Source organism: Phalacrocorax aristotelis, chromosome 3 (assembly GCF_949628215.1).
Source record: "Phalacrocorax aristotelis chromosome 3, bGulAri2.1, whole genome shotgun sequence".
Lineage (NCBI taxonomy): Eukaryota > Metazoa > Chordata > Aves > Suliformes > Phalacrocoracidae > Phalacrocorax > Phalacrocorax aristotelis.
In genome coordinates this window covers 117,293,792-117,365,880 of record NC_134278.1, presented here as the reverse complement: position 1 = coordinate 117,365,880, position 72,089 = coordinate 117,293,792, and the positions used below count along the sequence as shown (strand labels likewise).

Here is a 72,089-nt window from a genome sequence, read left to right as displayed (position 1 = left end):
GGAGTGCTAGGAAGGAAATCTCAGGGCCAAACAGGCCTTAACGTGTCCTTGCAGAGCAACCTCTCAAAAAATCAAGGCAATCCTGTGGTGGAGCATGGCCGTTATTGAATGCATAAAACATTTATTCATGATGCAGCAGCTCCCTTCCCCTTGCCCTTTGTCTTCCTTTCCCCAGTCCGCTGCACAAGCCTGCTTACTTCAGAGCCATTTTAGAAAAGACCTTCACATTTTCCCTAACCCCGAGGAAGTGGAACAAAAGCTGGGTGGGACAGAAGGCTGGGCAGACTGACTAGCAGTAGTTCCCTCCTGATTTGGGATCTTTTCAGCTGGAGTCTCTCCCTAAGGGGACAGGATTCTAAGTACAGGCTGAGTTGCTGAAATCAGAAGGAGCACAAGTTGAAGACAACTTACAAAGACCCCCTAGAAGTGGCTAAAGGCTTCTGGAGTAGGTGTAGTGTCCAAAGATATCCCATGAAATGCATATGTGGTTGGGGCTGACCAGTGGGACACAGCATAGGTACAGAGCAGGTGTCCTCCCTGGGTAAAAGCCCAGAGCAACTTCATATAGTCAAGAGATGCTGCCACACTGTCCCTGCTTCCCATTAATTTCTAGGTATTTTTCTGCTTTATCAGCTGTCTACAGCTGAAGTCTAGACTTCCTCTTCAGTGTTGACAGGCACATTTTTATAGCAAGACCTGCTACCTTAGTGCCAAAAGACGCAGTGCTGATGCAGCCAGAAGTTGGCATAAAGAAAGAATTCTTGGAGATCACTACAAATACTATTTATAGCAGTTGAGTAGGGAACCAAAAGTTTCTGATTGCCCACTGTAAGCCAGTACCAAGTATTAAGAAAATAGAACTAGACTAACTCAGCAAATTGGCTTGCTTGTTTTAAATTCTGAATTTCCATTTTCCACATGTTTCACTGGAACAGTTGCTAGAAAAACCATAATTTTCAAAACTAGGCAAGGTCACACCTAACAGCAGGTCAGGCACATCTCATTAGATTTTGTGTTTGCACTGTCACTGCCTCCCTCACCAACCTGTGACTGGATGTCACCATAGCAATACTCGACAAATACATGTTGCTCTTTCTTAATCAAATAAAGCACAAAGAAGTTAAGCAGCTGTATTCAAGACAAGATTTTTCCTTTAAAAATATTCATGCACAGGTTGTAGTGATTTCAATGGGTCAGGAAGGCCAAATGTCATCTCACGCTTGCTTTCTCTGTGTGCGCACACGCACACACCTAGTCCATCTCCCAGAATTTTAGTAACGTCTTTTATTCAAGTTGAGATAAGGGATGTAAAAAAACACAACACCAAAAAACCCCAAACAAACACCAAAACAACAACAACAAAATCCAAAACCACAAAACAGGAAGCACAGGGAGAACTTAGGACAAGCAGAGGTTTCTTGGAAAACCACTAGCTGTCAGACCACCCCGCTACACAACACGGAGGGGAAGGAAGTAGGCTGAGCTAGCAGAGTTGACGCGGAATACATTTACACTATTCAAGTGTACCGTTACATTCCTTGTGAAGCTAATAGACTTGCTGGCTTCAGCAGGAGTCGGTTCAGAGCTGCTGAAATAAACAGGAATAAGATAACAATAAGGAACAAGACTCATCAGAACTTGAGAAACAGCTGCTGAGATAAAGAGGAGAGAGAGGTCAGTCCAGGATCTGTGCAACAGCTATCAGTTACCAGCATAGTCAGGGCACAACGTAACTAAATGTAAATTCACAACAACAAATTCCAACTAGTTTTGCATCAGATGCACTGTTTTTGTGAGTGGCAGGGCCGGATGCACCGGTCTGTCTGTAGGAAATTGGTTCGGGTTATCCAGGCAGCGCAACCAGAGACTAAGCAATTGGGAGGTTACATTTTACCTGAGGGAAGCTGAGGAATTAGCCACAGGAAGTGAACAGGTACTTGCCTTTGCTGCATCTTTAACTTGGTTAAATTTTACTCAGACATCTCATTTGCCCACACAACAAATTCAACTTGTGATAACACTGTAGGTGGATCTGGCTTTCTCACGGATGAAGAAAAGGGCTGGATTCTGAACGGTACTGTTATTTTGGTATACGGTGCAACACAGATGCAGTGTTTCAAATTTCAACAACTTCTTTGCTGTTTACCACCCTACATGAGTTTTTTGCATGTTTCAGTCACTTGTACTCAGACCAGGCCAACTTATTTAATCGTCAGGTGGAAACAAGCTCAGCGTAAAGCACAGCCTGGAGCATTTACGATAGCTGTAGTCAATGCTTTGATAGCCCTCCTTTGGGGCTTCTCGCCAACTTTCAGACAGCTCCACTAACCAAAAAATTCTTTGCTTTGTTGGTGTTGCCCTGTCCTTCCATACTTCGAGCAGATCTTGCTCCAGTCTGAAAACACAAAGCTAGAGTTAACCAAATCAGATGACAGGGTCTCAATTTCCTACACTCTGTATCTGTGCAGGATGTTTGGGGACACTGATCCATCAATATGGTTAACTCAAAAGGTACAGGATGCTGAGGTGTTTCAATTGCACATGTGTGGAGGCGGGGAAGGGAGTGAATGCACAGGGGATTTATTCAAGGTGCATAAATAAATTGCAGAGGTATATAGGTGTCATTTGCTGGAATGGCTGAGAGCTAGCAGAGGAAAATATATGTCTGAAGTGGAGGAAGATGCCAGCTAGGGAGGAACTGTGCACAGGGTCTCTGATTTCCAGGAAAAGATTTCCAGGCTTGTACACACAGTATGACAGGATTAGGGTGATAAGAATCCACATGGTATTAGAGAGGTTCACTCACATCAGCAGCAGGCAACAACAAACTGAGAGGACCTGGACCAAACCTTAGCTTCACACCAGGCTGAAGATAGAATCAGTGATTATTTTCCTAAAAGCTTTGGACAAACAAAGGACATCCAAATACTAACTCCTCATTGCCTGTTAACCCAAGTGATAGATTTGAGAGGTAACAAACATGGAAATGAGAGCTGAGGAACTAAACATAAGGGATTGGGCTGTGCCATGTGGGCTGCAGAATTTGAAAAACAAAACCAGCCTACAACAGAAAGGGTCGGAGAGTCTGTCATTCTCCTTGCCTCAGCACCCCCAGTGCTTGAGAACAATGGGGAGGAAAAGACAGCCCAGCTGCAACAGTCTAAACACCTTTTGGGGAAATTTCCGTCTTGACATTCGGACAAAGCCGTGAAAGGAGCGGGCACTACACCAGACAGAAGCACTACTGGTCTAGAGGATCCATTCAGAGCAGGTCAGTGTCATCTATTTGAGCAAGCTCGATTTGAGCAGGAAGAGGTTTGTATCAGTTGGCTATTCCTGTGCTATACAGTTACATCTTTAGTTGTATCTAGGCTTACTCAGTATCCCCTAGGGAAGGAACGGCACGTGTATTGTAGGATGCTCCAGAATTGCTTTTATCCTCTGATATTATTGGTATCTCTTCAGTGATGGATAACCTTTTGTTGGCAAGGACAGCTCTACAAGAGTAGAAACTCCCTTGTCCCAATCTAAGCCCTGCTAAGAGCATAACAGTTATCATGCAGAAACAAGCTTCTAAATCCTCTCATGATAACAAATGGGATTTCATGTAACCATGTTTTCTGTGTTAAGAATAACAGAACACCCTCCACTTACTCGGACTACTCATCATAACTGAAGTGGAGATGTGGTATGAGACACCCTTGTTCCCAGTACAAAAGCAAGATTTAAGACAAATTTTGACTTCACAAAGCAAGTATGGTTTGCAACCATTTGCAGAACAGCATGAAACAATACTCTGTGCTTCTTTTATGCTTTCTATTCTGTGAAAAACTTCCAAGGTGCAGTTCAAAAATTTAATTCTACTGTATATCTTATTTTTAATTATACTTTTTCACTTTACAGAGAAAAATCATAAATTGTGAAGCTATTAATCTTTTCTGGTTCAGGAAATTTAAATAATTCCAGTAAAAAAATAAAGTGTCACCAGAAATTAAACTCAGACTTCACAATAGTTACCCTAATGAAAAATGAGCTTCCTAAATGAACCTTTGTCTCATCACAACAAAACTTCTCCTTCCCTTCATTCATGTATATAGCTACTGGGACACACTGTCGTGCTGCAACTTGTTCCAAGATATAACTATGTTCATCTTTCTGTTTCTGGCAGAAGCGAGGAAGAGCTGTACCTACACTCCAGAACAATACGCCCTGCAGGGAAGCTTTCTAGGCAACCCTTCCAGGTGGCACAGGAACAAAAGGGAAGTGTTTTCCACCAGCTTTCTCTGGATGAGCGTTCCTTCTCTCAGGTGCCTAACATCCTGCCAAGCCTGCATCTTCCAAGTATGTGACAAGCACTTGTGCCATAGTGAGCCGAGATCAGCCAATGCGCTTTGGTGAGAAATACCACAGAAAATGTTTACTAAAATTAAACAAGGATGAATTCCCATAAAGGAGGGGAGGACAAAAAAATCTGGTTTAGATAAATATTTAAATTAAGAAGGTTCCCCAGAGAATTGCAAGGTAGATCCTCCAGTGACTTGAACTGAGACCTCGTACAAAAAAATCCTACTCCTGCTGGCATTAAGACTAAGATACTTAGCATCTGTGCGCACAGATCTACAGCTCAGTGACAATATCGTCCTCTCCATTTCAAAGATAAAGTACTAATTTCCATGAAGTCATCAGCAGAGCCAGAATTAAAAGCATTTGGCTGACAATGTATTCACCATACAACACTTTTCAAATATCTTCATGTCTTACTGAAAGCCAGAAAGATTCTTATCTTGACAAGCTATCTCTTGCCCTGATACAATACTTTTCTGCTTAAGTAAATAGCTCCAGCCTGTTCGCAGAGTTAAGAACGTACAGTAGCTTTCATTAGGTATAAAACCATAAAACTGTACAGCAGAACCTTTAGGAAACTTCTTGGAACAAACAGATGCTCCATCAATTGTCTGAATGGCTGAAATTGCAAAAGTGGAACAGATACATAAGGATTCGATACTAAAGATAACCTTCACTCTCAAGAGAACAGATGCTTTCTTCTAGGGTTTATGAAAAGTCAATTAATGAAGTGACCGGACCTCTTTAGCTCTCGTTCTAGCCCCCAAACTGTATCCTGATTAGACTGTAGCGTTTTCTGTAGCAGAGATCCAGTCAACAGGGCTTCCTTCATCCTTACATTCATATACAGTCAAGGTCTTCACATAATCATGAACAAGTTCCTCCCTGAGGGTTTTCTTCAGACATTTCCCAGAAATACAACTTTAGCTGGCAAAAGAATTCTAGTCAGTTATTTCACTGAACTCAAGTCATATGTATTTATTTTTATATTTCTAAATAGGCACCTTCCTGCCTTTTGGGGAAATCCAGCAAGGTTTGATCATATGCTAATAGAAGCAGTAGTTTTTCAGGCTTAATAGCAAAGAAGATTCTGTATGTATGGAGGAATAAGTATAGGGAAAACTGGGGCAGTTGAGAAGTGAGAAGGAGAACACAGCAGAGAAAGAGAAATGTTAAATTAACAGGCCAGAGAAAAGAGAAAGACATGTTTCATCACATGGAGGAGAATGAAAATGAGGAAAAAGAACGCGAGCAGCTGCTGATGCTAATTTGCCCTGTCCCCAGGTTCAATAGGTCCCCTGGGTACCCTAGGGCCCACAGGTTGTAACCGATGAAGACACACACACATGCTTCTGCAGAGGGCAATTCATCCCATCTGCCTTTTTATCTCCACTGACTAAAGAGCATAGACAGCCCACTTATACTGAACACCTACCATTTAGGTTATTAATGTGCCATGCCCCTCCCTTACTACTCAACATACATGAGGGACAGATGTTTAGGCCTGTCCTGCTTAGAAACAGACATATTAAGCTACAGAACATCTTCAGTAATACTCTTACACTGGTGGGATCCATTTCCCTAGGGACTTAGGGAATAAGCCACACTGATTTAACCAGGCCATGTTGCAAAGTCTAATGCAATTTAACTACCTGATGTCACAGAATCACAGACTGGTTGAGGTGGGAAGGGACCTCTGGAGGTCATCTGATCCAACACCCCTGCTCAAGCTGGGCCTTCTGGACCTGGTATAGTCATTCTACCTTCACAACAATAATAACTACCCACCTCACTGTAGGCTTTTTCCTTCAGATTTTTTACAGTAAACACGTAGCAAATAATATGTTTACCACTGGTTCACTTTCCTCTTGAAGTTAAACCTATGTGGGCCTTACCCTGGGAAACCCACTGCTGTCCCCAGAAAGTGCTTTCCTCAGTGCTCAGCACTCCCATTGGACGAGAAAAACCTTCCCTTCTTCACCTTCCTTTAGGAATTACCACCAGAGGCAGGAAGAGGGAAGGACCGTATGAGACAGCCATTACTGCCCATCTCTTGCTGTTTTGAGCTGGATTTTATGTGCATTTGCTCCCTGCTTCAGCACATAATGGAGAGGATCTATCTGCCCAGAACGATCTGTCACAGGCTTTCCTGCTGCTGAACCAAGCCAGTAAGTCATTCATGTCTTCCCCAGCTGTTTCTGTTTTCTGAACTAACAGGAACTGCATGTGCTGCCGGCTTTCCCTGAAGACCTGGGCTAGCGCAAATAAGGAGGGGGGCAATTCTCCACTTGACTTCAGGAACGAGGCACTCGCTTGCCTGCAGGGTTGGTCCAGGATGCTTCACAAGCAAAAGTTCTAATAAAGAACCACTCCTGAATCACCGGGACGAGCGTACACAGGTATGACCTGCTGGTGAAAACCCCCATATCTCTCAAAGGTTTTAACCCTTTTAAACTTCTAAGTAGCACCACGGGCATCTTTGATACTTGGAGTAACAGTTAAGCACTACATGCAGCAACCTTACCTATCGCAGGAAGTGAAGTAGCCATGCAATTTAAGACATGGGTAATTAACAGCGCCCTGTTTGCTCACTGATTTCTAAGCACAGAAGTTGGTGTTTATTTTAATGGTAATAAATCAAAGAACCTAAGCTTCCCCCCATTATTTAAAAAGAAATTCCTTGTAGAGTACTGTCATCTATTCGTATGTTCCCAAATATCAAGACAACAATGGTAAATGCATGGCATGTCTTCAGTCAAACTTTGTAGTCAGGCTTTAAGAGAGGAAAAGCTATAAAGCAACATGTTTGCAAACACCTAAGTCCCTAATCTGGCCATTACATTTTACTGCATATTTTTTATTTACTGCATATTGAAAAATAAATTTTAAAGATAGGAAACAAATTGCAGTTTACGTCAATCCAAATCTGGACAGGGGTATTCAGGCCACTGAACAGTACTTCAAAAATAGCTAGAAATTAGAATTCTACCTTTTTCTTTCCAGTGTTTGGTTTTGGTTTTTTTTCCTTTCCTCTGTCATCCTTGCTCAGCTATTGGTCAAAACCATCTGCAGAAGGCTTCCTTTCCCAGTGCGCAGAGACATTTTGTTGAGTTATCAAAAAGAGGTATCAAAACTGTACTTCAGATTTTGTAGAGGCTTTTTTCTATCCAATGCACAAAAACATTTGTTTACAGGTGTTCATCAAAGCAAGTTTTATTAAACTGTGCCACAGAAATTGTCTCCAAATTTATTAGGAGGAACAACATGTTTTCAGCTTCAATGCATGTTGTTTATTGCCTTTTTAATTTTGACTGCTGAATAGCTGTACTATTAGAAAAGACAGAGTTCAGTGAAATATGACTCTTGGGGAAATAGGTTTCAGTAGTGGCGTAGGCCTACAGAATAAAGATTTAAAAAATTTCTTCATTTGTCTCACACTGGCCAGGCTAGATTTTTTTATAATGCTTCTTTCAAGGGACTGGCCCTCAACCTGTGCTCAGTAATTAGCTAATTAGCTTGCACTCCTGCAGAGGTCCTATGAATTTCTCTACTGAAACTTTAACTCCCCAGTCAGTTTGAGTCCTTTCTTCACAATGGCATTCAGATATGATGAAACAACAAATTAGATGGAATCACCACATCCCTATGCTGGTCTAAAAAAAATTAGACCACCCTCATTACAATTCTGCACTTGCAGTTGTCAAATTTCAGCATACAACCCCAGGATTCTTTTATACACACTACCAGAAAGCTTCTTTTCCAGTAGCCTGCGAGGCACGATGAAGCCACTTATTTTGTCTGAGAACAAACTAAAACATGGGGTTAAAGTTCGTAATTAACTAAGGCTCCATTCAATGTCCAGTGATCTTGATGAATATCAGTAAATTTCAAAGACTGTCGGGTCACTTTCCTCCCCAGACAAGCAAAAGGGCTTCCAGGAGACAAAAAGAACTTGATGTCTGCCTCGATGCCCCCAAGATTTATTATTATTTTTAATGAAACACATTGAGGGTCCACATTGCTGTCAGCTGTCTGCAACTCGGTTTATTTTTATCTTGTAATAAAGTTAATAAAAACCAGGTACAACCCTCATCCTGCTTTAGAAGCACATCTTGGAAATTGGACAGCTCTGCTAAAGTCGTCATCATAGAACAAGATTTTAAGATGCATCTAAAGAGACGTAAACCAAACTGTTCTTAATATGCCATAAAAGCATTGTTTATCCGTGTGCATGCATTGAAACCTCTGATGTTGCACTTTCCCATTTTTAGGGAAAGCCAACCCCGTTCAGGGAGACCACACACTATTTCACATTTAGCACCTGTTAGGAAAGTTTCAGCATGATTTTAACTATTTCCAAGCTCAGCAAATCCCCTTCTGCCTCTTTGCTGGAAGGGTTTACACTAATTAAAATGGTGTATCATGTAAACTGTTTATGCCTCTAGAAATCTTCAATTTGCATCCTAGTTAGCAAATTCCTCTCCATTTCACTTTCCAGCTACAGCCTTTGTCATGACAGAATATAAAATGCAGTTTCACAGGTAGCATAGTACCTAGAATTTAATCCAAAAATCCCTATATTGCTGTCAGTACCTATGATGAATTGCTTGCACTGTCTAGAGCTATCTTGCACCGACAGAGAAACTAAGCGAGACTGGACAGGCCACTTGGCTGCAGTGACACCAGACTCTAAGGTCTTTCAGCATTTGTATCTAAAGAGTAATTGCCTAGAAAAGCGGAGAAGACGAACTTGGTATCTATATCTGGGTCTCTGGCTGTTTGGAAAAGGCACACAGATCTTGGCAAGCAGCCTACTGCTGCAATGGAACCGAATGGTGCTCTCACAGAACAAGACACACAGATACTTTAATTCTACAGAAGCAGGTCACCTGAAGTTTCCTTAGTTCTGAATGTTTGCATATAATCCTAAGTTTTCTGGGAGTAGAGAAAGGATATTTGTTGGCAAGGAAGTTCAGCTGGTCCTCATATTAACTGAAGATGGATTATATTAGCAGGACAAAACTTCAGGATCATGCTCGAGCACAACAAATATCAGATGCTTCCAATATATTTCTGCTCCAACTCAGGGTGGAGTTCTCAAGTTTTCAATACCATATCCCCTAGAAGTCATTTAGGCACCTAATCCCTATGTACTCAAAAACCAGGATGCAAAGTTACTTACGTTACACAGTTACTTATTCTCCAGTTCAGAAAAAAAAAATTTAAAAACCCCAACAAACAAAACCTAACAACCTGCACATAATCTTTCTGTGAAAGTTTTCATGTAAAGAGATACAAATGCTATAGTTAAGTTTCATATTTTTGCAGGAGGAAGAGGAAAGAATTTGAACATAGCCCTGGCGCTAATCATTCAACAATAAGGAGTTATCCTAGAAAAACATTATATTGCCAAACATCTTCCACACAGATGCATGTTTGCATTGTTCTCCCTTGCGTTTCAGGAAACAGTAAATAATGCTGTAGCCAATACCCAAACACAAGGTGATTTTAGTAGAAGACCTTGTTTGGGACTGGCCCACGGTCAAATAGTTAAATACAATCCCTTAAATTAACGACTACTGGTAACGTCCAATGAAACGCAAACACATCAAACAAGTCAGCGTGGTGCTCATACACCTAAGCCAAGGGCAACAGTGGCACTTGGGGCAGACGAGTCTCTTCGTTTCCTAATGGTGGGTATTTCAGTTTCTCCAGTAAACAGGCTCATTGCCAGGGTTAGAGAATGGGCTGAAAAACCATCACAGGACGCAGACACACAGGGAAGGCTGCAGACCACTAGGAAAACACACCTCGCTGCTACGCTGTGAGATGTCTCCATTCTCCCTGTTCATTGCAGGGGCTGGGATCCCATGCAGGCTCACAAATTTCACTCCCCGACCTAGAAACAGAAGAGCTAAGAGTAACACCACCACGTCAACATGGTCAAGCTCCTTGCCAAAGCTCTTGCAGGGGACTCCTGTTACCATGGAACCCATGTGCACATTTCAAGCCACAGCCCTCAAGGCGAGCCCACCCCTTCCCTAGGGAAAAGGCCGCGTGTTAAGGAGGAGATACTAGGAAAGTGCTTTGCTGATCCAACTTTCAGCTCCAGGAAAGTGCTCACGTCCTGGGGCAATCTTCTCATCAAAACTGGGTCTGAATGCCAAAAATTAAGGAAATGAAAAATGAATAAATAGCAAATTAAAATCCCATAGCACTTAATTATGGAATCAACAAAACATAGTGTTCCTGGAACGAACACTGTGCCCCAGGCACCTCAGCAACTGCTGCCCAGCACCGCTGAGACTCCTTAGTGTCCCTCTGTCCCAGTCAAGTGGCGAGTGTCAACTATAGGAGAAATATCTTTAAAGACTTATGCAGTATTTCTCAAAATAAAAGAGATTGGGTAAATACTGTGTCTAAAAAGACTGCTTCAATGGCTTATGGCACACAGACACTGGCATAAAGTGCTTTACACAAAGCAATCCTCAGAAGGGTATCTTCACACCAGATGATTTCTAAACTATTTTGCAAAATTTAACAGATAATTCTCTCTGTGCTGAAAGACCACACATTTCTCTAAGGCTGCTGTGATGCCTGCAGTATGAAGAATTACTCTACCTGTCTCCAGATATGAGACATATCCTTATGAAATCTGTCAATAACAACTGGAAATCTATTATGTCACTTGAAAAAAGAAAACATGGACCTGGGCAGTTGGGCTGCTTCATACCCAAGTTTCCACATCAGCTGTATTTTATGATAATTACATTGAGTGAAACACTACCTGACTGGAAAGTTTCACAGGTCTCCAGTGCAAGAAATATTTTTTGTAGCCTTTAAGAGACTTTGAAAAAAAGAGGTGCTCCACTTACTTGCAAAAGGTTATGCTAGAGATGAGAAGAGACCCCATCTAATAAAATCGTAAATAATTAGAAGTAGGTTGGTAAGACATTGATGAAGTAACTCGGTAAATACAGCATTACCTCCCCTCAGCTGTACATACTGTATGCATTAAGTATTAAATACATTGGAAGCTGTGCCTAGTAATGAGGATACCAATGCAGAAAGCAAATGTTGAACTGAGGATCCAAACTTGTCCATTGCTGACCGCCATGTGTCAGAACAACCAGAATAAAAAACAAAGCCAACTCTGGACAAGATCAACAGTGAAAAAGACAGCTTGCCAAAACCCTTGGAAACTGAAGCCCTGGAGATGTGCACAGCTCTGCTGAGGACTTAATTTTTATGGACACCTTCCCTTCCAGCCATAGGGCCCCAGTTGTCTCAGGTCAAACTTACTGACAGGTCTGTGGTTCCTGCTGAATGCCCCGCCTGTCTGCTTGGCAGAAAAAGCACTCCACAGCCCCTGCAATACTGGCTCTAAAGCTCACTGGTTTAAGGTTACATTTTGACTTCTCCTTACTTGGAGTAGGACTGAAAATACCACTTGTTTTGGCAAGAAAACTGGAAGAGGTTCAGTGTAATATGGGTGAGCGAACCAGCTATTCGCGTCTCAGCAGGAGCAGTTCAGGCATGCGCTTCAATCTCCTCACACTTAGTATCCAAGGTTGCTTCAATCTTGCCTGAAATTTCTCTCCCCTTCCCACTCCCACAGGAGTTACTATACTTTTTGGTGAATGAGTACTGAGTGCAGGAAACCAAGGGTCAGACATACCACAGGTTGGTATTAAGCAAGCCTCCTTGAGCATTTCTCTGCACACCACGATCCTTACTTATAAAAAAGGCACCCTCAAAAGACAAAACTCCACTTCCAGACACATAAGGCTCTCCCTGCTCATCCCTTCCCTTCAGCCACAGACTCCCCAGAAGCAGATGTGATCATTTGGAGATACCAACTACAACCACTTCTCTTAGAGACGTGGTTGGTGGACTATGAGTCGATTCCTACTGACTCCATAAACCCTGTAGAGTTCACAAGCTCACAGGTCAAGAAGTCAAGGTGAGGAAAGCCAATACCTTTATTTACAGCACCTTTTACCATTTTCTTTACCACCTGCCTGCCCCAAGTTGGACATGTAAGGGGCTTTCAACAGGAACTGACAGCTCTATATCAAGATGAGCCTGCATCCTCAAGTAGGGTTATCATCTAGCATTTCCTCTCCAGTATATAAGGTATCTAGCAGTACCTTGTGTTCAACAGATATTAAGTGAACTGCAGCAATTGCCCTTCATGAAGCAGTTTTAACTCTGCTTTTGGAAGTTAGGATGTAAAAGGATGTGGAGGCAGAGGCTTTCTCAAGTTTTCACTTCACAAGATTTCAAAAGGTTCACCAAATAATCAAGTTGCTCGTAGCTACAAAATGCAGCAAGTTGTATCTATTTGAATCCCTCTATTAAACTTACAGAAATATATATCCACACAAATATTTTTACACATATACACACACAAACACAGAAACTGTGCTCCCCATACAATTTCTGCAAGTGTAATTACAACTTGACTTTCAAAATAAGACAGGTTCCATATAATTCCTACCAGAGTAAATCCAGTGCAACACAGAAATGAGGCTGGTGCAGCACAGGTGAACCCAATCAGCCTGTTTGCCTTTACCTCATACCATTGTAGCCACACTAAACATTTGCTTCTGTTCTGCTGCTCACTGTTTGGTATAAGAAAAGATCCTTCATTCAAGTTCCTTCTCTAGTCTAAATTTAAGGATTAAACAACTCCCCAACAATTTAATAAAAACACAACACCCTTTTAGCTTTCATTTAAGGCTGCTCGTTGGTGAGGCAGATTTCAGCTGCTAACTCCCCTTGCAGGGCACTGCCGAGAGAGCCGTGCTCATCTGCAGCAGCTGCGACCACCTCCACCTGCCACACAACTTTCATGAAGGTCCATCAGGGAGGATTTTAACTAAGCGCTGTAAGCAGCTATGGAGGAAACTGAATAAAATACTGGCAGTTAAAATATATCCCACAAAACCAAGCTACCACAGTGTTTTCACGCTAGTGTTCTAGCTTGATTTTAGCACTCGTTTGCTTAACAGTAACAAGCTCTTCCCACAGGAAAATGGCACTTTATAGGTAATGCATTTGAAATGTCTTTTCTATCTTGTATTTTTCCATATAAATTTAAGTCAGTGAATATGAACAAAAAGATTTTTGAAGAAAGGAAAGAAGAAAAAAAACATTTTCATGTCCCTGTCACCTGCCACATGCACCTGTGCCCCAGAGGAGGATGCAGTGGTGACAGAGGAAGGCTCTGGAGCATCCCCCCAGGTCTTGCTGCAGGCCCCGAGGGGAGTCAAAGCCATACACAGAGGAGAGTCTTGCCTGGAGGTACAAGCTCAAGGCTTAACATGGCCCCTCGTCAGGAGTTACCAAATCCCACCCACCTTTAGTTAGCTTCCAAGGTCAGCTTCCAGGTGCCACGAGCAGACACACAGGCTTGCGAAACACCCACTGTCACAGTACCCATCGTGCATGTCACACACTCTCCGATACAGATGGACCAGTGTGAAGCTGGATACCCTGCAGAGCACGTACTCACCCTCTCCTTCACCTCTGGGCCAGCAGCAGTCGGAGGCTCAGCCCAGCTTCCAGCAAACTCCTGCAATAACACAGTTCCCAAGTGACTGGTGCACATCCCCCAGAGATGGGAAGCAGCCAGATGTGTGAGCCCAACACCGTTCAAGAGCTCTTTGGGAATATTAGTCCAACCATGCACACCAAACTGCAGATTCTCCACTGCCAGAGCCCACCTGAACCCCAGCTCCAGGCACCCTGGGCCGCACTCTCTGCTGCGCAGCCAGGTGTGCCTGCCTCTCCCCCAGCCTCGCTAGGCTGCTGGCCCACAGCTGTGGGCAGACCTGCTCCCTCCCCGGTGCTGCTCCCCATCTGGCTGCTGCTCACCAGCTGGGGCAACTGCTCACAGCCACACTTGCAAACACACTTCTGCAGCTGGAAGTACAGCTGTGTATCTATCAATGCACCTGCACGGGTTTTCCACGTGTTCCAAACCATCCTGGGAACGCAGCATAAATGCTTCCCAAGGCTTCATCTTCCCTGACAGCTCTTCAGGTGCCGATGGAAAAATAGGCCTAAAAAGTGAAGCCTATTTTACTCCTTACTGCTGTGTGTATTCTCCAACCAGTTAACGCTTGGCTTTGCTCTACCAGTTTCTGAAAAACTACAGTCCAGCCTTCACATTTTGCAATGCCGGCCTGGCAATGGGGGAGCTGCTGCCAGCGTCAGGGGCAAGCGGATGGTCCGTCCAAACCCTGCGATGGCCCCCCTTGTGGAGAACTGTGCCTCACTGCCTGACAAGTTTTTCTTCAAACCAGCCACACAGGTAAAAGAAGCACTATCAGGCCTATTTTTTCAGACATGGAAATAAGTTGGGAGTGGAAACAAGTATTATAATGTAAAAGCTGGAGAAAAAATCTGTGGTGTGCAATAGACTAGACTGATCATAAGTCTCCCCCTCTAAAGAATAATCTAATGCCCTTTACAGAAATCATGTCAGGTGGACAGCTAATTAAAAGTATTGCTCAAATGACCACACAGGTGCAGGTCCAGTTGTTTGGGGTTTTTTTTCCACCCTAATGTTTGGTTCTGAATTTCTCCCATGACAGCGGAAAGGACCTGCCTTCTCATTTCCTGAATTAACGTGTTTGGTCATGTAGGAATGGCCGTAAAAGGGGATGAAAGTGGCACACTGCTGGAAGAAGCCAAACCAAGTATCAGGATGTACAGAAGCAAATGCCACACAAGGTCACGCAGGCACTTTTATAAAATCTCATCCTGGCACAAAGCCTGGGTCTCACTGATGTCCAGAGGCTGTTTTGCCTTGTTCTCAATGGCACCAAAATGTCCCAGGTAGGTTTTATAGGGACTAATCAAGTGAAACTACTCTTTAGTAAGACAAACACTTCTGAAACAAAAGAGGCGTCAAATGACTGTGGAGTCACACACTCAACTACAGTCTTTTCTGTCAGCGTGCACTGGTAATTCTTGCTCAGGGATTCACAATGAATCACCAGGAACACTGTTTTGCTTGAAACTACCAGTGCTCATACACTGGTGGTATCAAAACCAACACACTGTCTAGCAGTGCTTTTTAGGAACCCCTGGCTGCGCTTAAGTATTGCTGTAGAAGCATTCGGCTCTTTTATTCTGAAAAATGTAAATTTTATTACTGCTTTAAGACTTCATGTATCACCTTACAGTGCACTATACAAGCTGGCCTAGCATTCTGAAAACTAGCAATCCTTAACCCAGAGCCACTGTCAGGAGCTTTACAAATGACTTTTCATTTCTTCATAGATTATCCTCTTCCAAGCTTAGGAAAGCAAGTAAATTGCTGAACCCACTTCTGAACATACAAGAACATTTCTCTCAGCTGGTGGCTGAAATTTCATCAGCCACGTTGATTACCTTTATCTATGAATTAGAAACCTGAACTTAGTTTGGTAGGTTAAAAAGTATATCCACATTCATGCCTGTATCCTTAAGACATGTTTAACTTACAATATTCCCAGGTGATATTGTGTGGCAGTTTTTTTGGCTCATACAGGTAAGCGATTCAAACCAGCTCATAATTAATCTTAAGAAACAAAATATATGAAGAGTGCATAGACAGTGTTTGCGTGTGTGTAACTTGGAGCTTACCCCAGTCACATCATGGGTCAGTAGCACTACCAAGCAGAGAGCTCAGATTGTTCATATTCAAGTTCACACTGAACATTGCTCCTACAGATACTTCTAGAATGACTGGTTGTTTATTTTAATGAAATAAAGTAAAATATTTCCTCAAAAAAAAAATTATTGATGTTTCACATTCTTAGTTCTAGTGCTTCATTTACCAGCGTCACACATGCATGGGTTACACAAACACAGATGGGGCCAGAAAAGCTTAGGGTTTTTTGTATTGTCAAGACAGCTTGATTTGTTTCTTCTCCAAGCAACTTGGGAAAGTCTATGAGAAGGAAAAGTGCTGGAAAATAAGAAAATAACCTTACGTATAGAAGAAAAAAAAGCAAACGATAATGTTGGCCCTTCAGTCAGAGTTACTCCTTCCTGAGTTTGCACTGGATGAATGCTGCAATACAATTTTAATTGTCACATTACTGCAGGATTTTCTGATTTGGAGTAGGTGTAATGCATCCATCATGTCTATTGTGCCCACTGAAAGAACACACACCACAGAACCACCCTCCAGGGTGTCCAGGAAGATTCCAGAAAACCCATGGACCTTGCTGGAATCCACAGGTCCTCCTTACGGTTCTAGGTACTTCAGGGGGAAGGTGTTCAGGTAGTGCTGGCTGAAGATAAGTCGACCCAGATATGCTGATATGTTTGGATTGAACATGGCTCAGTCTCTGGTAGCCACTTCTTCACTGTGTTTTTTTGTTGTTGGTTTGGTGTTTTTTTTTGTTCAGTCTTTTACTACTGTAATAATGGGGTTGCAGGCGTGGATTTAGTTTTTTTAAAATTTATTTAACTGGACACATGAACTGTCACTTCCCTTTCTAAATCGTCAGCTACTCACCACTGTTGGACAGCTTCCTAATTCATTGCATGAATCAGTGTTTGATATGGCTACATAAAAATGAGTAAATCACCCTAAGACTCTGCAAAAGGAAAGACAGTCATTTAAACAAAGTAGTACGAGAGCGTATCACTGTAACCGTCTCCACAATGTGCCCATGGCCAATTGCTACAAAATATATATAACTTAGCCTGTGATTACCTGCTGTTGCAGGGGGACAATCCCAAAGGGATCAGGATCCAATGTCAGAGCCCTTAGCTTCACCGCAAGAAATAAAAATTATCTCAAATATCGAGAAAGGCAGAACTAGTAATTTTAACTGTAATAAAGCACAAAAATCCTAGTACCAGATCAAGGCCCCCTGAACTCACCTTTTGCAAACATGTAAAGAGACAAATTCCCCCCGAGAATTTACAGTGTATGTACTGGAGCAGAGACCAAACAAGAGTTGCCACAGTGGAAGAGCTGAAGGAGGTAGTGAGCAACATGGCCAAGGCACCGTGGCTTCAGGCAGCCTGTGACCCCATCTGCTCCATACAGCTTAAAGGCCCACAGGGGTTTATATGGTTAACTTCTAGCTCCTCCACAGAGACAAAACTACGGAAGGGAATGTCTGCTTGTGGATATTTTAAACAAAAAAGAAAACATATGGCCCTCTGGAACTAGGCTTGCTGATTCTCCAGCTGATATGACACAGAGAACAGATAGCCTAGGCCCAGAACTAACTGCAAAAGCATTATTCCAAGGAGCAACTAGAGAACGATTTAGGGAACACACTTCAATTTTAAAAGTTCTTTGATTAGCAAAGCAGAAACACAAAGAAGTTGAGAATGCTCATATACGCTAACTAGTATAAAATTTTAAGATCACAAAATTTTGCTAATACATGCTAAAATATCTTAGCTGTATAAGACAGCAGTTTCTTGCCCATGTGAAGAATATTTCTGCAAACTGTGAAAGACAACTTAGAATGAATAAATAAAACCAGCCTTTTCTCTCCCAGATGCTATTTTGTGATTCTACACACAGACTAGTAATGAGCAAAAATTGAGAAGAATGGACTTAATTCAGAAGGCTGAAAAAAAAAGATCAGTAATTTCATTTATAATATCAGTAATTTAATTAAAAAATGTAATCGTGTGGATTGAAACCACAGGTGTGATAAATAGTCGAGGGCAGCCATGATGCGCATCTTCAAGTTCAAGTTTTGAAACATGCTGGTACATGTTTTACAGTACAAATTCATTAGGTAGCCTGGGCCCAAATGCAGAGCCCGTATGCGCAGACACAATCCCACCGAGTGCAGAAACCCAGCAGGAGCGCCCATGGCTCATAAGGGGCTGGAGGTGTGCACTCCCCAGGGACAGCAAGGCCAGGAGGGATCTTAAGTCATCTAGTCCAACCTCTGCCAGAGGATGAACTGTGCCTTAAACACTGCCAATGTTTAAAGTCTTCTCTGTTTAACTTTTACTTTAAAACTTGTATAAATGATTTCATAATGTTATCAGGAAATGTACCGCAGGGCTTTGCAAAGTTACCATCAGGATTACTTTTTCGTAACCTCAAGGTAGACAATTACTTTTCGTCCTATGAACAGGGGATTTGGAGAACAAGGTTTGGTTGTTTTTTTTTTCCCCACTGTCTTCTCTGCAGCGGCTTTTCACAAATGTGAATACTCCTTTAGTCATTGCTCCTGCAGACTAAACAAACCAAATTCTTTCAATTTTTACACACAAAATGATGCTGTTTAGCACTCTCATCTTTCTTGTCTCTCTCCACTGGACTCCTCCTAAATAGGTCCCAACCTCCTTGAAGTGTGGTGCCTGAAAGTGGATACAGTATTCCAGCTAGACCTCATTAGACCTTATTAGGCTTCATTACAGTAAAGGTTTTTTCAAGTGAATTTAATGGGGAATGCTTATTTATTCAGTCTAGTATGAAACTTGCTTTTTCACAAAAACATGACATTATTGACCCATGATTAGCTTGCCACTCACTGGAATCTGCACGTCCTTTTCCACAGAATTACCACAACTAGCCAAGTCTCCTCCATCCTGTTACTTACTTCAAGTCAATACTTTCTATTTGCCCTTAATGAAGCAAATCTACTTCAGTCACCTAATTTCAGCAATTAATTCAAATAACTTCTTGTTCTAATCTATTCCTCTGATACAATTTCAGCCTTTATCAGCAATAATCACTTGTAAATGAAATATCTACTGCATAACCCAATCTATTTTACATAGTATATTTATTAGCATAAAATTGATCTAAGTAAAGGCCTCCCTATTACATCCTCCTAGGCAACAGTGTATTGCTAACAACAACCCTAAGTACAAATCACTCTTGTAGATGCATTTAAACTATGCTCTCTGCAACTGCCTATCAAAATGCCAAAAGCCCCTTACCAAAATCAAGATGTGTCACCTTTGCACCTTCTCTGTTCAGAAGTCAATTATTCTGTCACAGAAGGAATTATTTGATAGGATTTACCTCATATGGTATTTCCCCCTTTCTCTGAAATTTTGTATGAAAAATAGAACTCTGGAATTGAAAAAGAGGTATAGGAACTACTTTCCCTCAGAACGAACATTAAAAACAACTAAAATGTGTATTTCAATTTGTGAAGATCTTCAGGATAATTAAAACCATGAAGATAACACCGAGAATTCAGAACCAGTTCTGAACTTTCAGCTTTTGTTCAGAGATCTCTCACAGTAATGCCTGCATGTCTGAAACCATATTTTTAAAGTCTGAAAAAATGGACAGCCCTAGTTTATGAAAAGAAATCCCTGTACTTTATGAGGAGTCATGGAGTCAGGCTAAATTCAAATGTAACTCTACACATTTGTATTCTTCCAGTTTACTGCGTCTATTGCCTTCTGTTGTTAGTAGTTAAAGCTCACTCTTACTATGAGATGCTTCAGTCATATGTATACATACTCCTTCACATCTGCCCAATTTTTAGATCTTTGTTGCGGTGATTGCAGTTCCTACTTGCTAATTTTACTTTCCTCCATCTGTCCAAGACCAAAGCCCCAATCGTTAGTTCAATATATTGGTGGCATATGAGTCTTCCTTGTCTTAGCCATAAACTGGTCCATGTTATCTTATACATCAAATAGGCACGGGAACGTGCAGTTGTCCTTATCGAACTGTATTTCCTTTAACAGAATGCTTACTTCTTCCAGACACGCTCCCCTCATCTAGATTAAGACACGGAATTAAAAGCCAATGAAGCTGGCCGCTATCTTTCTATAGACTTTGCTGAATTCTGGATCAGTCTGATGGTGAACAAAATTCTTTCCTTACCTGTTACATTTTATTGAAAACATTGCTGTCTTACACACTCAGACAGAAGGAGTAGGTCTTTCATCAGTCAATTTTTATGTACAGGTTATGTTATATAGATGATATAAAAGGTTAGTGATGGTGACATGCTGGACTAGGTTCTCCGAAGACACACTGGTGCCACCATGCTAGGCAACTGTTCAAAGAGAATGAGCCAGGATTCAGGCTCTTGACTTGATGGAGGTCCTGTAACAAATCCATTAAACATCTCAGCTGTAATAGATTAATCTAAAACACTTCATTTCATTGGTCTGATTTTTAATATTGTACTTGATGTTACAAATAAAATATAATTTTAATATTTAATTTATAAAGTTTTCACATTTCCATGTAAAACCAACAGTAGGTTTAAGTAAAAACAGCTTTCTGGAGACAAAAGCTTCTTCTTTAACTTCAATGAGATTCTAATTTTATAAGAGTAATGTGCAAACATAAACATTCATGATTTTTTTTGTACACATCTGTGTAAATTACTTGATACAAATATAATTTATTATAGAAACATTTTGGTTTTGCTACACACAGTTCTATGCTGGCATCACATACTAGTCAGTTGATCTTTCAAAGAGTGAGATTTATGCATTTTGCATTCTAACCCCCAGTATGTCCATTGCCAGCAGTGGACTTCATATTCAGAGAATCAGACTCACAGTGTCAGCAATCTAAAATTAAACTTCAGTACAAGATAATAAATAATCAAAAATGAATACATCATTTTCATATCATAATCACCAGATGCTTAAAGGCCATGATCCAAGCCAGCTAAGATCGATGAATTAGCCGGAATTCACCCGCAGTTCCCATTCACTGTAGATTCCCATTTTAGTTTTGCAATTTTATCAGCGTGAAGAGTGTACAGTATCACAGCTTCAATGTGAGAAGTAAAGCCTCTAACTCTTTCTGGGCCTCTTTATCCTGAAAGAAAGAGACAATCATGCATCAACTTAGATGGATAAATCCCTTCATTTGCCTAATACGTGCCTATCTACACTTCTTTACTAACAACAGACATTACACACAACTGTAACCGCCACAGAATGTACGAGACTGCATAGTAAGTTAATTTATCAGTGATAGCAAAAATAAAGTTTCAAGTGAAAACAAGAGCCAGATGGCAGCCCTCCCTTTATGGCTCTGTTAAAGCACTTAAAATGTTAGCCACAAATAGCCTTCTCTGCAGACCAGTATGCCTTTCACCTTAGGCCATAACTTTTATTGGTATACTTTGCGTAAAGTACTGCCTCACCTTCTACTTTATGTAAGCTTGCAACCTGACTGCACGCAGCTTTTCTAAAGATATTTCTGTGATGTTTGCTAATGATTTATTATGCAATTAACAAGAAAACATTGGGAAATGTAATTAATGACACAGGTTAGATTGTGGTTTCAGTGCATAGAGCCATACCTACCTGTAATAACCACCAAGGACTGACTACGCCCTCAGTATCTTCCATACTGGTGCTGGTGGGCTCTGCCTATAGTACTGGGCTCATAGCAGAGTGAAGTCAATGGGAGAGCAAGAGGCAAGTAATCTGCTATGCTCAGAGCCAACACTGTACTATACCTCTGAGGACAGAAGGGAAAGGCTCCTTTCAGGCTGACGTGTAAGCGCAGAGTTTGCACGGGGCTTTAAACCAAACCCAGCCCACAGACTTTCACTAGCAACCAGTGACACACATTTTGGCTATTCCATGTATAATCTGTTCAGAACAGGGTACATGCATATGAACATGTAACCACAGTGCAAAAAAACTCTACTTATTCTATTTATTCTACTTATTTTTGAAATGTCTACTGGATATAATCCACTTGCTTTACTTGCCATTGCAAAACTTGGAGCTTGCAAAATGCACCTTGGTTTAAATCACATTTCTAAAAAGTCAGCACCTCATACCTGCAGGCTGGTAAGAGTCCAAACCCCCAATACATGCACCCACACGCGCTTAGCAGTGCAAGCCAAAAACTCTTGCACGTCACAAATTTTGTGCAAGTACTTCTAACGACAGAGACCAGTATTTCCTTCCCTGAATGCCGTAGGCAATTCTGAAAGAAAATACTGCAGACAGACAGTGAAGTAATCACCGAGCTTCAGGGTCACTTCATTATCCAATCAACCAAAGAGCTGGAACAAAATACAGGGCATTTAAAATACGTTTAACGGGTGAAGAAATGCCTGCTTCTCTTTATTTTGGTTAGTTGTCTATAATGTCATAGAGGAACAGAGAAGAATATTGAGATGATAGAAACCATATGCCAGACATGTCAAACTACATTATATTATTGGTCTGGATTAAGGCATTAATACATTAGCTGGATACTTCTCTTGGAGTCACTGCCTTGCTCCCACTGGCAACAATAGGCTAAACTATCTGCCTAATCATTTATTAGAGGCCTTAAAAGGCACACACTGCAAAGCCTGTAAGCTCTTGCCAAAATACTCCAACAGAAGGAAATGTCACGCTGAATTCAGCACCCCTTAAACTCCACATCACTACAGGCTGCCGGGAGCACCAGCCTGTGGCTTTCAATTCAAATTGGAAAACTCAAAATTTGCATCAATATGTTGGTTAATTCAGGGAAAATACACTCTTTTCTGTACTGACTGTGGTCAACTTGTGAAAATTATTCTAAACTCCATTAAACAAAAAAGTAAAAAGCCAGATACTGTCTGATGCTACAGAGAAAATGAAAAAGGTTTAATTGTCTCTGGACCTACTCTTTTCACACTTTTCTAAGCCGAAAATGATAAAGATGCAGGTTTTCTGATATCTGAATGGTGTTAAGCATTTCATGGGTTGATGGGATTCTTTACTCACTTTGCACAATACAGCATTTTAAAAATGTATCTCCAAGCAACTTTGTTTAATTGTCTCTCTCCTTAGAGGCAAAGGATTATATTGGGCAATGAGCTTTAACAAGTTGCAAAGATCCCAAAAATATTGGGCAATCTTTCCTGAATCTTCCTCTGGGCTTAGGAAAAAGAAAGAAACAAATCTATGATTGTTCTAAGAACTAGCTGGAGAAGAAACTGCAAACGTGCAAAGCATCCTACCTCTGGGTTGCCAGTTCTAAAGAAGACTAAATCAGTAAAAGCAGGAATTATTATTGTTGCAGACTACTTAACAGGCTGCATTAATTGAGCTAGGGGCTTCGAGTCAATAATAAGAACTCAGATGGCAAAAACATTTGAAAAAATCAGTAATGGCATTAAAAACAAAGCTGAGAATGGTCAGTGAAGGGAACTATTATGCCACCTTTGGATACAGTCCTTCCAGACCAAGGGGTGTGTTACACTAAAAGGAGCAAGAAGCCACAATGCTGTTTAGTGTACCAGTCTCCAATTTTCAGGATGAAAACTTCATTAATGCCCAAAGCTTGGCTGTCATGGGAAGACAAAGCCATAAATCCTGGTTTTGGCCAAGTCTCTTAGCCTCTTCCTCACTGATTTCTGGGTCTGTGGCTTTCTAAAAATGAACAATCAGGTCAGCCTTTTTTTTTTTTTAAGACAGGCAGGCTTTGATCTCTTTCTAGAGTACAGCAGAGAGAGGAAGGGGTGCAAGTTGTAGGAGGAATGCAATATATTTGCATCAGTCCCATTTGTTCACCCTCAGGCTTAGTTCAGCGCTGACTGAATATACAGCCATTTTCAACCTTGACTTTCTACTACCAAGGCTGACATTTATTAAACACTTCTCTTATCATTTTCAGAGTTGAATGTGAGTTCAAAATGTTCTGCAAACTGCTACACAAAAGGTATTCAAATTACAGGGTCAGTGACTGTGTTTTCCCCTCTTCCTATTTAATTGCTTTTCTTTTATGTTTCATCATCCACAGGGAATATGCACAGGAAAAAAAGACCTGGGAGGCCAGAGACTGCACAAGGGAAGAGAGGGAGTTGAAAACAAGAGCAAGGCAGAAGAGAGAGCTGGTGAGAAAAAGGGAATGTTGGCTTAACTGGAGGCAGTCCACATTTTGACAGTTAATTTCTGCTGAAAAAATTTATTGATAAATATATATACACACAGACATACACATATAAATGTGCATGTAAAAATTAAATGGCAGTTAAAGCAGAGACAGAAAGATAATTTTACCTTCCATCTCCGCTAATTATTTCCTTATGCACTAAACACATTCAACACAAGCACTGCACATGTGTGCACTTGTTGACAAAGTCCCAACTGTCAACAGGGAATGATACAACCCCATGACCACAGCCAAAATGGCTACACCAGCCAACTATAACATAATTGTGTGTAACCACTGCCAAATCCCAAGCTGACATGCATCCTGTAGGGCTTCATTGAAGTCAGCGGGGCTGCATGGTATATTAAATGAGCTGGGCTACAAGGGTGGTCCAAAGCTGTGCTCTGATATGCGGTAACAGCAATGAGGTGCTGAGAACCACCCCTGCTTTTGGGTACAGCTGTATCAGTCCTTTGCAGCTCCAGAAGAGATCCTAGACTGTAAGAGAAGAGACTCCCAAACATGCACAAGGATCGTTAATTAGAGAGTAATAGCTCTTGTGGGCAATATAAATCATGTAAAGCTATACGCTATCTATTCTTGGTTTCATGATAGATTCTCACAAATGGTGTGATTGTAGGTGGTGTTAATTTGCATACAATTGCATAATACTGGTTTTCCCCTTAGATATTTCAATAAACCAATGCAATCATCCGCTTGCAACCTTCTACATGACTGCTGTATGTTGCAAGTTAGGGCATTTTATGCTTTTTCATATTTTTACTATCTTCCTCTGAGGATGAACCATGACTTCTCAAGGCTTTTAGGATCAACGCAAGCACAGCTTTAAAATACATAGCTGACAATAACTCCACATTTTCTGATTATACTTCAAGTAGAGCAAAAAACACCCTTTCACACCCAGAAGACTATGAATGAACAGTTCAGCTAGTCTGAGGACTGCTGTTGAAAAATTACAAAACAGCAGAATTCAATTTAGAATTATTAATAGTTGTGTAAAATTTTTATCTGCTATGTTTTTCTAAGTTAAAAGACTAAGTTTCACCTGTAATCTGGCTTCCTCTTACTATTATACACAATGTGGAGCTTTCAGTGTTCAGGACATTCCCCTCTTTCTGTCCAGCTGCCACCCCCACCTCAACAGGACCTACAGCCCTGTGTTCTGTGCAGTCATTGCTGAAACGGCCTGAATACGATCACGCTCAGTTACAGCCCCTTCAGAAAGATGCCTGTTGAGGCTCTCCTTCACCTTGTATATTGACTCCAAGACAATGTACTTCAAACGCCTGGAAGCTTGACTTCTCCTGGCCACTCGACAAAAACAGGAAACCAACCATGAACCTCCTAATCCTGCAGAGCTCCACCACCTCCGCAAATACTTCTCCCGCTCTCCCCCTGCATCGCCAGCACGCCAGAGGAGGAGGTACACTCCACGCTTTAAGGAATCGCCTGTCCATCAATCTTGCTGCACTAAGAACTACGCTAAAACTGTGTTACCTTTGATAGGATGTTGAAATGAATACTTTGTGATAAACTAGTAAATTTAATCATAAATATAATAAGCTCAGTATTTATCAGGATAGGCTTAATCCTTACGTATGAAATTACTACACCACAAAAAATATATCATTTTTTGGTATTGTTTTTGGAGGGGAAGAAAGAATAAGCAGACAATACAAAAAAACCTTTTGGCAAGAATTTCAAAAATATGCAGAGGGCAAATCAGTCTGATCACGAAGATACAGAAAACCAGACTGTATTCTCTGAAGTGCAAAATAATGTAAAATATAGGAGGCCTCAAATACTTTTAGCAGCTCTTTTACAAATGTCTCATTTTTACCAGCATTTTACAGTTTGAAATCTGATCTCTTTATAATGAGTTTTTAAAAGGCCCATTCCTTGAGCTTGAAGCACTCATATTCAATGTAAACTAATGAATAGTTTTTTAAAGTGTATTCAAAAGATACTTTAATTTGGGGTTGGTGGTAGCTATTAGGAAATTCTTGTTCAACTCCACAAACAGTATTATTCAGAATGAACATAACCTAAATACTTCCATTATTTTATAACTGAAACACCATGGACTTTTGCTTGGCGTTTGGAGAATGAATGTGCATAAAATCTAAAGGAACAAATATCCTCTGAAAACAATGACATTTTGTACTGAGCTCATGATGTTGAGAAAAGAAAATGCTCAGTTTGATGAGAAAACAAAAACATTTTTGTAAGGTTAGCCCAAATTATACACATACTTTCGATGGGTAGTTTATTCACAAACAAGTCATAACTTGTACCCTTTACTTTAAAAGCAAAAGTAAATAGCTTTTTTCTCCTCAAAATATTACTTAGAAGGACGGATTACCACAGCAGCTTAGAATGAGATCTGCTGGAAATATCACAGCAAGGTCTGCAATATATGACCAATCTATGGTGGCTGGAGCAGGCATTTCTTGGAAACTCTGTTTCGGAAAAATCGACATACACAAATGGTCTGTTGTGACAGGCACAACTGATGGGTGCTGAAGTTTATACTGTGCCCTCTCTTCCATCCCTCTGTAAGTCCCACTCTTTTCCTTACAGGTGATATTAAAAATGTAAATTAATGACCAGTGCGATCAATTATGGTGATGTAAAAAAAATATAAGACAACCTTACAGGCATGATTCCTCCCCAGCAGCCGCATTCTTGTGTAAATATTCAGCAATTGTTCCTGCCCATTATTACATTTACATCCTCCTCCACATGGGCTTTTCTAGAGTTTCAAATGTCATTGAGGCCACAAGCAGTCTCTTTAACAAGTCTCTGCTTCCTGCCATTCGATACCTCTAAGAAGCGAATGCCGTAATGACCATTTTCTGTAATATCTAAATCTGTCTCACTAGTTTATTTCAACTCTTAATTGCCTTCATTTGTAATTGCTGGGAAGGAGGGAATGTTTTTGAAATTAAGATTATTTTTTTAAAATCACCAATAATTTTGTAAAATACATACTTAGCTTCAGGGAGGTTTTCATCTGCATTTTAAATAAGACTTTCAGCAACTCTCAATGCAAATAGATTTGCCTTGCACTCCCTGTCTTCAGCTCTTCCAAGACTACATTTTTTGTAATATAACTGCTGCTTTTCAGATTCATTTTCAAAAAGACATCGCAGAGATCAGAACCTTGAAATTTTAATCTCTTTCTCTGCTATGCTGTTAATCCCTTTGTGGTGAGCTTACTGGTCCTACAAGCACGAAGTTCACTCTCATGCCCATGGCTCATCTCCAGATACAAGAAAAAATAATTTCTTTACTATTACACTTTATAATCCTATACTGAGACTGTAATTTTTCTACAAGTTCCGGCTTTGAAAATACCCAACAATCTCTGTTATAAACAAGAAATTAGTGTCTTATTACCTCTACGTGCAAAGCACTATGTGTTTAATCAAGCACACACACACCTTCCCACTCGTTTTGTCCTTCTATATGCAAGATGAATGCTCATGTTTTTAAATGTAAATTACATTTTTCTCCCCAAATTTAAAAAAGTAATTTTTTTCCATCCCAGTAGTCCACCACATCTGGTTTTGACAGTTCTTCATGTAGTCACACTCACCAAAGCTTTGAGCGCACTACAAAGTAATGAGTCTCAGTAAGGGTAACACAACATCCACTAGATAAACAGAGCTGTTGTTGTGCACTTTACAATAACTCACAGCAGCCCTGAACATTAGGATCTCTTTTACTGAAGGGGTGAATGTTTCCCAGGACCCTGAGGTTAGCCACCTGGACAGCAACCAGAGAAAAGCAGGGCAATTTAATGTCCCATGCACCTCCAGCAGTATGACAGTATTTATGGGGAAGGAAGGACCGTATGATTCATTGGAGGTTTTTGTTCAGAGTAGCGACAACGAAAAGAAAGGTCTCTAAAGTAGTATTGTAACGTCAGTTTTGTTTTCCAGACGTAATTTGCATCAAATCTCCTGTATTTCCTTTTAAAATAAAAAAAGCATAGACTGCTCAGTTAAAAATGTGCCAAAGTATTTTTAAAAACTTGTATTAGGAATTACAGGAGTCATTAAATCAGAACTTGTCTCTTCTTCAATGATTTCTTTGGTATCCCTTTTAAGGTTCTTAATAGGGTCGAAACTGGCCATCTGATTTTTTTTTTCTTTAACAAGAATTACCTCTGTTTGGAAGCCCCTCTACTCCTTGAATTAAAAACTTATTTTGTAAGTGGTGGAACAGACGCACAGAAGGAATATTTGGATGTGATACAACACTCAAGACAAAAATCATCTAAGTTGAAACGTTACATGAAATGAATCCTAGACAAAGTGTCAAAGAAGTGCCCTGACTTAGACCAGCTGAGAATTTGACCTGAGGATTAAAATGAGCTATGAGCTATTTTACTGAAGCCGAGTACCTCTGGTTCCCACTGAAGTCACTGGAAACTGTGGATGCTCAGAAGCAATAAAAAGTAAACCATTGTCTACTATTATTTTTCATACTTATGCTGCAGGATGATTTGTATCATGAAATACTATACATTTCCTCAATGTGGCGCCTTTCCAGCAACTTTGTCTCTCAGTCTGCTCGTGATTTTATACATATACATGTTTCTCAGTAGAAGCCAACATTTAAAAACAATAGAGGAATTCCCCTGCCTGAAGAAAGAGAAAACTTACATGAGAAACTATGACTACACTTGGGAAGGATGGGTTTCACATGACGTGACAACATGCCACGCTGCTGACAACTTTGAGATCCTGTGCAGTGGAAACAGAAAGAAATCCTCAGACTGCTGCTGATCTGCATTTTCTATTTCATACCATGAACCCCATATTTTACAGGGCTGTAGTCAATTCAGGCACTCTATCAGCATCTGTTTATTACTGTCTCCCTAAGGTCTCTTTAGTCTTATTACAGTCTCTTCCCTCCCTTAACTAACCTGACTAAATGTTATTCCTACATACAGCTCCAAGCCCCGAACTACTTCAGTTCCAATGTTTCCCCCCAAAATCAGTAATAGTCTTTCTCTAACACAATAACCAAAACAACACATAATATTCTAATTCAGATGGGACTTGAGGTAACAGTTAGCATCAGCAGAGTTTGTGTTCCAGATCTCCATTTAAAAATAATTCCTGTCAGCGTGCACTTGGGTCTACCCTGTGTTGACTGCTTTGTTTTTGTTTTGTTTTTTTTTTAATTGAATTACACACTATTGCCCCATTGTCATATTTTCCTGGACTTTTTTCTTCTAAACTTAAAACATATCACAAGTAAACAAGACAAAGCAGAAAAATCTGTGGCATCTGTAGAAGCAGTCAAAAGAGAAGACGACAAATCATCCTGTCCTCTTCAGATGGACAAAAGATTTTTGGAGCCCATTTGCCACTCTTTCTTCCGTTCACAAATGAGTATCATTCTTATTCTGATCACTACTCTGCTTGCCAGAATACACACACCCTCCCCTCCAATTGCTCCCAAATTCCTGCTCTCACCTCAGGGTCCCCTGAGGTCTGCTGGTACATCAGAAATGTGATGGGGTGTTCCTTTTACCAGGGACTAATCCCCTCCAGGTGGCCAGAACTCCAGCTCACATTTAGACTGATGACACTGGACTTTAGAGGCAGGATTCACCTCTCTAACTGCACAGTCTAGGAGTCAGGTGTCTCAGGTACACATCTTACATGTATCTTCGCATCCGGTCTCTCCCTCCCATCAGGGGACACAGAGAGGCAGGACAAGCCAACTGGATGCATCTATCTCCACTGAGCATAGGGGGAGCCTCATCAACTACCGTTGCTCACCAGAATTACGTCCAGCTATTGTTATCAGAGATGAATCCCAATCTATGCTATCCCTATACTTTTTCAAGGAGTCTTTATGAATATGTTGAATGACTTCCAGTTTACTGAACACAGGCTGTCTTCTGCCCACCAGAAGTTGCTGTGACATATGTTTGTTTGCAATTTTACCAGACAGCTTCAGAGTTCATTGCAAGATTACCTGGCCTGTAGTAAACTGAATACAGGAAAAACAAAAAATTCACCAGCACAATCAGTGCATATATACACAAAACAGGCTGAGTTAAAGCAATTTCAGTTGTATGCACTCTCTCTTACACCAGTGGTCCTACTTTTTATGCAAAGATGTAAGGTACCAAATAACGGAAAATTTATTGCAGTCTTTCCTACACTCTGTAATAGGCAAGCTGAAGGTACATTTCAACAGTAAGTAAAGAATAAAGCAGAGTTAAGAGATTATTAATGTCATATCTGTATCAATACGTATTTAAAGAAACACTGAACTTAAGCAATGGCTGCTCAGTTTATTATTGGTACATACTATAACCTGGGCCAAAAATAAAGGCCACCCAGGAGCAGCTGCTGGTGAGGCACGCAGTGGCCTTTCTTCCCAGCAGGAACACTTGACATAAACATGTTAGTGCTCCACACACAGCGTTTATTGTCAATCAAGTTACAGAGCTATTTAATGGTCTTTTTCCTTAACTTCAAAGAATTAAATGGGATAGGGCCAATTCATCTCTGGAATCACCTCTCTCTCTCTCTCTCCCTACCACATCTGCTGTGCTTAAAGGGGGTCCCTTAGGCTGACAAAGCTCAGGTTTGAACTCGTTATGCTCTAGGATGGTAAGACATTTCCAGTCATAGGTCGGTAATTATGGAACTTGCTTCTACATGAGATCAGACAAAGTGAACCTTCTTGCCATGACTTGGTTTATATTTGAGAAATTAAATCACTTAAAATCTCTCAAATATCTGTAGAAATTTTGCATCCACATACTAAAAATACTCTAAAGGGCCTAAAAAGGAATCTAATAATCTCTCAGAATAAATTATGCTCCCGTAAATGTAACTGGAAGAACCGTGCCACTTTAACTGCACTGTGGTTGAAGACAAGCGCAAACTGGAATAACCCTACCTCTGCTTATAGCTAACACACTGCCCTGGAGACCTTGACAAGAATCACAAACCAGAGGGTTTCAGGAGCAGAAATAGAGACTGTGGGACAAAAATCCATAATGCCTTCAATGGAGGAAAAGTATGTCTGGGGCAAAATTTCAGCACAGCAAGAGTGACACACTCAACTGCTTATGCTTGAGATAGTCTAATAAAATGGGTTGAATTACAAAGAGTGCAATTCAATTTCTGACAGCCTCTGACACAGACATGTCCCTGACAGTTCCCCAAACAAAGATTTTTTTAAAGCTGTTGATACAGACAACTGTAATGAGCAAACCTAGAGTTGAGGAAAAAGGAAGGTTCTGTGTTCAGAGGAATAAGTGCAACATTATGTTATTACTGACAGTGTGATAACGGGTGCCAGAGACAAGACAGCGGTCACAAGAGAACAAGTTATCACTCTCAATACCCACCTCATTAGTAACTGAGAGAACTGACAGTGCAGAATCACAGTACTTCAGTGCATTGTTTTTCTGGCCAAGATCTTTATAACACTGAGAAGAAAAAACATTTTGTTTCTAATCAGACCACTGTTAGAATACCAGAGTCTACAAATCATTATTTTTAAAAGAACTTGGTTACCTTTGCCAAATACACATAATTGCATTTGGAATATCCTGGACGCATTTCTTCTGCCTAAATAATAAAAAACAGGAAAGAAAATAGACATAAAACTTGTGTGATGAGATTTATGTGGTCTGCACAGCATTTTTAGTAATGCACTAAGCTTCCTCAAACATCAGACTGAATCATCCCTACTGTGTGCACCACAATTTGTTCAGCACTTCAAAAAAAAAACCTCAAGAAAACAAGGAAACCCAAACCCTAAAGCAGGCACATGAGGTGCTGATATTGAGCACATAAAGATGTTCTGGACTTCTTGCTCTCCTCTCTCCCTAAGTCCTTTGCAAAGATATCAGATCATTCTATAGAATATCTGTTGGAGTAATTCACTTACACAGTGGATTGGAAGACACTGCTCTCTCTAAATTATTAATATTTATTTCCTCATCAAAGAAACAAACAAGAAAACAACCATTCACACTTTGTGTAATAGGTAGTGAACTGTATTCATCAACTTTGTAATTGTTTTTCTTTCACGTGCCCATATCTTCTAGCTTTGGGTTCCCCTTTGTTTTCATATTACCATCCTCTGAAAAGTTCAGGTCATTAAAACATTTCAAGATTGTCTTCCTTTTAAAACACATCAAGGATGTAGAGGCTTGAAAGATGAGTAAAAACCTTATCAATCATCTGCTAACCAAGAAGCAGCTTTAATCAACGAACACTTTTTGGGGGAGAAAAGTTACATCAGTGAAATTTATAGAAGCTGTAATCCTTGGACCGAAACAATGCCACTTTCACTGCAACTGTGTACTATTAAGCAACTGACAAAGAAACCCAAGCAGTTGTCTTTCAGACAGTAATTTAATGTTTGTTGCAGACAATGACTTATAACTACAGTTACTCCAGAAGTAGAAATTATTAATGTAAAAGACACTGAAATACAGGTTTATTTTACTCATGTGGTGTTTTCTTATAACTGTACATTCGAGTAGAATGGCCAGGAACATGGACCTGTGTGACAGTGCTTTCTTTTCTGCTTCACTACAAAGGTAATTTCATCTCCACAAACAGGAAAGGCTTCTACTGAAATTCAGTGCAAAGAGATTCAGATCAGAAAAAGTGTCACAATGTCAAAGTTTTCCTTGCCGATGTTAACCCTCTTGCAGAAACAGGCAAATCATCAGTTATCACCACGGTTAATTTGTTTCAATGGCATATATAACTGATCTATACCCATCTCACATTAAACGCAATAACTGTTAATCATGGCAAGTCATTGAAGAATTCCCTAAAACTAAAGAAAGAGAAGAAAGGTGCTAGCCACTCACCTCCAAACTAATTTTAAAATTGAAAAGAAAAAATATTTTAGCAGAGACCTCTGTGGTATTTAGGAGAGCCCTGGATTTATAGCTCCTGAAGATAATCTGTTGAGCAGACATATTGAAAACAGTCACATAAAGCAGCTGGTAAACAGTCACTCAGGAAAAGCCTTGGCTGGGACTTACCTTAAGGAAATTCTGCAATGCTTCTTCTACTGTTGAAGTTGGTGGAGTCCCAAAGAGAGCTGCAGCTACTTTCTTTTCAATCCAAGACAACTGAGCTACCTATAATAAAAAAAAGTAGCAAAAATCTTTAGGGCTGCTTCTCAGTTTTGGAGTAAATACTGTTCTGTGCCACTCTGCTACTTATACAACCTATTTTGCAAAAGAACCTGTAAAGGAATGTTTTATATTGTCGATTTGCCAGCTCAAAGCATAGTCTTTTGGATTTTAGAGTCTGTTAACAGGAAAATGTACACATTAAGATACACATGACAAAATACCGGCATCATTGATATGAGATTATTCCAATGTATAAAGCTTAAAGTACAGTTTAGGTTTCATAAGACCTTGCCATTGTTTAAAACCTAAGGCTAGAAATAGTGCTTTAAACCTGTTAAGGTTTTCATGAGACAGACAGGTTAGCATGATAGTCCATGTACTTGACTACTTTTCAACATTACGAAAAGCTGTTGCTACCATCAAAATGTGAGTGCTTTTGGCGCTTGTAAACAAGTTAATTTATTACACAGAAGCTGGTGACAAACACTGTTAAGAAATAGACTTCATTTTTTTCCTCTTCAAATCTGACAAATAACACTTGCCAAAGACCTCATTTCAGGAAGATGGGCTGCTATAAAAGGACTCCAGGGAACTGTCATATTGCCACACAATGTGGGTGTGTGTATATATATATGTATACACTGACACCCGACAGAAACTTCTCTAGTTACTGCCATAAGGTATTTGGCTCCAACACCTAGCCTGGCGAAACACACCTCACATCTCTAACGAAGGATGGAGCTGCTAAGAAATGCAATGTGAGACTGGAGACCGTTAAAATGAGAAGTGAAGCCACCCTCCTTTGGACACTTCCACTATATCTGTAAAGAAAAGTCAGGACTTTACTCCTTCACATCAGTATTTCAACTACAGCACTGATGGCTCCTGTCACAGACTACAGCTGAGTTTAAAAACGTTAAAAAACGAGGTTCTGTGTTTTCCTAGCAATTCCTGGCCTGATCTATGCACAGGCGACACAGAGCAGGGATGCACGCAGGCAAAGAAAGACAGTGTCTCGTCGGAGTCTTGGAGGCAAAATATGAGTCACATAGGGCCATATCTTTTTCAGAGGGAACTGCAATTCAAGTAAGAGTTAAGCCTTGAACTCAAGTCTGTCCTACTGCTGTAAAAATTAAAATGGTTTTTGATAGCTTTAGATTATTCCTACCTCATTCCCTGGCTTCCCAATCTCTTCAGAGCTATTACTGCTTCCCCTGCCTTCTCCAGCCAAATCCAGCAATTATCCAGTAGATGTCAGTTAATTATGGTAAAATATAAGAATCCATCCACACATAACTATTCACAGCCATCAATAGAATGCTTCTCTTCTGAACTGACATCAAGCTTTAAGTATTTCTTGTTGCAAACTGCAGTAAAAATACCATTGCAAAGAGTACAAATACAGGCCAGCATGCAACAGGAAAGCACACAGGACCATGTTTTCTCATCTGGCCCCAATGACTCCAGCTGCACAAGAGCTATATTGCTTGGAGGCAGAATGCATCCTGGTCAAGTCTTGCTGGTTGTTTGGCAGGGTGCAATGCCTTATTTGTTAAATGCCATCAGTAAATCTTTCACACAAAACCACTAAAAATTATAATCCAGAGAAAAACAATATTAAGAAAATAAAGCTTTTTTCCATTCTCTCTCTCTCTCTCTCACACACGTATCCCACTCTTGAAGCCTCTTCCTAGGGAAAAATGTGTTTTTTACAAAAGCTCTCCAGCAATCCCAGAGTTCTTACTCACTGAAGCGACATGATGTTTCCCTTCTCTACACTGCAGTGCTTTCACACTCTGTTACAAACTGCAGCATGTTGGTTAAAATTTGAAATTGTAGGTATGTACAGAATTCCCTCACACACTTCATTTCCCTAGCTGCTCTACGGTTTCTGAGACATATTCTGCAAGAGATATTAAAAGGCTTTTTGCAAAAGTATTGTTTTCTTCACATCAATCTACTGCTGCGGTGCTCTCCATTCTTTTGGAAGAGAAAGGGGTTTTCTATATTTCTTGGTCCAGCACATCAAGACAGAGGTCGCTTACAGAGGGAGGAAGAGAGGGGAAAAAAATAAAGGCAATGTATATGCTTACACTGTTCTCTGCAAGACCACACAACACCCTGGAGATACACACACACTGCACAGATTTAATTACCACACACGTGTCTGCTGTTATGCAATAGTGAGGAAACAAAATTGCAGGTTTTCCATGTGGAGTTATAATTACCTATTAAAAACACAAGTTCTTCCTGGCAGTGCTTTTATTTTCTTACAAGATTTAATCAGAACTGATTTACTGAGGTTTTAGTCCTTATTTTGTCTGTCTTGGGTGCTGCTTTGCACTATTCAAAATTTAAAAAGCCCAAACATATATGCACTTGGCCATTTTCATACTACAAATCCCACTAACCTAAACCAATGTCTAGAAGTGAAATGCATGAACACACAATAGTGAGGTTTTTTTAAAGTGCACTGGCTCCAGCGTTATACTTTGTGACTATTACACAGAGTCTGAGAGCTCTGTAATGTTTTGAGCAGTCAGACTTATATGCTACTGGCTTGATGAATTCATTGCAGCTAACTCTAGCCATCCATAAATGAAGTGTCTAGTTTACACGAGTTGCCCAGGTTCCTTGCAGGGTCAATACAGAGAGAGACATTTCCATTAGGCAACTCCTCTTCACCTACATTAGCCTGGGATGGACACTCCTCTCTTTCTCCTCTTTCTTTCCTTCAACTACAAAAGGAGTATAGGCAATTATACCTTGTGGATGGGTAAAGACAGGTGAGGTAAATCCCATCACAATAACTTACCCAAGCCCCACCTGAGCCAGTCTGCACCCTCCTATGACTGAGTGGGACAAATGGAAAATGCCTGCTTTATGCAAGACACAAAATTGAGTCCTGGAGCAATAATGATGAACAGGAAATTACACCCTTCCCCTAAACACACACAAGCACAGTCTTTAATTTGAAGTAACTTTTATAAGAGTAAATCTTATGCCATGTTCAGTGAAATGGAAACATCATTCCTGCTATATCAACTAACTATTAAGCATTCTCTGTGTGTGACCAAGCACAGGCAACAGGAACCCCGGTGTAGCATGCTCTAGTGTAGTGCAAATTTGATTTCTACAGTTGCGGTTATTCCAAATAGTGCAAGGCATATCTGGAGTTCCACACAAAATCAAGCACAAAGAGACTGTAATTGTCATTGACTTCAGTCAAACCATGATTTCACCTAATGCATGTTCCAAGAATGGTATAAGACAGCAGAAAATAAGAAAAAAAGCTACTGCAGCAAGTAATAGCTACCATAACAAAATTAAAGAATGAAGATTGCCCTTGCCCTACAGATGATTTCCAAATCTTAAGTGAGTTTTGGTTTTTTAGGTCTCCCAAGCCCTGATGTCAGTCCCCACAGCAGCCTGAAAATTCACAAAAGCACTGCAAGGAACACTTTCCACAGAATATCAGGTTTTAATGTACTGGGTCACTCAAGGAACTTTGCTCCTGCCATACATGAGGACAGCTAGTCCCACTTGGTCAAGAGCAAAAAATAAGGCCCTGAGGGACCATCAGCCAACTCCTGAACTCCCTAGGGCTGGAAGGGAGCAGGTCACCATGACAGCCTGGCCTCTGCCAAGGAGAGGAGGCCACTCTTTCGTATCCCAACGCTAACAGAGAAGCTTACCTCAAACAATCTCTCCTGTAGATCTGTCATCAGCAAGTTCCCATCTATTTATTCTACCCAAATCTCTACTGATACCAGAGATAAAAGAAAACCACCCACAGAGTTAAACTGCAGCTGACCATAAAGTTTGTAGCCAGCACGCTCCTATCAGGCCTCTTGTTCCTGTGAAGACCAAGGCAGAAAATGTGGTTCTCCCCTAAATACTGGGAGAAGGAATTTCCAAACATCCCTTTCTCTTCCTTAGCCTAGGATCAGCAAAAATCACATATGAACTAAAACACTGGCTGGAGTCTGGTCTTTTGGTTTTGTCTTCCATTTGTTTTTGATGAGATGCAAACCCTGCCCATGACAGCTCTTTTCAAATTCCAGGATTACAGGATGGCGGTACCAAGGAAACTAACCCACTTGGACTGAAAATTCAGCCAGGATTGACTTGCAGCCCTGAAGGATTTCCTCCTCCGATGTTTCCTTGCTAATAGTTCACTGAAGACAGATCACACAACTGTCTTCCATAAAGGAAAATCATCCCATTGATCCAGCTTCACTAAAATATTAATAGCACCTACTTCAATATTCCCAGAGAGCTTCTTTTTCTTTTTTATTACGATATATTAATGGAAAATTGTATTAAATATTTTTGCAATGTTTTGACTTCCGGAAGAGATTAAGTAAGTGGACAGCAGTTTTAAAATACTGGCTTCCAACACAAATACTCTCTTTCTTGCCAGCTGAGGAACCAGGACAGTCTGCACAGGCATTTAGGCGTTTATCCAACTTGAATTCCCTGGGCTTTTCACTTTCCAGTAAGGGGAGCAGACTTACAGAGCACACAGACAAAGGAACTGGGTCAACTTGTTCCCTGATGTAACCCAAACAGATACTGGGTTACACCCAAGATGAATCCAACACATGGCAGGTAACCTGCAAAAAGCAAATCTCCAGAGATCTTATTTTTAGCACCCTGCTAGCATTTACCAGAGGTTCTGATCCAGTTTCACAAATATGTGCTAACTGTTCTGTGTCAGTCCTGCAATGGCAAGTAGCCATGAGTCTTAACTAGATACGTACTCCATTTTAAAAGCTATTCTAAACATAAAACACTAAAAAACCCCACAAACACACAATTATAAAGGATTATTAGATAATTGTGCCCAAATCTCTAATGAAAGAAAACTAATTCCTGTACACCATGCACTACAGATCAATTCACTTCCAATAAATATTTCTGGTTGATCTGAAGAGCAAAGTAGCTTTCACTTTCCCTTAACAAAAACAAAGCTGAAACTTGAAAGGCTGTAAACGCTGTACTTGTTTTAAATCATATGAGCTAACCCAAGCATGTATTTAAAACATTAAACCTTCCCTAAAAGATACATACAAAGCCTGTTTTTGTCACAGAAGGCTGAGAAGAAAAAGTTTTGTCCACCACCAAAGACATTTTAAATTAAAATTATTTTGCTGCAGTTGTTTTTCTTTGGAATAGTAACATCTCTTTTACGTGCTAAACACTGGTTTGCTTCGCTTACTACATGTTTTAAATTCTCTTCATTACAATTATATGGCAATCATCTTTTCATAACATTATCACTAAAGCTACCCTGGAAAAAATACCACTATGTAGAAGTTCGTATCAGCTCTGGAAAAAAAGCATATTAAAACAACAGTCAGTAGGGTTCTGCAGTTATCCATCACTAGTGGTGTTCAATTATGTTTGCTCAGTGCACAAATGAATAGGGTTTTCTCTCCCTTTGTCACCTCTGCAAAACAAAACAGAAAACATTAGAGCTACATGTGCCTTCTTGTATACACAGCAGGTCTCACAGGCAAAATTTTGCCCATCATGACATCTATGAAATGATGGGTGAAAGTCTTGTCCACCTGACTGTGATACCAGAAGTAATTGTCTAAGAAAGCTGAGATGACTCATACACCAGAACAGAATCTTCCTCTTTTGTGTAACTCTACTGGCTTTATAATGGTAAGAGAAATAAGAAACAGCAAAACTTCATTTTTAGACACAACTGTGACTGGTTCTGCAACAGAGACAAACCCTCACTGCTGCGAGGCACTGAAAATCCAACTCATCCCTCCTGCTGGAAGGTGCTGCGACACTTTCCATCAGCTTTGGATCTGGCCCAGTGAGAGCAAGTGCTGAGTAAGAAACTTGGCATTGCCGTACCATTGCTCTTCACAAAGGACTGTATTACACTGAGGAAGGTGAGAAATGGCAGTCAAAGGCAAGTTCTGGCAAAACTCCACAAATCAAATAGCTTTATGAACACAGCATACAGTCTCTAGATATAGAATTCTGCCTTCAATAAATCTTCTCCATTTGCCTCCACTACATTTTTTACTTAGAAGGCTGCCCAACTGATTTTCATTTGTGAAAATGAACTGAAGCTGAGATTTACAACACTCAGAGCATCCCCTTTTGCAGTCTCTTATGGTATACCTAATTTTTTCACTGTGTCAGCCAATAGAAACAGCACTAGAAGATAGCAATAAGATCCTCCAACCTTAAATGTGGACCATATGGGAAGCATCTGACTATACTAGGAAGACTTAAGTACTTCATGATTCCCCAAAATGTCCTCAAAGCCTAGAAAGTATCAAACGCTTGTTCTCTTTTTTAACTAAGCTGCTTCAGTAGAAGAATATGTCACTAAAACCAGACAATAATGCTCCTGGAAGCACCACTTGTGAAACAACAAATGTTGCAGCCAGTCCTAACTGGACTCCAAAGTCAGCTAGGCTAAATATGAAAACTAACCTTCTTTCCTCAGTCATCCCTTTTTCTTCTTTAATATCCTCACACTGGACAACACAGCCTTCCCAGCCTCAATCTCAGCTAGACTAAACAGAAAAAACAGAAGGTCTAAGAGGAGCATTATCACTCCATCTACAGGTACCAGTATAGAGAAGTGATAAATGTATTTTTCAAGCACTCTATCATAATCCCTACCCTGAAGAAGTATCTGGAACCAATGCCACAGCCAACAGTCTACTTTTGGGATAATTACCACAGCACAAAACACCACAGTCTGCAGAATGTGGACCAAGGAATTTGTCACATCTTCCACAAGCTTCTAAGACTATCTATAAATCACATGCATGGCCAAAACCTGTATTAGTGGATCAGCACAGAAACATCCTCATACAGTCTGGAATCACCAACTTCACTGGGCTAGGATTAAGATCTAGTTTCCATAGCAGAGCCTCACGAATGTTCCCAAATGATGGCCTCATCCTTCTACTGAAAGTATGCAATAGACAAAGTTTTTAAGAGTTGACAGCCCCAGAAGTTAAAATAAAATGTCCTATACTTGCATTTATTTGTAGTATGAAAACTGTTCTAAGTGTTTCAGGTTACTATTTTGTCATGGCCGTCAAGACAGTCAGAGAAGGCAAGAATTAAAAAAAAAAAAATTAAAAAAAGAAAAAGGAATCTTTCCTTAAGTATTTCAGTGGCTACACCTGCTCAGGTGGATTGTTTCACTTAATAAAATCCAGGTCAGGTCATACCCTAAAGGAAATCTGTGGCTTTAACATTCAGTAAGGAAGCCCTACACAGATGCTGCGAGTGTGGAACATGAGTTTGTAATGACATAGTGCAACAAACCACATGTATTAGGAAGTGGTAATTATCACTAAAATGAAACGAGTAAAAAGACAGTGCAATGAGAACAAAGTGAGATATACTGAAATTACATGTAAAGTTTTCAAAAGCAATAGCTCAAGTGAGAAATAAGCCATCAAAAACATCTGGGAGTGTTTGACATAAATGGAAGCTGCAGTCAGCTGTTGGACACAGTATGGCATAAAAGACCTTAAGGAATCACTGGTGAGAGAGATGCTCTTCAAAGGCAGGACAGCAAGCATACTACAGGACAATTTTCAGCAACTCACTTTTGCATAACTAATACCGATAAGAATACAGTATGATGAAAACCAAAACGAAAAGCTCTTTGAAAAAGTTGGTGTCATTCCTTACTCAAATCAACTGAGAAAAAATGTAGTTTCTGAAAGCTCTTTGAAAATTAAATATATGGTTTGAAAAAAACTGCTGAAAGATTACTTTGCATTAAGTCTTGTTGCAGATAAAGACAAAGTCAAAGGCTGCAGCATGTCACAGCAACTCCTTCTTTCCAGTTTGCAGGCACTTTGCAGTGACTAGCATTGGAAGTAGCAGGAGAAAAAAAGGCAGCACTGGAATTCACTGTGCATTAGCAGCTATTATTCTGAGAAGCCTCCCAGTGATCTTTTACAGCATAGACTATGCAAGAACATTTTTTTCTGAGGAAAGATTGCTCACAGCACTAAAGATGTAGCAGTAAGGATAGCCATCTGAGCCATCAAAGATGTGGGCTTAAGAATAAGACAACTCTCATATTACAGAGTCACCATTTTTCTTAAAAAAAAATAATCAACAGCTAAGTTTGTAAAACAACTATTTAAATTTTTCAGATACAAGTACTTATCACTATATCATATGTAAAAGCACCTTGTGTGTTGGCATAACACAAATTGTACCTCTTTCAAAACTTTTTGGTGAGTTATATGTTTTTACGCCTGCATCTTTGTTGTGACATTCTCCTGGAATTTACCAAGCCGGTACGGTAGCCTTGCTGCCACAGCCATAATCCCACAGCAGGTATGTGTCTTTAACCTCAGTTATGGATGGGGAATAAAGTTACCTAAACGCTATGTTACCAGCCCAAGGTCACCCAGAAAGTCTGTGGCAGGATAAAGAACTGAAATCAAGGCTTACAATACCAGAGGACACCCTTTCCTCCCTTTCAAATATCAGTTACTTTTCATTCATATGCTCAGGTAAGAAACCTGAACACAACAGTGACAGACACACAAGCACGACTTACTTAATGTAGATGACAGGAATGGTCAGCAGTTAACATCACACGTATAGAAGTTAATCCAGGAAATGTAAATGTACTGCTTCATTTAGCTCAAAATATCTACTTCAATAAGCACCTACTTTGTCTCTATGTCCCACTATTTCATTTCAAATGCATTATCATTTTTCAGTATACTCAATTCATATGTTAGATTAAAAAACAACTTACTGAATAGCACCATCTTCCATTTAGGTAATATAGAAGAGGATCTTGAGGCTTAAGTTCAATTGCTTTGTCTAGGTGCTCCTATTAGAAAGAAAATCAGTATCGCTTTAGATGTTTGTTTTGGCAAGTGTGTTTACATTCTAAGAAGTTTGCTGCAAATCATAAACAAATTCAGAAATTCTCTTCTGCAATTCTTTTTTAACAACCTAAAAATATTCTAACTAGCAAGCCCCTTCCTCACGGAGGGAAACCACAAGAGTATTTAGCAACTTTGCACACAATGCGAGAAGGCATGCTGTATTTAGAACATGACTAAGCAGCTCTAAAGTTCAATCAAAGAACACAAGAACTTTTGTCTTAAAAAGGCAACAACTTCAATTAAATTCATTTTATTTACAGTTAGTATGAGGAAACTGTCACACACTGAATCAGTGAGAAGGCAACCACTCTCTTTGATAGATCTTACATGCCAGCACCCACCACTGAAGCATAGTCACTTCCTCCCTGGAATGTGACTGCCCCAGTGAAATGGTACATGGCATAACAGACTGTCGCTGTAATGTGAAACTCAGAAAACAAAATGGTTCTGTTTATAGTGAAACCATAAAACCTAGAAGGCATCTAATGAGGTGCTTCTTCCAAAACCATTCTCATTACAGGTCATGAGTATCTTTATTTCACTCTAATCTACTGAAGAAAACTCTTACTGCTCAACCTGAGTCTGAAAAAAAAAAAGTTATTTCACCCCTAACCACCATTTGCCTCTCAAAATAAACTCCCCTTCTAAGGTTTCTTTTTTTTCCTCCCAGATATCTCTGTTTTTTTCTAATTAAGCCAGTCACTAAAATATCAGAGTTATATAGTTTTGAGAGCCTGAGAGTGATTCTATCATTCTGTCCACAAACTACTCAGGGAGGAGCTATGTTTTCATGCTATCATTTTCCCAAATCCTTAACATTTCCAAATTATTCATATGGATTTCAAGAATTACTTCTGAAGAGGAAAACCTCCCTGAAAAGGCTACTGCTAACACTGTGGCCTCTTTTTAAACTCCATCCTTAAAACAACTGCAGCACTTGTGCTATTTGTCATTCTCCCTTCGTTCCCAGCTTTTCCCAGCACTCAGGGCTTAGCTCGCTTGGCACAGCTCAGATGTAATTAATGCTCTCTCATAGGAAAGCTCTGGGACACTCCAAACCCTAACATGGACTTGATGTGATACAGACCCATCCCGGGTATTCCCTGGGAAGTGGAACACGACTGCTGCCTCTCACTGACACCCAGAAAGGGGGGGACACAGGCTTGGAAGGCAAGGAAGGGAAAGTGCCTCAGCAATGCCAAGGACAAGGAGGGGAGGAGTAGCACATGTAACACAAACTGCTAACTCTAAAATACACAGTTACCTTTGAAAGGACAGTATTAAAAGAAATATTACTTCTTAAAGGTGGCATGAAGGTTGACTGCAGAACTGTGTTCATTCATCACTTGGCATTTAATATGCTTTCATTTTCTGAACAGAATTATTACTCCCTTTTCCTCCCCGCTTTGACTACAAAATAAAACTGAAATCTTAATGCTGTTCCCAGACTCCCACCTCAGCTCTTATGTTTTGTAAGCAAGTAATCTATTTGCATACATAAAAATAATTTTCTCACTTTAACATGGGCACCAAAATAGACCTGTGAAGCTGAATTACTGTGCTGGAAAAATCTGTCTTAGACACTATATAAGGAAATAATTTAAAGGAATAGCTTAAAAAAATCCAAAACCCTACAAAAACATACCTTAAAGAGATAACCATTCCTGATTTTGTTTTGTACACTTTCAAACTGAGACATATAGCCACACATAATTGCAAACCTGAGAGGGGAAAAGAAAAACACACACACATACTTTTCATGATTTAAATAAACCTTTGAATCAAATTACAAAATATTTCAATACCTAATTCACAGATTAACACTTGTTTTTCTTCCATCTTGATGCCTGGATAGAAGTTTGGCATGAGGTGTATATATTCAGGAGCAGACAAAAAACAAAACAAAACAAAAATAATAATGGAAACAAGAAGTTTAAATGACACTGTTTGGGCTGTCAGTGAAGTGAAAAAACAGCTATTTCTCCTCTAAAATTTCTATCATTTAGATCAGAATGTGACACTTCCAGACTCACTCCAGCATTGATGTCAGTTTAACTGGACACATCGTGCTCTGCACTGGGAATGTGAACACTATCAGCCATTGTACCCCACCCGGGAAGGCAAATCCTTGGGGTGTGCTGTGAGCAGGAAGCTGTGCAGACCTCAAAAATAATTCACAGTCGTCATCTACCCTTTTCAAGCATCTTGGTGCATTTCTGCACTTCTAGCGTTCTTTTAACATATTTAAATTTTAAAAAAAATATACACACACATTCTGCTCTAACAGGGTCACTACTGCTCCTACTAGCTACATATTGCTAAGAGTATTATTATTATTATTATCATCATTATTATAAATTGGGGACACTGACTGTTAAAAGAAATGTGAGATAATTTCTATTAAAAATGTTTATTGTTAATCGGGTATAACGGAAAGTATTTTGCGAGGCCCCTACCTATAAAGATTCAGATTTCCTAAGGAACACTGTTGTCTTATTGACACTCCACTTAAACTTCTATTGCTTTTTCCTTACTACTTCAACAGCCATAGAACCTGCTATGCATAAGGGGTCGCTTGCACAGACATCAATTATACTTTCCTTGAACCTATTTTCATTGGTATTAAGACAACTTTGCACTTCTGGATAAAAGCAACAGAACCAGTAAAGATGTATTTAAGCAGCACAAACCAATACGGATAATTTCTGTAAATTTTTCAGGATTTTGTTTTTGTGTTAAAAATTTTACAATGCAATATCAAATTAAAACAAAAATTAATCCTAAAAGAGGGAAATAAAGTTGAAGTCCAGAGGAAAACATGAGAATCATGCACGAAACTTACTGAGTTAATTATGGTAACAGACCCGCCATCTGTATGGCACATACAGTTTTTAAGCGTTACTAAACCTCAGCTTTCTTGAATTTCTTTATATAATGTAATTATTCAAGCTCCAGTGAATCCTCATTAAAATATCACTGTTAACATAACCATAGAGATTATTTTATTGCTTACAGTTATACCTAAGGGTTTTAAGTTAGAAATACTCATGCTACAGGTTGTTGTGTTTTTAGTCAGTGAGCTTCCCAGGTAAGGCGTGCAAATCAGCATAACAACAGTAGCTGAATTTGTAAGAGCTCCAGGCAGACTGTCAAACACTGTTGAGCAGGATGTATATCGTGACCAATGTGCACTAAACAAAATCCAGCTAATGGCACCACTGCTTCTGACAGTTAAAGCTGCAGGGGGAGGGCATTTCATATGGGAAAGAGCTGCAATTGATGGAAAAAGCGAGGGGTGGGGGTCAGGAAAGTTCAGGTATTTAGAAAGAGGGGGAAGGTAGTGAAAACTTTATTAGGCTTAAGTAACTCAGGCAACATTTCCCCTATTCCCTTCACTCATTAAGTGCTAATCAGATAAACTCAGCATACCATAGCTAAACGGATTGCTGTTACAAAAGAAAACAATGAAAAGCGAACAAGCTAATCCAGCATCTTGCAGTATTTCCCTGTCTGTGCGTGACAAGAAAGAGGGCCTTAGTTTAAACCAGTTCAAAGAAAAACTTCTACTTACAGCTAAAATCTCTGGGGAAGGAAATCCCAGTAAAATTTGCAACGAATTAAAAATAAGCTAACCTACAACTTCAAATAAATTTTAATTTTTCAAGGCAAAAATAAGAATGTCTTTCATGTATAAGTGTGGGTGGTTTTTTTCTATGTTATACTTTTGAACTAGGCTAGGCAGGCAATTGGTATAAATCAATTATTATAAATTGATTTTACATATATTTATAAATATTATAAATTAATTTTTGGAGTTCTATGGCATTTCAGATATTAATTTCATTTCTTACTTTAAAAAGGGGGGTTTTCCCCGAAAAGAATATTTAGGCATTTTAAATAATATTCAGAGTTTAAAAAACAAAGCAAACTTTATTTTCACTGATCCAAAGGGTGATATCAAGAAAATGATCAGAGAAAACGAGGAAGGAGCTAACTAGAAAGGCTCCCGTCAGGCTCTCGGGATTCCATCCCGAAAGCATCCTCCCAGCCGCCGGGCCCAGGTCTCGGGGAAGCCGGCAGCCGCGGCAGGAGCGCAGGTACCGGGCAGGAGAGCCCAGCTCCCCGCAGCCTTCCCACGCCGTGTCCCCTGCCCCACCTCCTGGTGACACTCGGACACAGCAGGCAGCCTCCGGGCCTGCGCCTTTCACTGGCTTTTTTACATGTCACCTTGTGCGCTATTATAAAAATTACAGAGGGGAAATAAATTTAAAAAAAAATAATCACACAATAATGTGCAAATATCCAATGAAATGGGTAACGCGCACACATTTTTTATCTGAGCAAGTGATGCTGGGTTTCCCTGCCTCACACCCTTTGAACATCAAGTTTAAAATACCATTTATGGTATATTCATAGAGAAAAATAAAATTGTACCAACTAAGTGCTGCAAGGAAGCAACCTAACTGCTGAACTCATGCTACCCCTGGATAATGTAAAAAAACAGCCACAGACATGTTCATCTAAAAAAACATAATGCTTATAACCTCACTGAGACAGACACAGTACTTCTGTTAACATAAAAAAATGTTACATTCAGGTGGAAGAAAAGTTACTGAAAACAATGTAGAAGCATAGAGATTAATTATCCACAATTAATGCTCCCTTTCTAAGCACAAACATCCAAACTAACTCAGTAGTAAGTCAGCACAACGACCCTTTGCTACAAACGATGTCACCTGAAACTCAGACTCACAAGAAACGGTACTCGACAGAGACGGATGCCAAGTGCCTACATGGCCCTCACACAGAGGGGTCCGGATCAAGGTGAATTAATGTTTTCCCTTCTGGTGTGCCAGAATGTCTGTGTGTACTCTGACAAGATACAACTGTAAGGGATGCACCTTACCTGCTGCAAAAGGAAGAACAGCAGGTTGATCCAGTGAGTTTTATCAAGCATGTTTACAAGCAACCTAAATTTTAATACCAAAAATGCAGAGAGATGCTACTAACACTTAGACTCTGGCAACCACTGCTTATGCCATGAGATGGATTCACAGGAAAGATGTAAACTCTCAAATCAAGATTAAACCACATTAGGGCACTCAATCAGAAAGTTTTCTCTTTTTCCTGATAAATTTCATGGGGCCAAAACCAGAAATAACATGCATCTTCCCAGGCTTGTTCCTCCCTCTTTTATCATCCCTCCTGTGTCCAGAAAACACTCTTATTTCTTACGCAGACTTTGGAAAAGTGTGGGTACAGGGCTTACACTTAGGAGTCTAGGTCTCCCTTTTAACAGCCTAGTATCAACATGAAAGTTTTTCTTAACTGTAATTTGTACAACGTTGTGAAAAGGAGGAGAGTTTTTGATATTTACTAATACCAAAGAATTTAATTCATCTGTTTCATACCTATTTTCACTCCTTCCTCTTCTCCCGAGACACATTTGACATGTAAGGCAGTATGAGTAAAGGTTAATGTGTGGGTAACACAAGAGAGGCCCAGTGAAAAGAAAGTTAATTTCCATTCCAGTTCTAAATGTGTTCTTGCGTCTCCCCATCTCTGCATGGCTCAGAGTCCTGTGCACCACATCTTATTTCTTAGCCATTGACTCCCTCATTCACCAGTTTCACACACTTACATATTCTGACAGTCTGCAATGCAGCCAGACCCTCAGGCTTTCTTTTTAATCTGACTTCAACAAGATATGAATTCCTATGTAGGGAAATTTTGCAACTTATATTTATGATCCTTGTTGCTTTACACTTCCAGAGATCACGGTTTTGCGTACTTAAAATTGTATCATTTTCCTACCATGGTATTTCATCTATAAAAATGCATCTGATTATACTAAGTTTCCATGGAAAAGTGAAGTATCAGTTTGATATCACCTCCCTCATGGTGATGAGGGTATGGAAGCAGCAGCTAAGAATGTGAAAGACTCCCAATATACAAAATAAAATGCGCCAAGGTGCAAAGTTAAGCATTTAGGTGTTTTTTTTTGTTCACGGGTTCTTTTGTTTGGCTTTTGTTTTATTTTCTTTTTTTTTTCCCCCTTCTTCTTGGAATACAACTGAGTCTACATTGTAGAAATTGGCAGAAATACAGTTTTTGTATTAAAACTTCACCAGAGCGCTGAAGCTGAGCTCCAGGGAAACATCAGATGTAGCACACACTTGTGTAGGTGACACTTGCAAAAACATGGGAAACAAACCCAATATTTTGGTAAAAAAAAAACCTAAAGTTAAGGACATTTAAGGATTCTGGCTTAATAATTTATTGCAACACACATGATATAGCAAAACAAGGAAAAATGCTGCTGTTAATGCATATTCACAGAAGTTCACCAGTAGAACATGTGGATGCCATGTTCTGCATTTTTGAGGCTGTGGAACCCGCAACTGTGTTAAATTTCTGTGTTCCAGAAATTTAATTTTTATTTTTATAACAGACATTTTTAGTTGTTACAGCTGCAAACACAATCTTGGGGAAATTAGCAGTATATAGTCTTCACAAACGTAGAAACAGAGTGAAACAATAGCTTTCAGAGAGAGTAACACAATTCTCCTTGACAGAAATGTAATAGGGGTCACTAGGTTGCCAGTATTATTTCCTCTGTGACCATTCTGGCAAAAAGCTTGTAGTAAATAGACCTTTTCACATTTCAAACCTACCTCCTTTGCACTTCCGTGAGGATGCTGCCGTGTTTCACCAATGCACTGCTATTTCAAAAACCTTTTCCCAGGGGACGCATCATACTCCTCACAGGCTGGACTACAGACCTGAGCTCAGTCCCTTGCAAAGGGCTGCTGTCATGCAAGTGCCAACATCTGCTACCTGCCTTCAGTGGGGAGGGAAATGTGCACTGAGAAGAAAGATAAACAGATGGAGAACTTGGAAAAGGGACCACAAATAACCTGAGGCACTGCAACAACATTTCTGAACTGAAATACTCCGCTGACCTGCCCTGTGGAAAAGAAAAAAAAAAATCAAACAACCCCCCCACCAGATTGTGATTTCTTTTTTTTTTTTTGCACACAAAGTGGTTTTTATCAGATCTAATCACTAACCCCAGCAACCACACCGTCCTAATGCATGACCTTCCACCTTCTCTCATTTAAATGCTCTTTAACCACAAATACACAAGCTACACATCCCTCTGATCCACCTACTACAGAACTAGTTACAGCTTCTCAGAAATGGCTGCTGAATTTGCCTTTCTCTATTTGAAATTTTAAATTATTTTTGCCAAAATGTTAAGTAACTTAAATATAATTGACCAAGATTAAGCATAATTAACAACAAAGATTGATGTCAAACTTTTTTGGTCAGGCCCTGAATCAAATACAGGGCAAAAAACTACTAACCTGAAACTTTGTTATACCAAATTTTGACTGAAAGCGGTCTTTCTGGACAGGGTATCAACTGCGGAAAAATAAGACTGTATGATAGAAACAGATGCTTGTAGCTTGTAAGGTATCTGTTTCTTCTAAGTCTAAATAAGGGAAAATGAAGGGCAGAAGGTTACAAGAATTTAGGTAGAAACATGGTAAGAATTTATTTTTAAAAGTTGACAGTAGTATGAAAATATCCTACAACATATTCTATAATTCTGAAGTTTTGTTTCACTAGAGAAATATTTTTATGCCCTTGCACCCTACAAATCTGACAAATTATCTGTTATAATTCTACTACTGAGAGTGCATGACATTCACTCTTTTGTGGGAAGTTTGTGTAAAACCCCTTTGCATGCAATGTGCCACCTAACGTAAAAGTTCTTTTTCCATAACAACTACATTTTTCCTGCTTCTGCACAGCTTCCCACATTTCTGCAAAATAACCATGTTATATGGGCTTAAGAACTTGACTTTATCATGTTGGGTAGTAGTATCACTTAATCTTAAAAATTAACCCAGGAGAAACTTAATCCCTGTTGTGTCAAAACAGTAGTTGACTTTCTTAGAAACCATCTTCTGAGTAGTTCTTTATTCTAAGTGATTTTACCATCTTTTGTTCATGAGACACAAGAGTTAAAAGTTTCTACATTTCTGAATACTTTCTCTGTGTTTCTTTGTTTAGAGGCACAGCTTCCTACATTTCTGAATACTATGTACCTCTCAAGTAATACAAGTCACCTTCTGGCTAGATATCACACTGTTACATACAAGCTTCTCAGTATCTCTGCAATCTCTACACTTCTTCACTGAAATATGTTCACCTGGGACTTCCACTTCGTTTGATTTTTGTACACCAAGTACAGCAAGCCCACTCAGAAGTATTAGTCATACTAGCAAATCAAAGATTCCCTAAGCATCAGTTCTAGCCCAGGCACAAGCTTAGCACAAAACTGTATGTGAATGTAAGGGTCAACATTTTGATTAGTCCTGGAAGTGAATAATAAATCTCTACAACTAACAAACATTAATATGATTTCTATGGTTACATCTTTCTCCATTTTTTGGCTTACTAATACAGGTCAGCCAAAACACCCGAGTAGATGGTAATTATTCATGTCCTCAGTGAAGCCAATCCACTCTTTTCCATAGTCTTCCCTCTCAGTGAGAGGCCGTCAGCTCTGGAACCTACTTCCATGGGTAACCCCAGGCTTGTGAAACTTGTTCCTGTGCTTCCGTGTAACTCATATATACGTGATAGAATAAAGTCTTGGGGACAGCTGTGGTTCAGGTGGAGTCTTCACTTAAAACTACTAGGTTTTCACTTGATAACTTCACTCCAATCTAAATGAGATGGACATGTGCTGTATGACTCCCATCAGCAGGTAAGTTCCATAGAACAACCCACACTTAAGGGCAGCACTAAGTTTGTTTGTAGCAAACAAATCAAAGCTCAATGCAAAGAATGATCTTTCTAAGCAAATGTCGTGAACACTGGCCACATCTAGTAACCTTTCTGTTCTCTGCAAAGCCTGAAAGAAAACCTTCTCAGCAAAAAAGGAGATGTGGAGTTCTGGGCAACAGCAGAGAAGCCTTCTGGACCTCTTCGAAACTCTTGAAGAAAAAATGGCAACAAAGGCCCCCAAGCATAAAAACTCACCTGTTTTGCAGAAGACCTTAAAAGCAATTGTTTAGTTTTATATAAAAGCACTGTTAACACACCTCCACATTCTGTGTTTTCTGTAACTGTAAAGCTGTAAAGCGGTGCCATCTGAAGAAACTATAGCACTGAACTGTTCGCATAGCACTTCCAACTAAAATCTGGATGATAAAGACACCCCATGGTCCAAGACGATCTGTGAAGATTCACAGATATCATTTGGGAGTCACTGACCCACAAAATTATTTTGTTTGAGGGTTGGGAAAAACAAGACAACGTGCAACTGGCTGATGCCGACTTCTGCATGCGAGTTCCTTCACAACTTGAATAATTGACAGCAGCTGAGCAAAGCAACAGGTCACTTAGAATATTTACTCTGCCTCTCTTTAGGGTGGTCACACAAATAATAAAAGGTTACAACTATGTTTTTCCTCTCCAGTGTTTCCATCTACTTCAGTTTTTTAGAGGTCACCATTCCAAAAATATTAAAAGGTTTTTGATCTCATTGGCAACTACAATATTAAGTGTTCACACATTTTCAAAAATCTGGATTCAGGTATTATTTGCAGCTGCAAAAGTTCACTACCAAAACCGACTGACTACTTAACAATATTTTGCTCTGTTCTTTCTGCATATATTTTATCAAATTTAACTTGAAGATGAATATTGGTTACTTGTCAGTATTCAGATCAGTAAGTTGGCCAGTTTTATTGTTGATATGTTTTATGATACAGTTTTATAAAAAAAAGGTGACCTACAGGTGACCTACTAAGAAGATACATGGCATTTTTTTTTGTTCTTAACTGAAGTAAATATGAAAAGTAAGGAAGATAGCTGAACTCTAGGCCTACATTAGCAAGAGTTTGCTCATGAGACCATTCCACTAAATTCTCCTGGTAGAGACAAAAGATACATTCTATTTCCCAGACAGCTTATAGCAGTTCCACAAAACAGGAAAACCCTGTTCTGGAACCCTTTTTGATGCAGAGGAAAGGCAGGAAATAGTTTTAAAGACTAATTCAGCTCCAGTGAAGTGTTCTCTATCGACTGAAAAATCTAGAAGTAATTGACCCTAAATGTGACAATATGAGCACACGACCCCAGGGGTGGAAACACAGCCCTACCATTTGCCATGGACTGATTCAGACTGCACTGGAACACGGTGAAGCTTGGGAACATCTGCAGTATATTGATGACATCATTGTGTGAGGCAACACAGCAGAAGTTTCTGAGAAAGGGAAGAAAATAGTCCAAATCCTTCTGAAAGGCAGCTGCACCATAAAATAAAGTAAGGTCAAGGGACCCACAAAGGAGATCCAGTTTTTAAGAATAAAATGCCAAGATGGACATGATCAGATTCCAACGGATGTGATCAACAAAATAGCAGCCATGCCTCCACCAATGAACAAAATGAAAACACGAGCTTTCTTAGACATTGTGGGGTTTTGGAGAATGCATATTCCAAATTACAGTCTGATCGTAAGCCCTCTTTATCAAGTGACACAGGGAAGAATGATTTCAAATGGGGCCCTGAGCAATGATAAGCCTTTGAACAGATTAAGCAAGCAACAGTTCATGCAGTAGGCCTTGGGCCAGTCTGGGCAGGACAAGGTGTAAAAAGATGTGCTCTACACCGCAGCTGGGGAGAATGGCCCTACCTGGAGCCTCCGGCAGAAAGCGCCAGGGGAGACAGGTTTGACCCCTAGGGTTTTGGAGTCGGGGACAGAGAGGATACGAGGCCTACTATACTCCAACTGAAAAAGAGATACTGGCAGCATATGAAGGGGTTCGAGCTGCTTCGTAAGTGGTTGGTACTGAAGCACAGCTCCTCCTGGCACACCGACTGCCGGTGCTGGGCTGGATGTTCAAAGGGAGGGTCCCCTCTACACACCATGCAACTGTTGCTATGTGGAGGAAGTGGGTCACACTGATCACCCAAAAAAGAAGCAGCGGTGATTAACTGAAACCTATTAGAAAGTATGGGAACTGGGCATGCAATAGATAGCATTGAATAAGGGGTGGATAATGTGCTGGTTTTGCGTGGGATAGAGGTAATTTTCTTCATAGCAGCTAATATGGGGCTATCTTTTGGATTTGTACTGGAAACAGTGTTGATAATGCAGGGACGTTTTCGTCACTGCTGAGCGGTGCTTACACAGAGTCAAGGCCTTTTCTGCTTCTCACCCCACCAGCGAGTGGCTGGGGTGGGGGCACAAGAAGCTGGGAAGGGACACAGCGAGGACAGCTGACCCCAATGGGCCAAAGAGATATCCCACACCATATGACGTCATGCTCAGCATATAAAATGGGGATGGGGAGGAAGGAAAATGAAGTGGGGGACGTTCAGAGTGACGGCATTTGTCTTCCCATGTAACAGTTTTGCGTGATGGAGCCCTGCTTTCCTGGAGATGGCTGAACGCCTGCCTGCCCATGGGAAGGAGTGAATGAACCCCTTGTTTTGCTTTGCTTCCACGCACAGCTTTGGCTTCACCTGTTAAACTGTCTTTATCTCAACCCTCGAGTTTTCTCACTTTTACTCTTCCGATTCTCTCCCCCATCCCACTGCGGGGGAGTGAGCGAGCAGCTGGGTGGTGCTTGGTTGCTGGCTGGAGTTAAACCATGACAACTTGTAAAATAATGGTTAGATAAACGGAATAAGTTTGCATCAGCCATTCTCAAACAACACAGCTGACTACCAAAATCTCCTGGGTAATGTAGAAAATCCCATCAAAAGGAAAAAGGTAAACATAGTTGCTAACTATGAAAAAAAGAAAGGAAAGGACAGAGATTATGGACAAATCAGCCTAACCTGAAAGCATTCTAGGATAAATTATTCTGTAAGTGCAGAGGCATACAAAACAGTCAGGGCAAGTTTGTCACAAACAAACAGTATAAAACAAAAATATTTTTCTTTTTGACAAAATAAACAAGCCTGGAATATTAGAAGAATGCAACAAATGGGATATAGCTTGACCTTAATGTGGCCTTTGACTTTGTCCTACCTGATGTTCCTCTAAATGTAACCATGGAAATATTGTTTAGCTTAAATCACCTGTAGATGGTTGCAGAACCAGGATCATGTGAACCTGAGCATTGTTACAGGTGTTCCACAAAGTTTTGTGCTGGGTCCATTATCTTCCAGTAATTTCATCAATGAAGTCAATTATTTTAAAAGCCCACAAAATACTTTTAAAATAAAATTGTAATCTGGAAGGGGATGCAAGCATTTACAAACCTAAATGGCCTCAGTAAAACTGAGAAATGGTCTGAAATCAATGAAACGTGTGTAAAGTACTCTACCAAGGAAGAAAAAAAGAAATGTACAGTTACAAAACAAGTCCATCTGATTCAGCAGCAGCACAGCAGAAAAAAGATCTACTGGAACCACAGACTGAACAACAGTTGGCAGGCTAGACAAAAACATACAAATATCTGTCTGGAGCATGGAAGCCCATTCTGCCCAGTCCTTAGAACCTCAGTTAGAGTGGCATAACCAGTATGGGGCATCACACTTCAAAAATTATGCATCAAGTCAGAAAGACTTCAGAAAAGAAAGAGAAGCAGACCAAATATTCAGGAAAAAAAAATATTATACCAAACTATTCAAATCTGTGGTGTCCATCCACATCACTAGAAAGCCACTGTTCAACAGTAACTGATAAAACCGTCACATTCACTTGCAACCCAGATACAAAAAGGACAAAAACTGTAAACCATACAGAAATCCACTACAAGAACCAGTAGCTTACAAAACATAAGATTTTCCTCTTAAACGTCTCAGATAGGCTTTCTGAGCTATCCTCTGGAGTGTATCTCCTTGCACTAGTAATTCTTCCCTTGCCAGATGTGCCTCCCAGTACAGGATCTCACATCTGAAGTCCAGCAGACCACCTATATCTCCCTGAACAACATGTGAGCTTTTATCAGCGTAATTTCTGCCAGTGAAGTTGTATTTATACAGGAGATTTTGTCAAGAGATGTTGTCAACTGAACCTCAGAAGAAATTAATCTCACCTCAATGCAGATGGGCAAAATGGATTCAGATGAAGTACACTCCATAAATGGCTACTTCTTTTTAGATTGTGAAGGGATAAAAGGATTTGGTTTAGATATGTAAAAGTTAAGTGAAATCCCACCCTACATGTGTAATAACAATATTAATGAAGAACACAGAAACCAAAATGGAAAGGAAAAGCTAACAATATTAGAAAAGAAATCAGGAGCTCAGTAAAATTGATTAATAAAATAGTAAGGTGAGAAACAATCAGCTAGAACTCAGCAGAATTACCTTTTACCTGACAATGTTGATATGATAAAAAATATTTACATTTGCAAAGGGTTGGTTAGACCTGGCAAGGTCTACAAAATTAACCCAAGTGCCAAGCTTGGAGGAAAACGACATGATAAAACAGAAATTGAGAAATTAACTGAAACTTCCATAGTGCTTTCATTGTCTATTTTTTATTATTAGAATTTAGATTATTACAAGTAAAAGAAAGGACAAAATATGAGGTCAAATGACATTATTTTGTGAAGTGCTGAAAGAGAAGGTAAATGTAAAACTATGGCTTCTCTGAGCAATAATATACTGGCTTAAGCAAATACTCCTTTCTACATTTCATGGTACATACTGAAGTATGGTTATGGAGTTGTTTCACATGCTATAGTAAATGCTTCACAGAATACTTCAATGTAATTTTTAGCTGCAACTGATGATAATTGAGTTCCATGAAACTCTGAAAATATATTAATGCATAGTTTATGAAATCGATGTCAAACTGCAGCATGATAAATGTAACTTGCTGTGGGCACTATTTAGAGCCAAAGACAGCCCGCTTTTTTTTTCTTTTTGTTTGTTTGGTGTTTTGGTTTTGGTTTTTTTGTGGGATTAGATAAATACATCTAACTTTGCAAAAAAGCACACTTTCTCGAACTTACCACTGGTGACTCTCAGCACTCCTGGCATCCAGCTGAACAGCCTTTTCAGCTTTAATCCTTCCTATAAATGGAATAATACATTAAAGGATTTATTGTACTCTTCCACATTTTAGGCAACTCCCAAGAACAAAGCAACTTGATATACTCTAGCTGCAAAGAAAAAATTGCTTCCGGCTCTTGTAAATGTTTTTTAGATGGACAATGTAACATCCTGGCCTTACACCATTTACAACCCATACATACACATATAAATATATATGGGTACAATTTTAGTATTTTCTCTTAAAATCCAATTCAGAATCAGCTAAATCAGGGAAGGATTGGACTGGCCTGTCAAAGCAGGCTGTGCTGTCTGCAAGACTGAAGACCCTTAAAAGCAGGTTAAAGAAGCACCTGTCAAAAGAACCAGCAAAGCTGTTTCCTGCCTTGGGTACAGGAATGAACTAGTTGAAGTTCCTTTCCAGCACACAGACTTCCATTAAGTTCCACTTTTAACTGAATAAAGATGACAGTAGGTGATTTGATCAAACCCATGCTCCCAGTAAGAAGTTCAGATGAGATGCTTGCTGTTTGCAAAGTCTCAGCTGCAACCAATTAAACCACACTGACATTTCTGTATTGCAAGTTAACTTCATAAAAGCAAAGAACAGCATACACAGTCCTCCAACACAGTGGAATGAAAAAACCCACAGAACTACTGCCAGCTCCCCCGCTGCCTCAATCCCACTGCACCACTTCCAAAAACTGAGATGAAAAAGGCTGCCGCCACCCACCACTTCATGAGAATGAGCCAAACTAGGCTGGTTACTCAACACCTAAGACCCAATGTCATTCCATCATTATCTCTCCCTGTCTTTTTGCTCTGCCATTATCTTTCATCAACTGAGGCTACATGGAGTCACTGGTAAAAGCAAAGGATCCAACAACAGAGTTTACTGCTGTAATCTGGTTTGTGTCATAATCCTCACTGCACTGGATGATTTCTATACAAAGAAGCCAACCTACTACTAAAGCAAAGACCATATCAATTAAGTAGCTAAGACAGTGCAAGTCTTTATGAGTATTTACATGACAAAAGGAAAGGGACAAGGACCTTGTGCAAGCTGAGGTTGGCTATGGGATATGTCATTACATCACAAAGGCATGACACTGCCTTGAAGGATGACAAAGGGCAGCCAAAACTGCTTTGTCACTGCTGACAGAACAAAAAATAAAAAATGGAAGAAGAGTCACAGCAGACAGAATAGCCTAAACTAGGAATACACTAATAAAACCTGAATTTGTCCAGCAAAAAATGGAGAGGCAATGGAGAAACAAGGAATAGAGAGAAATATTCCCAAATAAAGGCAAAAAGGATTATTGTAAGAACAGTGGGTGGACCGAAGGGGAGTGACACAGGGAGAAAAGATGTAGGTTTTATTGTAATAAAGAGAAGAAAGCCCAAAACAAAGAAAGAAATGTAAACTGCACCTCTAGCCAATATGCATCCAGACAGTGAAAGAAAGGTCTGCTGGTTTTGGCTGGGATAGAGGTAATTTTCTTCATAGCAGCTAATATGGGGCTATCTTTTGGATTTGTACTGGAAACAGTGTTGATAATGCAGGGACGTTTTCGTCACTGCTGAGCGGTGCTTACACAGAGTCAAGGCCTTTTCTGCTTCTCACCCCACCAGCGAGTGGCTGGGGTGGGGGCACAAGAAGCTGGGAAGGGACACAGCGAGGACAGCTGACCCCAATGGGCCAAAGAGATATCCCACACCATATGACGTCATGCTCAGCATATAAAATGGGGATGGGGAGGAAGAAAAATGAAGTGGGGGACGTTCAGAGTGATGGCATTTGTCTTCCCATGTAACAGTTATGCGTGATGGAGCCCTGCTTTCCTGGAGATGGCTGAACGCCTGCCTGCCCATGGGAAGGAGTGAATGAACCCCTTGTTTTGCTTTGCTTCCACGCACAGCTTTGGCTTCACCTGTTAAACTGTCTTTATCTCAACCCTCGAGTTTTCTCACTTTTACTCTTCCGATTCTCTCCCCCATCCCACTGCGGGGGAGTGAGCGAGCAGCTGGGTGGTGCTTGGTTGCTGGCTGGAGTTAAACCACAACAAAAGGGCAATGCTTTTAAAAGCAAGAAAGAAAAGTGCTGTGAAAAAGACAATCAGAACCTTGTTGAGGTTAAGCTGTCAAACAGGACACTGGGGAGAGACGCCAAGAAGCAACATCAATTGTCACACGTGACTTCTATTTCTGGTCAACAGTTTTTCCAGACTCAAAGTTTCATCCCCACTATCAGCACAGAAGAGGCTGCTGATATGCAGGAGCACTCCTTTGCCACAGGGAAGCAGAAAAACAAACCCTGGCTTTGCCTTAGCACTTATTTATTTCTCTCGCTCTCCCAAAGATGTAATCAAGAAATTGTGCTGACAGCATCTTTTTTCACATTCTGTATCCATCTGATTCCCAAAAAAATACAGGATTTTAAGGCACCATCCAGAGTCAATGGCCTTCAACTGTGACCCAGAATACTACTACTTCACCAATTTTGGACCTCTCCAGTGAGGAAAGAATGGACTGAAGTTGTATACTGTGGCAGTTTATTGCACAAAGCATTATTATTACAGTACGAATGCTCCCATTTATTGGATTGGAAATTCCTTGGATTGAAAAACTTAACCAAAGTTCAAAGCATGTTTCACTACATTCAGATGGCGTTCTACATGAACGTTTTTCCTCTGCTTACCATCAGTAACGTATTTCCTCTTCTCCTCAGCATCAGTAGTCATCTCAAACAGATCTCCGTAAGCGCGTGCAAGTCTCCAAAGAAAGTCCACGTAGTTTTCATACTGAAAGCAGAGGACAGCTGAGTAATTAAACTGATCAGAATGTGACTTAAACAGCTTCCTTTCATAATGCTTAAAGCAGGTTCTCGGAACATGGCATATTTTGGCTATTTTGCATCCTTCTGTACTACTTTTAGTTTATGGGAGAACCAGATAACCAATGTTTCATGACCAAAGGGGAAGACAGCTTTTGGATATAGCCTGGGCTGACTAAAGAGGTTTTATTTAATAAATCAGTTTCAAAGTTCTTTTATTATAAAAAATGAAAAGGTAAACTAGAAAAGCAAAACAGATCCCCGAATGATGTGATATATACTTTCTTTAGGTATGCCATAAGCAACACACACTCACAATTAGCATCTCATCTACCTTCCTCGGTATTTCAATGTGTAAATTAAAATATAATCAGAACTATTGTTTGCCAAATCAGAAGAAGTTGATACACTGAATTAAGCACTGCACATCAAACCACTTGGAAATTTTATCAGGAGTTCCGTATGTGCACAGCAAAGTCCAGAGAAAAATCCACATGAAGTATACCAGAAAGGTAAAAGCAGGCTACAGGGTCATAGTTCCTCTTCTTGAGCGCGCTTGGTCTGGTTACTACTTAATTCCACAGGACTTTCTCACATAGACCATTCTAAAACCAGCAAACTAAGTATCATTTACGCAGAAAAAAGCCCAAGATATTTCTTTGTCACATGCAAGAACACACACATCAAACAAAGCCTCAGAGTTATTGCGCCTGGATGGAATGTAAAATAATAAAACTTCTATGCTCACCCAACATGAATATTGACACCACCTTGAAATATTTCTTTGTTACTGCATTTTAAAAATATGCATGAAATGTCATCTTCCATTCCTGTGTGCATTTTAATGCTTGTATTAAGGAAGTTCTCAAAAACAGTGCAAAGCACAAGCTAATAGCAACGTAATATTAAGTTTACCCATTAATACCTTGTCACCTTTCTCCATCAGCAGTCTGAAGCCCTCCTTTTTATCATCTTCTGAACCCTTGTGCAAATTGTCCACCTGCTGTAAAAGATTAAATAACTCTTCCTCTTCTGATTTCACAATGGTATCAGGTGATTTCATCCATCCCTTTTCTTCCTCAAACTCTCCTTCAGAATCAGTATGAGCTGTAAGATAACTAAAGAATTACAGAAATTAATAACCATCTTTTCTAAAAATATTGCTAAAGCATTGTTAAATTCAAATGCTAAAATTTTAGAGCACAATTTATTCCAATTGTCCAACCTTAAAGGAATTTGTATTTGTGGTATCAAGTTTATTATTATTATTATTATATCTTTGTCTTCAAAAGGACAGCACAATCATATTCCAAACATAACAGGCAAATAATTATGCTGTCCTGCTGCCTAACACCACATTAAAAAAATGCAGATACATGTGTTTCTAATATGTGTCTTTGTGTTTCAAATACAGAACACTTTAAATCATTAATGTGTATTAAGACACGTTCTGTAACCTTGAATAGGCCTCTTCAACTATTTACCCCAATTTCCTTGTTTTCTGAAATAGGAATGAGCTTGCTAACCAAAATGTAACTGCCATAAGAATCACTTATACGATGTTTTGTTAAACACTTGTAAGATCTAAATATAAGCAATATCATCACTGTTATGAATTCCTTTAATTATTTCTTTTGAACATTCTGAAGGTCAGAATATCTGAAACTGGGAGAGGGCTTATATTAATTTATTATACTTAGTGCACAAGTACTCAGCACAAGGCAATCAAGGACAAAGAAATAATTAGGAAAGCCAAAAATGCCATGCAGAGATAAGCAGGTGGCCTTACTGTCCCAGGTGCTGAGCATACGTTAGTGTCCTCCAATTTCATATAGAAGCAGCTGAATGGCATTATTTTTAAAAAGTGCCTTTTGCTTCTGTACTAAGAATGGACAGAAAAGCACAATCTTCTGCATTTCCACCTTTGAAAATATTGTTCTGATGAGAAATAATAATGTAAATTATTAGCTGCCAGGTTCAGAGATTTTTTAAATGGTGACTATGAGCAGGAAAAGCATGAGATGTACTATGCACATTAAGCAACTGAATAATTGAAGTACACCGTGACAGTCAAAATATACAAAATTTGTTTTTTTCCAGAAATATAACCAGTACAGAATGTTAGCAATATAAATGGAGGTTAATAATCATGGCTTTTAAATATTCTGTTTTCAATAAGGTGCTTTCAGAAGTGACCAGAACTAACACATGAGCAGATACAGCCTGTAAATGAACAACTGCTTATCAAGCTACAGACATGCTAGATGTGGCATGACAGTTTCACTGCAAAATTAACCCCGTAATATGGGGAAAAGGAGTCAAAAATACATTTGGATAAAACAATACATACATAAACCACATGTACATGTTCGAACTGGAAAACAAAATAGAGCAGAGCAGAGATGGGAAACTTCATAGATTCCTAGAGATTTGTTTTACATAACCTTGATGATGCTGAAGTTGATGACACATCTTATGTTGTATCCTGCAGTCTCTATTTATAAGTCACCAAACATTTATTTTGGTTTTCTGAAGCATCTCTAAAACCACAACATCTTGTTCTTCCATAGTTATCTTGAAGTGGGTGCAGAGCTACATCATATATGGGCTGCATTTGTAAGAGCACTAATTTGACCAAAAATGCAAAGGATTCTGGGGGGCGGGTGGGGGTGGGCGTGGGCCAGGGGGCAGTCTTTTATCTCCAATACATAACCCTATGGTTTGAAATACATTTGGAAAGTACCTTTCCTCACATAGTTTGGGTACCACCCCCACCCCCCACCCCCAGTTAAAAAGATAAATACACTGAGGGTTTGTGCAATTACCGACCTAAAATATAATATAATATATAATATAATATAATAACGTAGATAATATATATAACCTAGATAATATAAAGTAGGAACAACTAAGCAGTAAAGGCAATTTCAAATTCCCATACAACCATAACACTCCTTAGTCACAGGAATTTGGACACTGCATCAAATGCTACCTAAGCAGGTAGATGTGAAAGTAGGGAATCAGTGTTTGGAAGTTGATGTTGATGTTGTAATTTTTCTCTTAGCTGCATAAACATCTGCTAAAATTTCTATAATCACTACTGTTCCAATGTTTGATAACAGACAAAAGTGATTATTGGAAAATGTGACTATGCTAGCAAAAATACAAAGGCCAAGCTTGGGCTGACAGCCAAGCCCTGTCACTCTAAACAAGCCTAGCAGAGATTTCCACCAGCACTGTATCAAAGCATCATGGCCAAACATCAAATTCATATGACATCAGATTAAGTCATATGAGAATATTTGCTGAGAGACTCAAATGGAGAAAGTGTGAAGTAGGTCACTATCTAACAGATTATATCAAGCCATAAGGAGCTAATTATAAAATATCATGGAAGAATAACCTTTTAAGGTCAGACCATACTGCATCAAGCCCTTCTTCATCCCACCTCTCCTACAGAAACATGATCTCCAGGCCACATCTGAGCTGAGAAACAGCAGAGGGGACAGGTCATTTCTTCCCCTCTCACCTCCACTGTCCTGGGAAATTCTCTCCTACCTCCTCTACTTATCTGCTTTATGAATCCTCAAAGAATCTAAATGTGAAGCAGACCATCTTAAAACTTGATAAGAATACCATAAATTTCAATACACTTGTTGATTGCATGCTTAAAAGAAGGCAAAACAATACCTATAAAACAACCTGTGGGAAGGGGAAAACACAACAGTAAACATCTTTTCTCAGTGTAAGGCAACGCCTGTTATTACTCGGGGCTGCAACAAACCATACAACCCCGTGCCTCCTGATGCAGATGAGAAGATGCTGAGCTACATTAAGGGCCAGCAGTTTCTACACAACCAACAGAGGAGAATGCCATTCTCAGATGAAAGAAACAAAATCTCTAAGATCTTCTCCTAGTTTGGTTTGAAGTGAATATTGTTTTCATGGGAAGACCAGAAATTAAGTGTCCTGATACCAAAACGTCCAAGAGAGTGCAAACAATTGCTAGTGCTTAAGATTGGGCATGCTAGTTACCCCCGAGATGCATCAGCATCCCTCTAATTTTTTCCTTCCTTTCCTCAGAAAAGTAACTTCACAGTGCCTTCAGAGGGTCCTCTCTTCCTTGTCTCTTCTCCTTTGGCTCCAGAGCTGACATTGCTGCCTCCCAGCATTTTCCACAGGAAAAGCACCAAGGTGACAGCCAAGGTCTTCACGGCTTGTGATGAGTTCCCACCTCACTAGTCACGCACCTCAGGCAAACTGCTGCCCTGCTCAGGAGTCATGGGGGTAAAATGACAGCAAGGTAATATAATCAAGTATAACACACTAAATCTCACTTCAAACACTGTGACAAACTAGGCACAAAGAATGTTTTTCTGTTTTGTTTCTGGTGACATTCACTTTCTTACTAGCTCTCTCTCTGATCCTCATCATAGCTGAAATGTTTTAAGCATGAAAACAACATGCTAAGGAGGCAATACAGACTTCTAGAAAATAAACAGCTAGGATTTTTCCTAACAACTTGGGTAAGCTCTATTTTACTAATTTGAACTGAAGCCAGTTTTACTACAAGATAGGAAGTCCTTCCAGCTACTTAAGGACAAAATAATAGTGTAACAGATATTACTGATACAGAACTATGATAAGAGCCTGATAACTGACTTCAACAAAGCAGTTAGAAGGCTTATACATCTACTTATTCTAGAAAAGCATATTATGAAGAGCAATGCTATAAAAAACAATCAGTACTAACACAAACAGAAGTGGAGGTTCTTTTTAACAGAGTTTAAAAACTCCAAGGGTCTAAAGGGTTGGTGACACTAATCCAAAAGGGAAATTAACAAAAAATGAGGAAGTCATTATGGTTTGTTTTACAAATATTTCATATAACAGCACTGACAACTGCAATTTTACCTGTTGTTTTCCTGCAAGAGGTTTTATCAGATGATAAACAGAAAAGTGAGTATTTACATGTGATAAACACATTGACCAATATGTGAGAAAATGGAAGAACTTTAAATATGTCTACAGTCAGTGCCAATTTGTTTTCACCTTTATTACCAAGATATTTTATTCAAAAGAGAAAAACAGTGGTGAGAATGTGAGGAGCAATGATCAACCAACAGGATTCAGTTGGATCACAAAGGACTGCTCAAAGTTCAAAGAACAAATGGAAACTGTGCTGCAGACTCACCACAATGTGGTTAAACTGGTCAGTAAATCTAGACACCCAGTCCTACATTAAGAAAAAAATGAGCTATGTAGTATAAAACACCACTGTGGTACAAACTCAATTTGCTGGTTCAAAAACTGTGTTGGGTTGCCTGAAAATTGGCAGACACTGGGCCTAACCAGGTAGCATCTGTTCACAACACTTCAGCTTTCAGACAGATCAAATATTATCTGTTGTCTCCCTGCCAACTCAAAAAAAACACAAGCTGACACAAACACCGTCTCATTCACTAGAGCTAATTCGATAGAGAGGTGATTATATGTCACAGACTGATCTGGATCAAACTTGCTCTGAATGACCAGGCAGAGTGAATACCCATCAGTAACGACAAGCAGCCTTCAAGGAAAAGTTTGGCAAACCAGATTCTTAGCTCAACTGAGAGTTGCACTGAAAACAAATGGGCAGCAAAAATAAATGAAGAAATGCAGAAGTGATAAGTGAAGTGACACGCAGGCAGCAGGCAAGGGAAATTTTCCACCTGCTGAATATTTAAACTATTTCAAGGAAAAATTATAAAGAAAACATCTGTAGAAAAAGGATTTACTGTGATGAATCCTTCTGGTGACTGATGCCAAATGTCATTTGAAAAGCTTGGGTGCCAGGCCAGCTGAAGACCAGCGCCAGACATGACACTGATGTCAATGGTTCATCACTGCTGTATCAGGGAGGAAACAGCTTTAAAACCATAAAGAGGAGAATTAGGTGACACTCTCCATCCCAGGTGATCATCTAGACACAATTTGTACTTGTAAATGAATGAGTGCTTGTTACACATTCTTAAAGGTTAAAGATTCAGGTTTTCCACTAGGAAATGATGGAAACTGAAACAAACTATTAAGAATCGAATGCAGAAAAGCACAGACTAGAAACTGTAGGCGCTTCAGCACTCAGTCAACGTCCCATCCATTCAGTGTACCTTCCATTCAGGCTACATGTTATTATCTGAAAAAATATATCTTATTTATTTAAATGCCTGTGGTTAATTTTCCACTTACAGAAATATATAATTTTTGAAAGGCAAAATAGAAAGCTGCTCTTCCCAAGGTGTTGAATACCAACAGTGACATTGAGAATATGACCACAGCAGATCTAAGCAGTGAGGACCATATCAGGCACTGCCAGCTTCAAATGTTTTACGGAAAAAACAGGTAGTATTAAGAAATTTTCTGGAAGAAGTTTATGAATCTGAAACCAATGTAGTCACCCAGAACAAGTCCATAAAACTCTTAAGATTACTTCATCTGTCAATTCCCAGCATCTACCCATTTGTCAGTTAAAACCAGAAGTGCCTAACACAAGCAAAATCCTGTCTTCTAGATCATGAAAATATTGCTGAGACAGTGAAACATGTTACATATAGTTTAGACAGAATACAGAAAATAAAAAAAATGTTTAATACATAATGAACAGAAAAATAGCTCTCTCGTGCACAAAATAGCAACCAAACGCATTACTGTGTGCGGAATTTACCACAGAAGAGAACAAAACAATGCATGTGGTGTTATACCTACAGCACACGAAGTGGTGATGCACATTAACTGGAAAAAAATGTGTGTTGTTATTTCCTCTCGCAGCAAACTCTCATAGAACATGCACCACTGTCGTTAAAGTTACACAAGGCCTCAGAAAAAGCTATGCACATTGCAACTGTACAGACATTAGGATTAACCACCTGTTTCCATTTGTAATAGGAAGAAAAAAATGCAAAAATAAAATTACTTAAATGAAACAAAGTTAAATTTAAAGAAGATATGCAAAACAAGCACATCAAGTACAAGGTATTAGTAGGAAAAAAAATACCTCTCTTCAAAAGGGATTAAAAAATAGCATTGGAAAAGCACATACCCAAATGACTAACACTATCGATAACCTTGAATTATCTTCCTTTCTTCTGACTGTATAAAAATACTTGACAGAGAAGGCCTCTCTTAAGGACACATTCAAAGCTCTGGCACACTGTAATCACTCGTATTGGATCATCACATCAGCTTCTTCGTCACACAGAAGAACTTGAACAGACAAGTTTCCTTGGCTGGTTCCCAAACAGCAACGCGTCTCTCCTGACCAGAAAGTGGGATCTTCTCAAACACTAGGTGTGGAATAACCCCTGTATTGTGTCTGTAAACCTGATTATTCATAAAATGGTCCTTTAGCCTGATCTACGTCTCCAACTATTTTACATGTAACATAAAGGCCTCTGCAAACCAACTAACAGATAAAACAATCTGAGAAACTAATAGAACTTAAATGTTTCTATGAATTCTATGAATGAAGGGGGAATGTCTTCGAATACCCCTGCCAATACTGAATACTTAAAGAACTGGTTCATTATAGAACTGACAGGTCTTAAAATACAGTACCAAATCTAAGACTTGAGAAGCATGTGGGTTTGGATGTAACACAACAAGAAATTCTGCCCACGGAAACTGAAAATAAATTTGGAAGAACTCTTCAAAAATACAGTTCTATTAATTACCATATGCAGCATGTTCTGTCTTCAGAATATTATAGTTAATTAATACCTCTTTAAAGAAAAAAAGTGACTTAAGATAGGTAATTTACAGACATAACGCTGCCTACACAGGTATGTACAACACACTGGGGAGATGGTTTGAAAAACTCAGTTGCTATAAACATACCCTTATTAAATTGCATGTAAGTATCTAATCTGATTATATCAAAGCAAAGTTGCAATTACAGGATAGTAATGTCATCACCATTTTTACATTACTACTGGAGGATATATTAGGTAACATATGAAAAGACAAAAATACAGCCCTTCTCCTGGACTCCAGGTACATCTGATCCTTCAGCATGTTCCTCAACTCATGCATATAAAAGATCCCATTAACCACAATGGGACTACAAGATGTGATCAAAACTAGGAACTTTCTACGTTACTGAGTCAGTACCCTAAATCCCTTACGATTACTTTTTAAGCCACCAGAAAGTGTATGTAACACCAAATCCACGTAAACGTACTGCCATTGGTACAGGTGTTGCATTCAGACATAGCTTTCATAGCATGCAATGCCTTTAGGCAGAACACTGTAATAACTCATCTTTAAGGCCCACAGAAGACAATTATCATGAAAAATTTGCACAAACTCTGTCAGTGACACAAGACAACTACCTTCTTACTAGAAGCACTTTTAAAATCACACCATTATTCTGAACTTTGCCTCTCATTGCATAGCTATGTAGCAATACTGCATCAGATGGTTATCAAATGCACCCTTAAAAATCTCTGTTATGCTTGGTGTTCAGCCAACTTCGGCTATAGTGCAGACTGAGAGATGGTCACCCAGTGTTTTTTCTGATCTAAAAATTACTAATCTGAATTTGTGTTTTTTCTTCCCCTGAATGTAGAGAAGTATAAAATATACATAAAACTTTAAAAGGGCTCCCGTTTATAATACAAAGTTTCACACAGGTAATGAAGCAATTTGCACTGTATGTGTAGTGTAGAATATACAAAATATTATTGACTCACCCTCCTTCACTTTCGGCCTCCTCAGAGCTGGTAGTTTCTGCTGCACCAGAAGCTGCCTCAGCTTTTCTCCGCTTCGTTGCTCTGTGTGATGGGCTAACTCTCTGAACATCTCTCTTCCTTTGAAGCTCACTTCGAACAAGCTCCTCAAGCTTTGGAATAGCTTCTTTCAGAAATTTCACCTCTCTCTTCAGTTCATCCACACTTACTAGCAAGCCATTCAATTTTTCCAGCATCTGCAGTTGCCTTCCATGTAAAACCATTACTACTCCTTGCTCAGCAGGAGCTTCATTTTGGAGGCCCACAGAATTAAGCCTGTTACCTACATCTAGGAACGCAGGTACGTGCACAGCTGCACCAGGTTTTCGGATCTTACGGTACCAAATCAGCATCAGGCTTATTCCAGCAGTCCCTGCCATTATGCCCAGTATCAGTGCTTTATTTTCGAAGGGAGACATTTCTGCACTCTCCTAAAACTGTGAAACAACAATAACAGTCAGAGCAAAAGATGTTTTTTCTACTCTACCCAAACGACTCACTTTGCTTTTGAGTCACAAAAGTGCAAGGCTAGAATAGTGGCACATCCTGCGGACACAAAGTTAGCATACAACTCTAGCAGATTCTGCAACAACGGGCTATGTGCTATGACAGCAAAAACAAGTCGACTGTTGGTTTGGAGGGGGGGCGATGAGGGGCACCCACTTCTGCATCGGTACCCGCGCAGGACCGCAGCCTTCGCTTTTAACCTTCTTGCGACTTCAGATCCCTTTGTTTTGTTTTAATGCGATAAACTCATACAACCGGATTTTCGGCAGGCGCAGAGCGGCGGAAGCCCAGCTGTCAGGCGGTGGGGCTCCCGCGCCGCGCCGCGCCGCGCCGCCCGCAGGGAGGGGTGTCCCGCTCCCCCCGCCGCCGCCCCGGGCCCGCCGGCCCCTCACCCCCGCCCCGGCAGGGGGCCGCCAGCCCCAGGCCCGCCACCGTCCCCCCGTTACGTACCGGCGGGCTGGCCCGGCGGCGGCGGGAGCGGGTCCGGCCCAGGCGCGGCGCGGCGCGGCCCCGCGGCTCTCCCGCCGCGGCGCAGGGGGCGGCGATACCCGGATCGAGGGGGACGGGCCTCCGCCGCGGCCGCTGGCCGGGTGACGGCCCGCTGCCCCGGGGAGGAGGGCGCTGGGCCGGGCCAGGCCCGCCCCGTGGCCCCGGCGGCCCCGAGCGAGCGGGCGGAGCTCCGGCGTGGCCGGGGCCGGGACCTTCGGCCATGAGGTCCGCGGCTGCGGGCTTCTCGCCGGGCGGTGCTGCGGGGGCGGCTGCTGCACCTACTGTAGGCAGCACCCGAGCGTGCTGCTTAGCTGGGAATTTACCCGGTTGCGTGCCTCCCTTCCGTCTGTTGGCCACTCGTTTTCACTAACTTAACCTTAGCTACTTCTAGGCCCTAGAGATACTGTACTTCCACTGCGTTCGTGGAGACCTGAAGCTGCAAAATCACGGAGAACCCCCGCCCGGCTGCCAGGAAGAGGCACCATCCTGGCACAAAAGTGTCGTTGCAATTCTTCCCCACCTAAGGGCCCAAAGCTGATTTCACCCAAGTCCGTTGTAGATTGCCCAAAGCCATGGAGCAACTTGAGTTTAACAGAGTGTGGGAGGCATTGCTCCTGTGCTCCGTAGAAGACATCGCTTTTATCAATGATGCTCACAAGACCCTTCTTGCTCCTTTATGATGGTATGTATTTCTAGGTCTGCCTCTTGTTCCCAGCCTTGAATGGAAGAAGGGTCATCGCAGGCAACCTGCTGTGCCCATTTGTCTTCCTGAAGGCTTCTGGAGGGTGCCTGTGCACAACATCCTGCCAGAATCTAAAAGCGTAAAACTCATGTTCTTCAGCATGAGGGCTCAAAGAAACCGTTATGGAAACCACTGTGTCTGTGCAATGAAAGAAACTGCTCTTCAACAGCTGGAATCTTCCTCAGCCATATCACTCAGAAACAAAGTAACACAATGTAGTTCTTCAAAAACATACTAATTACCTTTAAAAATTGAACAAAGTGCTGTTCAAAAAAAAAAAGTACCTTAAACAGGTACCAGGAACTCAAGAATTTTCAGTCTTACTGCATATTAGCAAATTTAAATCAGTCTAATGTTTATCTTCAGACAAAGAATTCCTTTAAAATATCTACAGCTGCTAAGTAATTCTGCATTAAGAACCTGAGGATGAAACCAGCCTTACCGTGAGACCAAACTGCAACCTGAGAGGAAGGTAGAAATTTGTTAAGATGGAAAAATGAATACTGTTTCAGTTTCTACAGTTTTCCTAGTTACAGAGAAAAGTATAATCTGTTCATATGTTTGTAATTTGAGATTTTTAAACCAAGGATTGTAATCGCTTCAATTTTATTGAAACTTTACTAAAATAAAATTACTTTAAAGAACAAATTTCACTATAAGTAATTGTTTCAAGTTACATAATCCATTAGTGTTTTAAAATGGAACAGGACTACATGAATCTCCATGCTGAGATACCATGACATTTCCTCCACCCAGTAGTATGAACCTGTAGCTTAATTTCAGCCAATTTTGACAGAAGAAAGATGCCAAGGTACTGAAGTTCCAACAAGTTGCATGAAGGTCAGCAGCTCTGGGATAGTAAGACTCATTGAACACCCTGCCTCCCTCCACCCCTGGCCCCAGGCAGATGCTTGGGGATGAGCTCAGCACACCAGAGCTGCAACACTGGCGCACCTGCCTAGGGCACCAGCCTTCTTACAGCACTATTTGTGTAAGACCAGGCCATGTAGTTTAACTGATCTTTTGGGAAATTTTGAACTTGGACAGTATTCTTGTGTCATATTAGAAAAGTCAGCTTATTATTGAGCAATTGTGTTCTATGGGTGACAGAACCATTACATTTCCAGCAAGATGTAGCTTAATTTACTGGTGGTTTCATTTCTGTATGGAAGGCATTGGTATTTTATAACTGACATAAAATCCTTTAGCTGTAATTCTTCTGTAAATTTTCTTTTGTGGTATGCTGTTTTTTCTGAATGCCTGCCCCAACTAGAGATTAATCTGCTGCTTGTAACGAATACAGAAACTGTTAATGTGTTAGTAACACTTCATAGTTACTACTTCAGCAGTTGTCTTGTAAGTGTATAATCAAACCTTGTTAATAAATCACCAAATATTGTGAAAGCTTGAATACCTTTGACCAGACTTGCAACCAGCCTGCCAGAAATCCTACTGTTCTGTCAAGTTGTATTGAATTCTCCTGAATCTTTTGCTGTAAAACCAAACAAAATTATATCTTACCTCATAGGGAGGGGAAGCATTCACTGTCAGACTTGTCAATATTCTCTGCTGCTCTTGCCCTGAACAATTGTCCAGTGTCCTTAATGAAGAATTAATAAATTGGAGTTAAAAGGAGATGGGTAATAGCACACTGATCCCTTCTGTTTTCTTCAAATAAAGGTATACTGCTTAGTGTAGTTCCCAGAGGAGAACAGTTATTGTAGCTGCGCTGTCTTCATGTCTGTGCGTGTGCAAGTGTAACTGTACCTCTGCATCCTCTCCAGTATTTTTGAATCTTTGGCCATTCTCGGTCAAATTCAGCAGAGAAATTAACTTCTGACAAGTTTCTTTGAATTAGTTGATCTTTTAAAGAAGAAAGCCCTGAATTAGTGCCCCCGCTATGGGGAAGATTGCCCTTGCTACCCAACTGAGAATCCACAAAGGAGAAGAGCATTTTGTGAGGATAGGAAAAGCTAAAGCAGAGCTTACATTTTATTAGATGTGAGGGAATTGAACTACAAGATATAACCTGATAGGAAACCTGGCATCATTCATTCAACTGCACACACAGCCATCCGTTTATTTATTTAGTGTGTCAATAGGATCCAGTGCTGCAATTTCAGCTGATGGTCACTGATGCCATGGCATTTAAAAAAAAAAAAGTGTACACACTGTTCCTGCTTCTTTGTGTTTGTCTCACAGAATCAAAGAATCACAGAATGATGGGGGTTGGAAGGGACCTCTGGAGATCATCTTGTCCAACCCCCCTGCTTGAGCAGTCACACCTAGGGCAGGGGGGACAGGAACGCATCCAGGCAGGTTTTGAATGCCTCCAGGGAAGGAGACTCCACAGCCTTCACCAGGAAGCTCAAGGACATTATAAAACATAATTATGCAAGCTATGTTAATTTTTAGGCCAAGGTACATGATTCCATTTCCTTGATGTAAGAGATGAGAGTTGGCAGCCCAAA

The 72,089-nt window shown here is 40.1% G+C and overlaps 1 protein-coding gene across 2 annotated transcripts; it reads right to left on the bottom strand.

Annotated features, from left to right (window-relative positions):
- Positions 1-20,453: 20,453 nt before the first annotated feature.
- Positions 20,454-68,927, bottom strand: RMDN2 (regulator of microtubule dynamics 2). 2 transcript variants are annotated; one of them, XM_075089276.1, is made up of 11 exons: positions 68,838-68,927; positions 67,845-68,317; positions 60,044-60,236; positions 58,984-59,086; positions 56,246-56,306; positions 43,899-43,974; positions 42,118-42,195; positions 33,246-33,344; positions 31,756-31,809; positions 31,587-31,667; positions 20,454-21,127 (listed from the first exon to the last, which is right to left on the bottom strand). In XM_075089276.1, exons 2-11 carry the CDS (start codon positions 68,297-68,299, stop codon positions 21,074-21,076), a joined length of 1,254 nt encoding a protein of 417 aa, XP_074945377.1. In that variant the 5' UTR covers positions 68,300-68,317; positions 68,838-68,927; the 3' UTR covers positions 20,454-21,073. The 2 variants fall into 2 exon arrangements, with proteins under 2 accessions (XP_074945377.1, XP_074945378.1); XM_075089277.1 differs by lacking the exon at positions 68,838-68,927 and having other exon boundaries at positions 67,845-68,593.
- Between the last annotated feature and the right edge of the window lie 3,162 nt (positions 68,928-72,089).

Coding starts and splice junctions, on each gene's coding strand:
- RMDN2 (XM_075089276.1), bottom strand. CDS start 68,299: ATGTCTCCCTTCGAAAATAAAGCACTGATACTGGGCATAATGGCAGGG. Junction 60,237..67,844: donor GAGGCCGAAAGTGAAGGAGG/GTGAGTCAATAA, acceptor GTAATTCTTTAG/TTATCTTACAGCTCATACTG. Junction 43,975..56,245: donor AGTGCTGAGAGTCACCAGTG/GTAAGTTCGAGA, acceptor TTCCCCTCTCAG/GTTTGCAATTATGTGTGGCT.